The sequence below is a fragment of the Mustela lutreola genome, chromosome 9, assembly GCF_030435805.1.
Source record: "Mustela lutreola isolate mMusLut2 chromosome 9, mMusLut2.pri, whole genome shotgun sequence".
NCBI classification, from domain to species: domain Eukaryota; kingdom Metazoa; phylum Chordata; class Mammalia; order Carnivora; family Mustelidae; genus Mustela; species Mustela lutreola.
The window spans coordinates 5,139,349-5,210,033 of record NC_081298.1 but is presented as its reverse complement, the minus strand read 5'-3'; the positions used below and the strand labels follow the sequence as shown (position 1 = coordinate 5,210,033).

General features: G+C 51.4%; 1 protein-coding gene across 1 annotated transcript; it reads right to left on the bottom strand.

Moving 5' to 3' along the window:
* Positions 1-33,739: 33,739 nt before the first annotated feature.
* On the bottom strand, positions 33,740-56,817 carry CTCFL (CCCTC-binding factor like). The gene is made up of 8 exons (XM_059132876.1): positions 56,655-56,817; positions 56,216-56,349; positions 53,537-53,657; positions 52,147-52,296; positions 50,109-50,269; positions 48,385-48,567; positions 40,290-40,410; positions 33,740-35,256 (listed from the first exon to the last, which is right to left on the bottom strand). Exons 1-8 carry the CDS (start codon positions 56,791-56,793, stop codon positions 35,147-35,149), a joined length of 1,119 nt encoding a protein of 372 aa, XP_058988859.1. The 5' UTR covers positions 56,794-56,817; the 3' UTR covers positions 33,740-35,146.
* Positions 56,818-70,685: the final 13,868 nt, after the last annotated feature.

Sequence of the window (70,685 nt, the reverse complement as noted above, 5' to 3'; positions counted from 1 at the left end):
CCTCCCCTACCATCTCTGTAAAACTTGCCTTGAGGGTGAGCTGCCTTCTGGAAGAACACTCCTAAATGAGAGCCTATAGTTGCAAGAAACCCACTAGGGCCAGGAGCCTTTTGTTAAGTATTTCTTCCACTGTCCCAGTTTGGCTGGACTGATGTTGATTAAACATAGGGACTTACTAGCCACTGTCTGTCTGTCCTCCAACCATGTAAGTATCTTCACTCCTCTATTCAACAACACCAGGTACATTTATGCACACTCCTATTCATGTGTGTGCATTCACGTACACACTCACCTGCACATCCACAGGTGCACATACACACACACACACACACACACACTCACAGCACACATGCCTGTTTATGTGCAGACACACCTGGCATTTCACACATTTACATAGACACACCCTCCTGCACACTCACACTCACACTCTCATGTGTACATTTGCATGCATGCATTCTGTAACACAACCACACGCTCTGAAACACACATGTGCACACACATGTGCACATTCACACTCACAAAGCTCTCCTGGTGTGAGTTTCTCAGCCTCAGGTTATGGCCCTGCAGACAGAGAAGCTGGGCCCGTCCAAGGCCAGGGCCAGGAGACTCATTTCCACCCAGCTCAGCTACCAGGCTCTGAACCTGAGCACGTTCCTCTCCAGTTCTGGGCCTCCATCTCCTAACAGTGACACCCAGCATTTGTTGAGCATGCCTGACACATTCTTTTTTTTTTTTTTTAACTTCTTTTTTTTTTTTAATTTAAAATTTTTTTATTTTTTATTTTTTATAAACATATAATATATTTTTATCCCCAGGGGTACAGGTCTGTGAATCGCCCGGTTTACCCACTTCACAGCACTCACCAAAGCACATACCCTCCCCAATGTCCATAATCCCACCCCCCTTCTCCAAACCCCCCTCCCCTCAGGAACCCTCAGTTTGTTTTGTGAGTTTAAGAGTCACTTATGGTTTGTCTCCCTCCTAGTCCCATCTTGTTTCATTTATTCTTCTCCTACCCACTTAACCCCCCATGTTGCATCTCCACTTCCTCATATCAGGGAGATCATATGACAGTTGTCTTTCTCCCCTTGACTTATTTCGCTAAGCATGATACGCTCTAGTTCCATCCACGTTGTCGCAAATGGCAAGATTTCATTTCTTTTGATGGCTGCATAGTATTCCATTGTGTATATATACCACATCTTCTTTATCCATTCATCTGTTGATGGACATCTAGGTTCTTTCCATAGTTTGGCTATTGTGGACATTGCTGCTATAAACATTCGGGTGCACGTGCCCCTTCAGATCACTATGTTTGTATCTTTAGGGTAAATACCCAGTAGTGCTATTGCTGGGTCAAAGGGCAGTTCTATTTCCAACATTTTGAGGAACCTCCATGTTGTTTTCCAGAGAGGTTGCACCAGCTTGCATTCCCACCAACGGTGTAGGAGGGTTCCCCTTTCTTGCCTGACACATTCTTAACTAAAACTCACAGCAGCCTGACAGGTGGGGAAACTGGGATGCAGAGAGGGGAACAGCATGCCAAAGTCACCCAGGCTTGCTGCGCTTTGAGCGCAGGTCTGGTCGGACTGCAGACCCCATTCTTTCGGATACTTTGCTACACGGCTCCCGGGCCCTCTTCATCACAATCAGGGGACACTGTTACAGTCCCGTCTCACGGGTGAGGAATCTGGGGCTCCAGCCACACTGGGCTTCAGTCCCTTCCTCCCTTTCTTGTACCAGGTCCCCTCTGACCTCAGGGCCCTTGCACCTCTGCCTCTTCCCTTCGCTGGGTCGATGTTTGCTCATCCTGTGTGTCTCACCTCAAACTCCACTTCTCTGGGAAGCCTCCTTCTCCGACCCCTAAACCGGACGACACTATATGCATTTCCTACTACCACGTTCTACATGTGTCAGAGGTGCAGGGTCTCCCCCATCTCTGTGCTGGGTTTCACAAAGCCAAGTGCAAGATGCTGGCCAGTTGCACTCCCCTCTGGAGGCTCAAGGAGCCCCTGTTTCCTGCTGGTCTGGGTTGCTGGCAGGAGTCGGTGCCATGATTCGTGGCCCCTTCCTCCATCCTCAGGCCAGCCACATCAAGGAGGTCCTCAATCTGCTGTCTTTCTGCTTCTCTTTTTTAGTTTTCTCTTCCACTTCTTTTTCCTTGAGGCATAATTGACATAAACATTAAGTATGTGTTATCCTCCACTTTGAAGGATCTTTGTGGTTCCATCAGACCCATCTAGACAATCCAGGATAATGTCTTCACCTCTAGGTCAGCTGTTGAGATAAATAAGTCCATCCTGGGGATGGAAGGTACAGCGTGGTGATCGTAGTCAATAATACTGTATTGCATATGGCTAAGTTGCTAAGGGAGTAGACTTTAGAGTTCTCAGCACCCCAAGAAAAAAAAGAAAAATTTTTGTGACAATATATAGCAAGGGACATTAACTAGACTATTGTGGTGATCACATTGCTGTGGACACAAACATCAAATCATCGTGGCACACACCTGAAGCTAACGTAATGTTACGTGTTCACTATCCCTCCATAAATAAATGTATAAATAAATAATTTTAATAATTAAATGTATTTAAAATAACGAAGATTTCCTCAATGTAAACTGAAATGTAAAATAAAATAAGGAGTAGAAATTTAAAATTCAAAAAAAGACATACACCGTCTTTGACTTGTTCCCTTAGAAGTGGATTGTTCTAATTTGCCTACATGTTCCCACTCCACTCTGTAATCCCCAATGCCTTTCTGTATCCTGTTGTCTGCCTAAGTGACCCCACAGCCTGAAAGCTTATCGATGCATATGAAATTGTAACATATATCAATTGTAGATAGTGCTTCAAATTAAGGAAAACGAATCTAGTGGATATGTGAAAAAAAAAAAAAAAAAAAGTCAGCCTTTCAGTGACCTTCGCTCCATCCGCAGCCCTGAGTCCTTATGCCACATAATCTAGGGTGTTCACAGGTTCTGGGGATTGGGGCATGGACGAATTTGAGACATCATTGTTCGGCCTTCCACCCTTACCTTATTGATATTTTCCATCAAGTGCATGTGTCAAATTTGTTATTGATATTCATTTGTGAGATTCTCTGTTTTCTGCCTCTGTCCCTCCGGAGACCATCAGTTCCACGACTGGTAGCAGGAGGAACTGAGCACAAATCCCCTGAGCAGACAGTGAGACCAGGATTCAAATCTGCACATTTAAGTAGTAATTTCTCCCCAAAGGAGACTGGATACTCATTTTCTCCTGTGCCCCTATCATGGCTGCTGGGTCCAGTTGCACACGTTATGCACTGCACAATTCCAGGGCTCTGGTCACACCTCAGACTGTGTGATCTTCGCAGTGGGGTGGGGTCCAGCCTTCAAGCCTGTGGGCCGTGGCTCTGCTTCTGAACCTGGAGCTTGTGTTCTCAACCTCAGCTGCCCTTGGAGTCATCCAAAGGGCTTCTAAAATCCTGATGCCTGGGTCATACCGCAGACCAATTGCCTTAGAATCGCTGGAGTGGGCCCAGACATCTTTATTTTTGTAGGTTCCCCAAGTGACTCTAGGTAGGAGCTCCCTCTGGCAGGGTCAGAGAGAGAGTGACGAAACATGGAGGGAGGGGGTGGAACCGAGGCCCGGCAGCTACGATGACATGTGTGCCTTCCCGTCCCACAGGCCCTCTGTTTCCCCACCCTGTGTGGCTCTGACCCAGCTTGGGGTTCTTGTGGTCGATGAGCTGGCCTGATTTATGACCAGCCAGCCCTTGGCTGTCAGTGAACATGGGCCTCTCTTGTCTACCCGCCCTGCTCCATCGAGGGCGGGGGTCAGCCCTTCTGGGTGGCAGGTTGGCTGCAGAGACAGGTGGGGACGGCTAGGGGGCCCGTCAGAGAGACAACGGCGTCCCTTGGGGAGCATGTCCTTGTGTCCATGCTTGGGAGCTCCTTGAAGGTTGCCTGATCCTGGGTTGAGCTTGGCCTCAGTCAATGTGCTGGCGTGTCAACTGGGAATTTTCCCTCCGCGTGTGCTGAGCACAGCTTCCACGGGCCTGGCAGCTCGCTCGGGGCCGGTGACGAAATGCGCCGGAGGCCCGGCCTGGGAGCAGGGGTGAGATAAGGCAACAGGGCCTGTCTGGGGCAATGTGCTGTCGACACCGTGTTTCCAGGACACTTCTGCTCTGCCCTGCACTGGGGGACCCAGCTCGAGGGAGGACGGGAGGAGGGGCACGGAGGAGCCTGGGGTGGGAGCCAGCCAGAGATGGGATGTATATTTCACCATTTGTGAGCAATGCGCACGCTCCTCCCTCTGGCCCCCTGGGAGGCCGTGGCTCTTGGCCAAGCCCCACTCCTGGACGGTGAGGTCCCTGCTTGGACACGAGCCTGGCGATGGGCGTGGCAGGTGTTTGCGTTCCCCAGGGTCATCCAGCCAGAGTGCCCAGGGCCCATCAGGCCTGAGCCCCCTTCCCCAATTTGTCTTCACCGAAGAGCTGCCTTTGCGTGATCTCTTGGCTGGGAGCTGGGCATTCTGTGTCCTTGGTGTCTTCCAGAGCGAAGCTGGTGGTGGGAATGGAGAGACTCAGGGGCTGCTCGGGACAGGAAAAGGGGGGCCCTGGGACTTCTTCCGGGCAAGTCCCCCAAAAGGAGCAACATGGCAAAACACTCCCTCCACTACCAACATAGCCCCTCTACCCATGGCCGTGGGACATTGTCGTACTAATGGTCTGTCACGTTCCCTGTTCTGGCCTGGCCGTGCCCCAGATCAGGCCAATCACGTGCCACAACTTGCACCCAAGAAGGGGGAAGGGGAGGGAAGCAAGACCACCCTTCTCCGTAGCACGGCACATTTGCTTCTGTGCTAACACCTGCTTACTGGACACTGGCTGGGGCCATTCCCAGCCTGCACGTGTATGTGTTCATTTAATCCTCAGGCAGCCTCGGGAGCCAGGTAAACTCTTGCTGTACCCATTTTGTAGATAAGAAGACCGAGGCATGGAGAGGTCAGAAAATAGGCCCAGACCACACAGACCGGGGGGCCGCTCTGGCCCTGGGATGCCGGCCTCCCTTTGCCAGGGGACTCTGTGGAGAAGGCCGCCGAGCCTCCTGTTCACATGTGCTGTGAGAGGGGGGGCCACGGCCCCGGCCACAGGGGTCATGGGGAGCGTCTCAGCTGCTCAAGAGGAAGCGGAACTTTGGAAACCGCAGTCTTATCTGCTCCCCACAAGAGCTGCAACTTGGCAGCGCTCGCGGGCAATTAAGTTGGTGGTTCGTCATTGACTTCCTTATGCGTTCATTCACTCACTCTCTCGTTTGTTCGGCTGGTGCTAGCGAGGCGTCCTCACCGGCCAGTTCCCGGGGCCCGGGGCCCAGACAGGGCAAGGCTCTTCTCCGGAGTTCCAGATCCAAAGGGGAGCTGGCCCTGAGTCAGCAAGCACGGGATGCGGGACTATGAGCACGGGTGACGGGGCGGGGGTGACGGGACAGGAGCCTGCCTGAAACGGGAGGTCAGGCAAGGCCCCTGGGGAGGGGACATTTGAGCAGAGACCTGAGTGAGGAGAGAGAGTGAGCCAGGCAGAGGAGAGGTGTGTGCATTTCCAATGCTGCACATTTCTTCTTTCTCTTTCCCCTCCTCCCCTCCCCTCCCCTCCCCTCCCCTCCCCTCCCATGCCCTTCCCTTCCTCCCTTTCTTCCTCCCTCCGTCTCTCTCCCTTCCTCCCCCCGTCCCTCTCTTCCTTCCTTTTTAGAGCATCTTAAGCAGGTTCCACGCCCCATAAGGAGTCCCACACAAGGCTCCATCTCACCACCCTGAGATCATGACCTGAGCCGAAACCAAGAGTCGGATGCTTAACCGACTGAGCCATCCAGGGACCCCCAATGCCGCAAATTCCCACAAACTCAGTGGCTTACACAACACCCATTTATTATCTCAGGGTAATAAGGGAGTGGGTCAGGAGTCAGCACGTTGTAGCTGGGTTCTCCGCTTAGGGTCAGTCATGGCTACAGACAAGTTGTGGGTTGAGTTGTGTTCTCATCTGGAGTCTTAAGTGAGGAAAGAACCACCTCCAAGCTCCCTTAAGTTGTTGGCAGTTCAGGAACGAGACCCCATTGTCCCACTCGTTGTGGGCTAGGGATGGCTCTCAGCTTCTAGAGGCTGCTCATAGGTCTGACCAGGCGACTGCCCTCATTAGGCTCTCTCACACTTTCAGTGCCTACTTTCAGAAAGGCCTGGTTCCTTTGAAGAGCTCACCTGATTTGATCAGACCAATCCAGGATAATCTCCTTTTTGGTGAACTCCAAGTCAACGAATCAGTAACTTACTCATGGGACTGACCTTTAGTCATAGTCACAGTCCTGCCCACATTCAGGGGATGGGAATTCTGCAGGGACCCTGTAACTGGGACCAGGATTCCCCCTGCTATAAGGGATGTAACCTCTTCTGTGCCACAGGAAAGCACAAGACCTCTCTTTGGAAGGACTCCTGGCCAAGGAGCCTTAGAAAGAAAAACCAGCATGAAGCACGGGCTGCTTTCCAAAACCTTCCTTTGGCCAGCTTTAGCAATTTCTCCAAGTCCTGGGCAACTGTGCTGGAGAGCTGAGTGTGGGTTCTGTACATGTGCAGCTGTATCCTTCACAACAGAGGGAGACAGTACATTGCTCAGGGCTCTTTCTGGCAGGAGTGACACAAAACTTGACTCAACTGCCGTAAGAAAGACAATGTTTTTTTGTTTTTTATTTTTTAAAGATTTTATTCATTTATTTGACAGACAGAGATCACAAGTAGGCAGAAAGAAAGGCAGGCAGAGAGAAAAGGGGGAAGCAGGCTCCCCACTGAGCAGAAAGCCTGATGCGGGGCTTGTCCCAGGACCCTGGGACCATGACCTAAGCCGAAGGCAGAGGTTTTAATCTACTGAGCCACCTAGGTACCCCAGAAAGACAATGTTTATGTGGCTGAAATGATCTGGTCTAGCTTCAGGCACGGCTGGATCCAGGGGCTCAAATGCTGTCATCGGGACTTGATTTCTCTCTATCTCTGGCTCTGTCTTCCTCTCCCATCGGCCCCGGACAGCTCAAAGTTTACATCTTCCCACTTTCCCTTTCCAGTAGAAAGTCCGGTTCTTTCTTCCCAACGCTTTCATAGAATTAACTCAGATCATATCAATTTGAGTCACGTTCTTCTCCCTGAACTAGTGGCTGAGGCCTAGAGGATGGAATAAACTGATCAGTCAGGCCTGGGCCTTGTGGCCACCCTTGGATTCTTGGAGCAGGGCTTTTGCTGCCCAAGACACAGGGATTCAAGTGCGATGGGGTCCTGAAGAACTTTCTGAGTACTCTTTCCAGAAGATGTGGGAATGCGTCCTGCGGGTTAGGAAGCAGGAGGTGAGAGTGGTGTCGAAGGTGACAACTGTCTTTGCATTTGGTGAGACAAACGGAGAGGCACAAACACCTCCCCATCCCACCCCACCCGGGGCCAGGAAATCAATGCAGGGAACGTCTACAGCCTGAGGAGATGCGTGCTCCAGCGCAGGAGGAGGAGATGGGGGGAAGAGCCCAGGGCAGAAGGAGGTGCAGCTGTTCCTGGGAGGGCGACGCCGCCCCTGACTGGGAAGGGGAGAGTGGCAGGCAAATTTCTTGAAGTGCAGGGGTGAGGGGTAGACAGCAGGAGCTCTGGGGAGGGGGAACATCTTCCTGGGGCATCTGGTAAGGCCTTGCCCGTCTTGGGGTGTTCTAGCTCCAGCCAAGTTCCCCAGCTCCGGCCCAGCCAAAGGCTGCAGATCTGCCCCTATAAGGGGCAGTTCGGGCTCCAGTACTGAGCACGTCAAGGCAATGAAGGTGGTCTGGCCAGCCAGCTCCTGGAATGTTCCACCTGGGGTGAGACCCTGCCTTTGCATGACCCCGGCACAGTGGCATGGGACGAGCAGCAGAATTTGTAGGGCCCAATGCGGAATGAAAATGGAGGCCTGTTTTCAGAAATAATGAAGAACTTCCAGATGCTGACAAGCAGACCATGAACCAAGGACAGGCCCTTCTGCACACACACATGGGACCCCGTGGGGAAGCCCACCTTCGAAGCCCACCAGTGGTGGGGGAGGGAGCCCAGGACTTCCTTCCAAAAATCAAATGTCATTTGGCTTAGAAGAAGAATTGGGTCAAATGATGCCCCCTGCCCCCACTGTTGCGTCCTTGTCACCCCAGGCAAGCCCCCTGGACCCCTGCCTTCTCTGGGCTGCCGTAAGAAGAGACTGATTCCGCTTATGCATGCTGGGAGGAGCGAGAAGGCAGAAGAAAATGAACATGACTTGAATCTGGGCTAAATCTGGCTTTTGCCATTGACCCCTGCGTGAGCCCAGAGAGGAGGCCCCTCTCTGACCCTCAGGCTCCTCCTCTAGCGACTGGTGGTAGTATGTTGCGGAACTGTTGCCAGGTGAGTGGAGCTCGTGTGGAACAGCGCTGGTCACCGTGTCTGTAGGGAGAACTTACACATGGCCTGGCTCATGCGTGGCTGGGGTTGCTGTCTGTCTGTGGTCACCCCAGAATCTGGGCACCCCGAGAGCAGGGCCTGGTCTCAGTCTGTGGCCACCGCTACTGGCGGGGAGGAGTTAATCCCCTGCCCTGCATTCCCGTGCTCCTCCTGTCAACCTGGCCTTGCCACCCACAGGCCCTTGCCTGCCCCTCTGGTGATACCCCTGCCAAAATCCTCTGTTTATTTATCTATTTATTTTTAAAGAGCTTGTTATCATTATTTTTTACAGTAATCTCTGCATGCACCACGGGGCTTGAGCCTACAACTCTGAGCTCAAGAGCCGCGCTGCTCCACCCACGGAGCCAGCCAGGCACCCCCAGGCACCCCCAGAATCCCTTTGCTTCCTTTCCTTCCCTTCCCTTGTGTGCCCCTTGTGTGCTCCTGGCTCCAGGAGGCATCAAGGCCTCAGCAGGAGCCTTCCCCAGTGTGCCTCCCCCAGTGTGTAGGCCCCAGGCCTGTCCCCTTGGCTGCCATTGGCCGGAGGTCTCCTAGGGCTGTTCTGGGAAGGCCCCCCCACGCTACAGGGTTCTACCTGATGCCGGGCTCCCCCCGCAGTGTGCCCAAGGGTTGTATAGACGGCTCGGAGGGCCTGCCTGCCCCTGCCTGGAATGGGGGAGGGGGTGATGGTGTCCCTCTGTACGAGCTGATTTTCTTCCTGGACCACAGGAACGAGAGAAGTGCCATGGCTGGTACCATGACAGGTGTCTGGCGGCCTGCTGGCTGCCGACGCCGAGGGCCACAATCTTTTGTAGCTGTCTGCTGACAGTCTGAATTTTCCCAGAGCCTCCTCCCCTCTTCCCTCTGCCCCTCTTGATAATGGTGTGGGCCACACCGACCGCCGACCCATTTGCACTTTGACCGATGGGGAGCCACCAGGCGGGCCAGACGGGCCCGGCTGGCAGGGGAGGGTAAAGGCCTCTGTTCGCAGTGGTCTCTAGATTTCACTCTCAAGGCAGAGAGGCCCCTAGGCAAGGCTGGCTTCCCGGGCCTGTGACCTGGTCAGCTCCTCAGGGCCCCGAACTCTGAGGGCCCCCATCTTGGTTTAATGCTCTGAGGTCACTGTCTTGAAATTCTCAGAACGTTTCAAATAAGTGTCCCGAATTTTCATTTGTCACCAGGCCCTGCCCTTGGATTTTGGAGCGGCTGGGGGCCCTGCGGTGGCCCCGACCATGGGGAGAGCACTTGTGTCCACATTCAGGAAGGATTGTGTCCTCCTGTGTGGTATCCCCTTGACGTGGCTCCCTCACTTGGGTGCAGAGCCCCTCGGGCACTGTCTGGGTATCCGGCCACATCCCATTTTGATCCTCCTGCTTTTTTGTCCATTTTTGACCTTTCTGGCATTCATTGAGTCTGAGCCAGGGCTTGCTGCCCTGTTCTACGGTACCGTCTTGCTTTGTCTCGGGAGACCCTCCTGAGTTCCATTTTACAGATGGGGAAGTCGAGGCTGGGATGTGGGTGCAGCAGCTTGCAGAGACTACGGGCTGTGGGTGGCTAAAACAGTCCTACATCCAGTCTGCGGAGCTCCAGACCCCACAAAGGGCAGGGGTTGGGGGAGAGAAGAGCGTGTCCCGCGTCTACACCCTCTCTTGAGCTGCCTCCCTGCTCCAGGGCATACTCTGTGCCGGAGGTGGTATAAGTGCCCCCCAAATGGCTGCAACCTTGGGGACGGGTGGTCAGCTGCCCATGGGGCTGCAGGATAGCCCTGTGTGGGGCCAGCCCGGACCTCTGCATCCGTGCATCTTCTCCTGGCCTTGCCCGGCCTGGCAGAGTGGCCTCCCCAGAGACTCGAGGGACTGGCCATGCCAGGGTTCCCAGGCTGCGTTCTAAGGGAGCTTTTTAAAGCCGTTTTCCTGGGCCGGAAAGAAGAAAATGCCAATTAAGTGCCTGGCTGAAGCGTGAGACCCGGATGTCCTTGAGCCACGTCACCGTGCCTCCTGGCCTGGCTGTCCCTGCTCTCAGCGTGGGTTCCGGAGTCACAATGGGCCTGGGGTCTTCTCGCTGGAGTCCCTTACAAGGGGAGAGTGTCCAAGCTGACTTCTTAGGCTCTAAGTGCCCACCGGGGCCCCAGAAGCGCCTTACAAGGCACGTTCTGACCCAGCAGGCTAGGGCAGCTGGAGGCATTTCTAGCCAGTCCCCAGGTGACGCTGATGTGGCTGGTCTGTGCAGACAGGGACAGGGAGAGGGGGCATGTGCCCTAGTGGAGGAGAAGCTTTAGGAGGTGGTGTGACTGGTGAGGGCTTTGCCATCAGGTTTAGCCCGAATCCCAGCTCCATCCCTGTTGGCTGTGATTCAGGCTAGCGACAGTGAGACAAGGCGAGGGGGCAGCGGGCCTAGCGCCAGGTGGAAGCTCAGACCGTGTGGGCTTTATGTTCTCTGAAGTGAGACCAAGTGGGACCTTTCTGGAGACAGCCCATTATGCTTCGGGGCTCCTCCAAAAGGATGGGTCATCTGGCATTGGAAGAGCCTTTTTTTTTTTTCTTGAAGATTTTATTTATTTGACGGACAGAGATCACAAGTAGGCAGAGAGGCAGGCAGAGAGAGAGGAGGGGAGGCAGGCTCCCTGTTGAGCAGAGAGCCCGATGCGGGGCTCGATCCCAGGACCCTGGGATCATGACCTGAGCCAAAGGCAGAGGCTTTAACCCACTGAGCCACCCAGGTGCCCCGGAAGAGCCTTTTAAAAGAACTCCCGGGGGCGCCTGGGTGGTTTTATTTGGGTAAGCCTCTGCCTTCAGCCCAGGTCATGATCTTAGTGTCCTGGGATCGAGTCCCAAGTCTGGATCCCAGCTCAGCAGGGAGCCGGCTTCTCCCTCTCCCTCTGTCCCTCTCCCTACTTGCGCTGTCTCTCTCTCAAATAAATAAAAAACTTAAAAAAAAAAAAAAAAGTGAAAGAAATCCCCGAAGGCAAAGGAAAGCCACACATCACATTTTAGCTCCTGGGGAGTGGATTTGGGGCAGAAGGGCTGAAAAGGAGTTAGAATTTTGGCTTTGTACAATTCTGTATATACAAGCTCCCTGGGACTCCCTGTGCACTTCAAGGGTGCCCTTGAACTTGGAATCAAAGTTGCAAAGAAGGTACGGAGGGTTCTCATATAGCCCTCCGTCAGTTTGAACTTCCCGTACTGTTACCATCCTACCCGACACTGGTACAGGGTACAGTTGTCCCAGCCGAGAGCCTGATACTGGCACATTATGATCCGCTAAAGTCTACACTTTGTTTAGAATTCACCAGTATTCCCCCTCCCTTCCCTGCTCCAGGGCCGGTCCGGGACGCTGGGACTCGTTCAGGATTCCTTGTTTCTCTGGGACGTGACACTTTCTCCAGTATTCGTTGCTTTGGGTGATCCGGGCATCCTGGGGAGCAGGACTTTTGTGAAACTCCCTCCAGCCCGGGTCTGCCTGGTGTGTTCTCATGGTTGGACCAGGGCTATGGGGTTTTGCAAAAGGGCGGCAGAGACAGAATGGTCTTGTCACATTCTGTCAGGCCGACGTGATACCTCAGCGGCGTTGTTTTTACTCTTAAGCAATTCTGGAAAGACAACAGGCCTGTGTGTTAGCTGCAGGAGAGAAATCTGTTGAGGTAGATGGACGTATATGTCAGCCCGAAGTGTGGGAGGTGTGGGACACCCTCCTCCCCGCCTCCCTTGCCACACGATTTTTGAGGAACTTTCTCTGACATCTGCAATCTGACTTGGCCAATTTCCTTGCTGAAATCAGACCTCAGCACAGCAGCGGAGCCCCTGGCAGCCTGACTTCCTGGAGGCCGCCCCTCCCCCCGGGCTCTTGGGAAAGGGACCGGGTTCAGGTTGAGGAGGACAGGAAGCTGCTGGGTGGAGGTGTGTCATCCCAGGGAAACAACATCTTCAGATTCCAAGCGGGCCTCTGTCCTGGGTCTCCCCTCAGGCAGCTCTCACAGACAGAGAAACCGGATGGGGCAGGAGGATGTTAAGCATCTTTTGAGAGGAATTGGGCCAAAAATGAGTCCCCTGGGGGGAGAGGCCAGTGGGAAAGAAGAAGGCGTTTATAATCGAATGGAACAGAGCCGGGCATCAGTGCCCTCGGCTGTGTATTAGCTGGTGACCAACGGGCAGGTTACCCACCTCTCTGAGCCTCAACTTACTCACCCATAATGGAGGCTAATAATGGTGCTCTGTACTTTCAGTTTGATTTTCTGCATCCAGGCCACCCAGTGAGTCGCTGCCTGTCCCCAGGCCCAGACCAGCCTCCAAAATGGCACATGGGGTTGGTGGCCAAGGAAGTGGTGCTGGGCGAGTCCCTCTCTGCTCGCTCAGGTCTGGCATCTGGGGAGGTGGCTGCTGGTGTGGTGACTGTTCTCTGCAGCTCTCCGCGGGGACCGGGACGTCCCCCTCCCACCGGCGTGGCGAGAGGGCAGCTGAGCTGCTGCTGGGCCCTCCACCGGCCCCTCCAGCCAGGCCTCCCCACTCCCGGGCTGCCCCCGGCGCACTGTCTGCACCTGTCTGCCCCCAGAGCTCCTTCCTCCAAGCCTCGTCCTGCAGGGGCCCCTTCACTTGAGTGTCATGGATTTTCTCAGCCCATCCCTACCCTCCAGACCCACCTGCAGAGTCACCAGCAACAGTCCCCCTGCCTGTCCCAGGCTTTCCCAGCATCTCCTTGGCCTCAGCGCCATGGATCTGAACATGACCCTGCCTTCCAGTTGACAGTGACTGTTATTTTTCAGCCTTCTCAAGAGCTTCTGTGTATATAATCTCATTTAATTCCCACAAGACCCCTGCCAGCAGGAGGCGTGAACACCACTGGCCCCATTTTGCAGTGGGGGAAGATTGAGGCTCCCAGAGCTCAGGCTGCTGCCCACAGCCTCAGAGCCAGGAGGATACAGCAGTGGGCTGTAGATGCAGGACAGTGTCGCTTCTGGGTGTGCATTTTTTCCACGTGCCTGACGGAGACCTCCTGCAGCCCTTCCCACAGGACTGGGAATAGAGCGAGGCCGGGAGGCAGTCCCTCAGGCACAGGAAGCGCCTCAAGATAAATACTATTCGAATGCAACTTAAAAAAAAAATCAAAATGCAAAAAAAACTCCGGAAAAAAAAAAAAAAGCCAAAAAACCAAGCTCCCCTTCCCGGCCAACGATATACAAAAACAGAAGACAGTAAACAAAGTCAGGTTAGAGCTGTGTCCTGGCCCAGACCCGCCACCTCAGAGCCTGCCCTCTGAGTGGGCCCTGGGAGTTGGGCGCTGGGTGAGGCTTAGAAGCCAGCCCTGGCGTGAGATGCCCCCATCAACGGCGACTAGTAAGTGCTGGGGGGTCCTGCTCCATCCCTCCCCGACATCAGCCCACCCCATTCATCTTCATAACAACCCAGAGGCCCTCAACCAGCAGTCGAGCCCCCACCCCCACGCTTGGTGGTGTTTGGGGATGCTCCTTGGATGCGGCAGCTGGGAGGGGCATGTGCCTGGCGTCTGGGGGTCGAGGCCAGGAAGGCCGCTACACCCCGACCGATGCGGGACAGCCCCACAGCTGAGCGTCATCTGGCCCAAAGGACTGTTGGCGAGACCCAGAACCGTGCTCTGCAGGCCAGTTGCTATCATCTGTTTTGCAGAGAAGGAAACCAAGGCTTCAGGGGAGGGTTCTGAAGCCGCCCCCGTGTGGTATGTGGGGGCTGTGAGAGCCCCCGTGAGGGTTACAGTCACAAACCAGCAGTTCATTCATCCAGTTGACTGACATTTTTACCAAAGTTCTCCTCTGAGTAAGTGCCGGGATGTGGGGCACACAGCAGGCATCCAATAACACATCCTCATCACAACAGAGGCACCTAATAGCTGTGGGCCCCTGGGGACCTTTCATGGCCGTTATCCGTTGGGCTCTGATGATGCTGGCTGTCAGCCCCATTTTATGTTTTTCTCGGGAGGCTGCAAGGTCCCGTTGGCAGCTGCGGGCTTTTGTTTACCTGCTCCCTGCCCGCAAGTCCCAGGTCTCCGTGCAGAGCCGGGCACCCCAGCACGGCCCATCTGGGGAACGGAGGTGCTGTTTGCCAACCTCTGCCCAGAGGTTGCAGGATAGGACGGAGGGAGCCAGTTCTGGGGACACGGGGGGGGGGGGGGCGGGGACACGGTCCCGCTCACACGCCTCGTGGGTCTGGCAGTATTCCGGACATACTTAGGCTCAAAAGTGGTTCCTTGTTTACCTGAAATTCAAATTTAACTGGGTGTCCTGCGTCTTAGCGCTATTTCCTGGCCCAGCCTCCCCTCCTCACCCTCCTCCCTGCTTTGTTAGTTCATGTAAACTTTTTATTGATAAGGCGTGAAAACAGGGTGCAAATCCCAGCTGACAGGTGCGTGAGACTTCCCAAATACACGCCATGGCTAACCACTGTCTTTATTCCCAGCCCAACGCATTAACTTTCCTGCCCTGGAGACATCTCTGGGTGGGAGTCCACAGTATGCTCTCGTGGCCTGTACTGAGCTGCGTCCCTGTGGCTCGGTGTCTCCTCTGCTCTCAGTAATCTAGAATATCCTATTGTGATCAGGCACCCTTTGCTTCCCCATCCCCTGTCGGTGGGCATTTCCAGTCTGAGGGTCTTGTAAATGAAGCTGCAAAGACTATTCTAACATAATCCTGCTTCACATCTTACCCTCGCACTTGACAGACACCGGTTCCTGCGAGGGGCACGGCGCAGTTCTGTGAGTCCATCTCCGCGCTGCGAGCCCAGGCTGGTCTGCTCCCTCTGGCGACCCAGCCCCCGCCACACGGCCTGCACAAAGCCAGTGCTCAGTATGCATTTGGGGGATGAAAGAAAGACACGCTCTCCCTGGAGCGCTCAGTTCAGGGCATCTGGCAAGGATGAACTCTGGGACACAGCCCTCGATTTGCATGCATTTTGACTGAGGACTCGGGCAACTGCCGTGCAAATGTTTAGGGAAATGTCTCCCTTAGGCCCCTGGAGAGGACCAGATTGAGTGGGCGTGGGGCGGGAAACCGCCTTCCTCCCTGTGGCTGCCTGCCCACTGGGCTCCACCTGTTGGGGTGTCCAGTGTATAGCCCTCCAGGGCTGCCTGCCTTCCCCCACCCTGCAGTCACCGGTGGGAACATTCTTGGGCTTCTGAATGCCTCCAGCCCCACCCCACTGTGTCCATGCGGGGCTGGATGATAAAGCGTAATAAAGGATTCCAGTCCCAGCACCGCACTGGTCTTGGCCCCTCAGACCTGTGCCATTACAGTCCCGTAAAAATAGCCGGCCTGTGGCTATTTTGGGTCATGGGAAGCCTCGGGGAGACACCGTGTTCTGAGGAGGACCGGGAGGAACCCAGAGCAGCCAACTAGGAGGGGAGATGGGAGTCCACAGGCAAAGTTAGCACAGATGGTGTTTTCTAGCAAACAGGAATCTTCCTAAAAACTACAAATTAGTGGCCGGTGTGTAAGAATAACGGGCCATGTTCACATGAAAACGCAGTCTCTCTTTTTGCTGCCCATCTGGGTCGCCTGCCCGACCTGGAAGGTGTTTGAATTGTGGCCCTGGGCGGGCTGGATCCCGTGGGGGGCCCCGTGGTTGTTGGGGGGCTTACGTGCAGGAACGTGGTCACACGCCAGCGGGGTGGCAGAGGGCAGTGGGGCCTCCAGTGTGTAAAATGGCGAGGCTCCTTCCGAAGGCACGGCTGAGTTCTCTTCTGTTTCTGTGCCTCTCTCTTCAGATGGACTTTCTCTCTCAAGTCTTTTTCTCCATGGAAGTAATGTTAGAATGTTTTCTTGGAAAGTGGGGAAACATATTCAGTCCAGCCTCTTCTCCCTGCCTGCCGCGTGTGTGCTATCCCCCCCAGCCCCCGGCATCATACCTACACCACCGCCCTCTGCCTGGCCCGGTCCAGCAGACCTCTTGATTCTTTCACTGGGGTCTGTTCCTGCCATCAGACGTAAGCTCTGCCAAGGGCCAGATCTCAGCCTGGTTTGGCCCTAGCACTTAGAGCCCTGCACACAGTAGGAGCTCCATAAATGCTTGCAGATGCAGTCAACACGGTTCATAAATGGGGTGCTTCTTTCTCCTGGGTTTCCCATCCTCGGAATCCCCGGAATGAGGAGCAGAAAGGACCTGAAATCACTGGGAAAGCCGCCAGAACGGGCCTCCTGGGGTGTCAGGGGCCCACGCCTAGGCTCTAACCCCAGGGGTCTGTGATTAGGACAGAATAGAGCTATGGGGTCTGGAATCTGCCCCTCACTGGTCTGAGAAGCCCACACCAGTCACTGTTGGAAGCTTCCAGAAGCTTCCAGCCAGCCTTCAGGTGTCTGCAGCCGGAAATGGACGCTCAGGCAGCAAAGGCTTGTTCGAGCCACAGGCATTCGGTGAATGGGTCCGCAAGGCTCACATTTGCCTCTTTTCTCCCTCTGAGAGGGACGGCTGGGGAGGGAGGTCTGCTGCGAGGAGTGCTGGCAGCTGCCCGAGCTCTGACTGCGGGTTTAGGTGGCTGGGGTCCCTGGGGGGCTGTAGCAACCCTCAACCGGGCCCCACCCCGGAGGTTCTGGCGCGACTGGTCTGGACACCAGGACTTTTCGAAGTTCCCTCAGGAGTTCTCACGCACACCCAGCTTCGAGAGTGAGTCAGCGTGTTAACGCATCTTTGCCAACAGGGGTAATATTAACCACCCTTTATCGGGCACCTTCTGCATAATGGATTTTTTTGTTGTTGTTTTGTTTTGTTTCTTTTTTCCTTTCTTTTTTTTTAAGTTTTTTTTTTTTTTTTTTAAGATTTTATTTATTTGTCAGAGAGAGAGAGCACAAGCAGGCACAGTGGCAGGCAGAGGCAGAGAGAGAAGCAGGCTCCCTGCTGAACAAGGAGCCGGATGTGGGACTCGATCCCAGGATCCTGGGATTGTGACCTGAGCCGAAGGCAGCGGCTTAACCAACCAACTGAGCCACCCAGGCGTCCCTGTTTTGTTTCATTTTGGGGGTTTTCTTTTTATTTTTTTATTTTGGGGGTTTTCTTTGTGTGTGTATATTTTGTTTTGTTTGTTTTTGTTTTTTCGCAAATGGTATGAACTGCACTCCTGCGGGGTCAGGCAGGCCACGTGATGGAAGCAGCGGACCAGGTGACAAGCACCAGGGAGCAGCGGGGCCTGCGGGAGCTGAGGCTCAGGGCAGTCCCTGCCATCATCCTAGCGAGCAGGCCCAGGGTGCGGGATCTACCCTTAGGTCAAGAGAAATAGGACCTGTGCATGTTCGCGTGAAAGGGGCCGGTTTACCAACGTCAGCCGCTGACTCAGAGGAAGGAAGGTGAGGAGAGCTGCTCTGGCCCGTGGTCGGACAAAGCCAGCAGGTGGCCGGTTTGGTGCCTTTGCTTCTTGTTCACACCAGTCTCCGTGGGAGTCAGACACGAGGAAACACTCAGACAAGTGGTTTTCCCAAGGTTGCTGTGGGAGCAGAATAAGGCCCCCCGAGACATGTCCCCCTCCGAGTCCCTGTAACACGTGAGGTGTCGCCTTCCACGGCAGGAGAATGAAGGTCACAGATGGCAGTAGGATTGCTAATCAGCCGACTTCTGAATGGGACATTATTCTGGATTATCCAGACGAGCCCAGAGTCATCACAAGGGTCTTTTGAACGTGGAAGAGAGGGGCAGGAGGGCCAGTGTCGGTGTGAGAAAGCGAAGACGGGCCTTTCCTCGCTTTGGAGATGGGAGAAGAGGCCGCTAGAGGCCAGGGAAGGCAAGGAAACAGATTTTTCCCCAGAGCCTCCGTCCGGGAGGAGCGCAGCCCTCCCGACACCTTGACTGCCGCTCAGGGAGACCCACTCCAGATGTCTGGCCTCCAGAACCATAAGGGGACAATTGTGTGTTGTGTTAAGACACGGACGTTGTGGTGCCTCGTACAGCAGCCGAAGGAAACCCACAAGGTTGCCGAGCTAAGTTAGCGATGGTGATACGTTCCCAATGCTGGCGGCCTGACTCCTGGAAGGGAAAACATGGCCTCGCAGCCTGGATTCTCTGGGCCAACCCTGATTTCAGTATCTGTCTCGGCCTACGAGAGCGAGTTACGGACAACAGAGCTCTGTGCCTATGGGACAAGGGACTTCCTTACTGAATTTGTTTTTCCTCAGTAGCTGTCAAGCCCTCATGTGGCAAGGACCTTTGTGACCTCTGACATCCTTTCTCTGCATAGTAACAGACCCCCGAGTGTGAGCAGGGGCTGCCCAGGATATACCCTACATTTCTCAGCCTGCCTGGGGCTGTGGGGTTAGTTATGGTCATGTGACTGGCACAGGCCAATGGGAAACACTCTTAAGGGCAGGGGTGCACCAAGCTGAACCATCCTGGACCCTGCAGACAGAGCATCACCTCAGGAAAGTGACCCAACAGCCTCCTCCCCAGGATGGGAATTGAGAAGGATCGGCAATAGTCATGGAGGACATAAAAGGGCTTTCCTAAAAAGTTGTCTGGGAAGTATCTTGTCTTTATCTCCTAGAAAACCTGCTAATTTCTCCCCTTTATTGCTTAACTTAGCTTTGGCTAGGGAGGTTTCACAAAGTTTTTGGGGTCTTAGCCTTTTTCAACTTGTGACTCTGCCATCCTCATGCTCCAAAATTGTTGCTTGAGCTCCAGCCATCAAACCTCCTTTCCATCCGGGAGGAAGGAAGACAGAAGGGGGTCCTCTGCTCCTTTTAAGAACACTTTCCACACCGCTGTGTCCCACGGCCAACACCTCAATGCAAGGAAAATGTATCTTTATCCTGGGTGGTCCTGTGACCAGCTAAAATTGTAAATGGAACGAGAGAGGAACACAGATTCTGGGGACAACCCACACTTTCTGCTGTGTTCTGCCAAATCCTATCTGTTCAGAAGGACCATCTGACGGCAGGTGGGAGCTGGACCAAACAGTGTTGCTCCATTTAAGGTGATTGGCTGTGTGGCCTCCGATGAGCTCCTTGGCCCTTCTGGGCTGCTCTTGCTCACCTTCAAAATAACTGAAGTGGAATGACATGGTCTTTAGTATGTATCTTAGCAGCTTCCTCTCCTAGGAATCTAAGGATTGTCTCCTTTTCCGACATAGAGAATGTCGCAATAGACAAAGAAAACGAGTGCACAGCACGCATGGTGTGTCTCTGGTGTCCGGCCGAGCAGCCCTCCTGTCCTGAGGGGCCCAGGGAAGCAGCCTTCCTCGCTCCTGTACCACCTCTTCCCCTGGCCGCCCCCGCCTGGCCCACACTCCGATGCAGGTTTTGGACCAGGCGACTACCAAGTTCCCAGCACAGCCCGCACCAATGCCAGCCCCACCGGCCGATCAAGAGTTTAACTGAAATAAAACAAGAACTGGGTCTGGTTCCTCCTGCTACTAATGTAACAAAGGGCCATCCGCTTGGGGGCTTGATCTCTTACAGATCCAGAGCTCAGGAGTCCCACACGGGCCTCGAGGGGCTGCGTTCCTTCCGGAGGCTCTGGGGGAGAGTCCGTTTCCTGCTCATCTGGGTTTCGGCAGAACCCAGCGCCCGGCGGGCGGAGGCCTGATGTCTTGGGAAGGCAGCAGTCTACTTCCCACAGAAACCAAGTCCTGGGTGCCTGTGAGGTAATGGACGGCTTCGTTTCCAGAAACTGAGTTGTCAGGTAGCCATTGGGTTTAGCGGGCGGCGCTCGGTCTGAATGAAGCGGGTCAGAGGGAGCTCAGGGGTGAGCAGGGGCCGCGGTGTCTCTTTCCTCCCCGCCTCTGCGCTTTCCTGGACGGGCCCTTGTCACTCTGGCCTCGGGAATTCCCTGCCTCCCTGCCACAGCTCGCCAAGGCCAGCCCCCTTTCCTGGAACACACGTCCCCGTCCGATGACACCTCCTGAAACGTTGAGCCCAAGGCAGAGAGGCTCTCTTGTCCCCACCCTCGGCCCGGCTCTCCCAGAGGACAGCTCTGCCTCTGAGGCCAAGGACTAAGTGGCCAAGGGCGGTCGTTTCGTTGAGGCCCGGATCAGCATCCAGCTCCGGCAGTGGGTGGGGGAGGCAGGTCTTGGGGGCTCCGGCACCTGGGCTCTGCAGTCACACGGCCTGGGTTCAAATCCTAGGTCCACCTGGGAGCTGGGGAGCCTGCAGCATGTTTCTTGACTTTTCTGTGCCTTGCTTTCCTCACTTGTAAGAGATGAATAATGATGGCATTTCCCTCAAGGGATGGTTGATTAAATGAGATAATCAGCACCAGGTGCTTGCAGTGGGGAGAGCCTGGAACGTTCGCCACGGGCTGGTCATCCCACGGGGATTACTGTCATGGGAGCAGCACACATTCCCCACTCGCGCTCCAGCTGTGGGTTCGGTGGGCATCCCGGATCAGCCAAGGTTTTGTCTGCGCATCATGTGTGTAGGGGGCACAGGGTGTTTGGGGTGGAGACAGGGAGCTGGCACAGGTTTCCCCCTGGTTTGTACTCCCTGCAAAGAAAAGTTCTAAGAAGATCGAAGTAGCTTTCATGTCTTCACTGACACCCCTATTGTTAACAGGCTAAGAGGACTGGACCTCAGTTTCTTTGTCTGTCTAATGGGAATAATAGAGCCAGCCTCTTTACCTGGGGTTCTGTTTCTTTTTTGGCTGTGACCTTGGATCTCACCCTGCTCAGCACCGGAGGCATCTAGGCACCACTCTGGCCAAATTTCTAAGGCTGTTTCTAAAGGGCAGATGCTGTCTAGGGCTATCCCATGGGGTTCTCCAAGTCCCTTGCAGAAAGGGCGGGCTTACCCTCAGTCTATATGGACAGTAATGATAATAGGAGATACTCACTTAACACTTCCTAGGTACCAGGGTCTGTGCCAAGCGCAATCAAGAATCCAAGGGGTGGCCTGTCTTACAGAGAGGGAACAAGCCTGGCGTCCCTTACAAGCGGGAGGAGGTGGCCGGAACCCGAGACCCGGCTGGTCTTACTCAGCCTGCGCTCTTTCTTCTGTCACCTGATGAAACAGTAATTCCAGATTTTTAATTTCCCATAAAGCACCCATCTTCTTCCTCGATGCCTTGCTGAGCACATTTGGATGTGGGGAGAGAAGGGGGAAAAGCCACTGCCTCCAGGCTGGGGCTCGGTGACTCTGATGGATGTCCTTGCGAGGCCATGGCGCGTTGCGAAGGGAAACATCGGTTGTAAAAGATGAACGTTGTGCCCGCCTAGATTAGACTTAGAAAGCCCCACGCTGGGAGTTGTACTACTTACAAATATTGCTTATTATTAGGTTCTTTTTACCATTTGGTAAGGAATTTCAATTCCCCATCAAGGAAATGACTTTCTATTAGTTTAAAAGAAAAGCCTTGGATTTCCACGTCTTTCTAAATAAAGTCTCAGGGAGAGAAAAGGAACCTGTGGACATCGCAGGGGAATTTTGATGTGTGTTTGTAAAATTCCAAGGTGTGTGCACATGAGAACAAACACGGGGATATGGATATTAGCTTAAACTTGCTGGGAGCATGCTACTTCTTAACTCACTTTGAAAAATCCAGCACATTAAAAAAAAAAAAAAATCTTTACCATGACGCTACGTATATGGAAAACACTATTACTTGCTAGAAGCAATAATCATTGTCATTATTAGTAAGGACATATTGAGCATTTACTACGTAGCAGGAACTGCCAGAATGTTTTATAGGGTGCATGATATGTTCCTCCTCGTGGATGTTACTCTAGGAGGCTGGCTCTATTATTCCCATTTGACAGACAAAGAAACTGAGGTCCAGTCCTCTTAGCATGTTAACAATAGGGGTGTCAGTGAAGACATGAAAGCTACTTCGATCCACCTCTTTAATGCACCTGAATTGCCCTGTTGCCCTGTTCCCGTCCCTGACTCCACTCACCTACCTCCTATCACCCTTAAAGGTTGAGAAACTTTGCCCAGCATCACCCCCCTGCCCTCGAGTCTAGGCTGGAGGACGCCCTCTCCCTCCCACCTCTGTAGCTCGGAGACGCCCACCACAGGCCTGTCCACATGCATCCTTCTCCTCGAGCAGGGGGGCTCTCCGGGGCAGGGACAGAGTCCCTAAGCCTTTGGTTTAGGAGATGACTCGTCTCTTTTCAGGACCGCTGCTCTGAGCCTCTTCTCTCCGGCACCTGCACCTGCACCAAAAGGGACAACAGAGGGAGGGAGTCACGTTATGGCAACTCATTAAGTGAGTTCATACTGTGGAGTAGGGAGCCCCTCCTGGTTCAGAATAAATGCTCAAAAATGTCAATAGCGTTATTTATTATCATGCTACATATTGCTGTCTACATATAATTACTATTTCTGACGGGTGATGTTGGTTTTCCATTTACTGCCTTGTTGTGAGGTTTTATTTAAAAATAAATGTATTTGATTCTTTTTTTTTTTTCCTTTTAAAGATCTTATTTATTTATCTGACAGGCAAAGATCACAAGTAGGCAGAGAGGCAGGGAGAGAGAGAGGGGGAAACAGGCTCCTTGCTCAGCAGGGAGCCCGATGCCGATGCCAGGCTTGATCCCAGGACCCTGGGATCATGATCTGAGCCTAAGGCTGAGGCTTTAACCCACTGAGCCACCCAGGCGCCCCAGTGTATTTGATTTCTTTTTTTTTTTTTTTAAAGATTTTATTTATTTATTTGATAGAGAGAGATCACAAGTAGGCAGAGAGGCAGGCAGAGAGAGAGAGAGGAGGAAGCAGACTCCCTGCTGAGCAGAGAGCCCAATGCGGGACTCGATCCCAGGACCCTGAGATCATGACCTGAGCCGAAGGCAGCGGCTTAACCCACTGAGCCACCCAGGCACCCTGTATTTGATTTCTTAAAAGCGAATTAAAAAGGAGTATATGTCAGGGAAGTGGTATCCGGGTCTGGTCCAAGGTCCGCAGTCCTATTGAAGGATGGGGTAACCAGACCCCAGGGGAAAGGAACTCAGGGTGGGGCAACTTTTGTAATGGTCGCCTGGAGACCAGCTCCTTGTGGCCTGGGGCACCGCTTCCTGTGGGCGTGCTAAGGGTCCTAGGAGGAGATGAAACCGAGCTGTCCTGAGTCCTGGGTGCCCTGCCACCCAGGGCAGCCTCTACCCCAGACCGGACTGGTATTTTTAGCACACAGGCACCCTGCGCAGCCTCCTACACTCTGACCAAATTTAGAAATCTCCAGAGGTCTTTGCACTTCTCCGCCCTCGGTAGGAGCAATGAATGAAAAGGCCTCCAGATGCCAGTCTGGCTAGAGCCGGCGTTTGCTGGGTTCGCTCTCTCTGCGGACTGGTCGGGAAGCCCAAGATTTGTCTGGCGGGGAGAGAAAGCAAGCTGCATCACGGGTGTGGTCTGGGGCAACTTCCGCAAAAGCACAACAACCCCCCACGTGCGAGCGTGTCTGGGCTGCAGAGCCAGGAGAGGGGTGTGGGGGGCGGGGGGCGCCCCTGCCCAAGCTGCTAACAGCGGGATTGCGGGGGGGTGGGGGGGGTGGGGAGGGTTGGGGGTGGCGCTGGAGGCTGGGGACATGAGGAACCCTGTGGGCTCTTATCAGCGGTTTATATTTACCGTTTCCTTTGTTAAAACAAGTCTGTGTTGCTTCTGAAATTTGAAAACCTTGAGCACCAAAGGTCTAACAACATCCCGAGACTGAAAAGCCTCAAACTGAACGTTTCTAAGGAATTTCCTTGAACAAGGGCTGCCAAGACCGCGAGTAGCAGACCCTCACTGTTTCTGACAACCACCCTCCTCCACCCTAATCACCCCGAGGTTCCCGGGGGCTCCTGCTGCAGGCTCGGGTCTTGGGGTGCTAACCCCACCCCCAGCCACGAGGGAGGGGCGTGGCCACGGCTGGCCAATCAGAGCCCGGCATGTCCCTGGCTCTCCAGGGCTCTAGCAGGGAAGTGACTGTTAACATTGCTGGAATCCCGAAACCCAAAACCCTTTGCTGAAGAGTTACTGAGGAACCTCCTGTCCCACGAACCCATTCATTCCGCGCTGGGGGAGCTTGTCTGACGCTTGTCCGAGTCAGGACTGGTCTCTGGGAGCAAAGGTCTGATCGCTGAACGGTCAGGAGTGTTGCATGCCGGTGGTTAAACATGGCCAATATCAAAATTAAATGACATAAGTTTATAAGTAAACGAATTATATTAAAACCAAAGGTAGTAAATACCCAGAATGAATCACTCCCCGGCGTAATTCACCACACTTGACTATTATCTATGCCCTTGGGGCGATTTACCTCTGTTGCCTCTCTGCAGTGGAAATGCCCCACTGGTGTGTGCCTGGGAGACTCTTCCCAACTCCACACCCAGGGAGCCCGCCGGTAGCTTGGAATCTGCCGCGGATGGAGTCCTTACCCTACAGGATCTGGGAAACCCACCAGCAGGGTTCTCCCACCCAAAGCCGTTGCTAAACACCAGCAGAGAGGGGGCTGGATAACACATGCAGGGACCCGTCTGTTCTTCAGGAACCCCAAAGAATGGGAAGGCAAGTGAGCAAGCATCTTCAGGACCAGAACCACCCTTTATGTCATTTAGTTTTCCCAGCATCTCCGTGAGACGCTCCGTTTACGCGTGTTGATTGACTTGAGGAAATGAGCATCCAAGAAGTCAGGGGCTTTGCCTGAGGTCGCCTGGGGTGGGGTGAGGATGTGGGCTCAGCTGCTGATCCTGAGCCTCACCAGGAGTTAGTTCTTTTTTGAGCAGTGCTCTCTGACCCCTGCTGACTCAAAGGCCCTGCGGGAGGCTGGGCCAAAATGCCCTGGGGCCCCGCAAGGAAGGTGAGGCGGCTCCTCCCAGTGGCCCTAATGTTCAAGGCCTCTGTTTTGAGCATTCATTTCTTGGCAGCTTGCAACTCTGCAAGGTGATCTCAGCAAGTGCACGGGCACAGCGTTTGATAACACGGAGTCCCAAGTTGAGGGGGGCGTGGCTTTTTAAAATACACGCCGCTGAAACCAAAAGGACAAACAGACAAAGCCACAATTCTAGTTGAAGACCTCAGCACTCTCCACTGTAAGCTACTGAAAGAACAAAAAGACAGAAAACCAGTAGGGATACAAAAGACCCGGACAGCACTAACAGCTTGACCTAACTGGCATTTTAGAACATTCCACCCAACAGCAGGACACACATTTTTCTCAAGTGCACACTGAACGTACACCAAGGTAGACCTTTCTGGACAATAAAACAAATCCTAACCGACTGAAGAGAAATGACAGTAGATGAAGTGTTCTCTGATCATAATGTAATAAATCTGGAAATCACTAACAGGAAGGTATCTGGGAAATGAAATTTAAACATACTTCTAAGTAACCCAAGGACCCAAGTGGGAATCTCAAGGGAAAGTAGAAAATATTTTGAACTGACTAAAAATAAAACACAACATATCGAGATTTATAAAATGCAAATAGAGCAGTACTGAGAGGGAATTTTATAACATTGAGTGCTTACATTAGAAAATAAAAAATGGTTTCAAATGAATTACCCAAGCTTCTACTTTAAGAAACTAGAAAAAGTGACCAAGTTCATCAGAAGGCGAGAAGGGATAAAGATAAGAACTGAAATCAATGGACTTAACACCAGGAAAATTAGAGAGGAAATTAATGAAACGAAAAGCTAGTTCTTTGGAAAGATGAACAAAATGGATAAGCCTCCAGCCGGAATGGTCTGCGGCAGAAAGAAAGAAGACAGAATTAGCAGCGTTAAGAAGGAAGGAATTGCTGTAGGCTCTCCAGACACGACAAAGATAATAAAGGAATATCACAAGCAACTTTATTCCCTAGAATTTGACAGCTGAGATGAAATGGGCAGAGGCCTGAAAGGCGTCAACTACCCAAGCCTGCTCAGGCAAGAATATGCAGCCATAAAAAAGAATGACATCTTGCCGTTTGTGACGGTATGGATGGATCTAGGGAATGTAAGGCTAAGCAAAATAAGCCAGACAGAGAAAGATAAATATCATGTGATTTTACTCGTCTGTGGAATTTAGGGGGAAAAAAATGAATAAAGCAAAAAAGAGACAAACCAAAACACCAGACTCTTCAATAATTACAGAGAACAAACTGGTGGTTGCCAGAGGGGAGGTGGATGGGGGGATGGGTAGGAATAAAGAAAGGAAAGAAAGAATATGGAATAATCCCATAGTTATCAAAGAAATGAAATTCACAGTTACAACTTTCTAATAAAGAAAAGTCCAGGTCAGGTGCCTTCACTAGTAAATACTACCAGTCAGGGAGGAAATAATCTGAATTCTACACAAACTCTTCTAGAAAACAGGCTAGTGTTACCCTAATGCCAAAGATACTGCAAGAAAACTGTAGACTAATATTGCTTGTGAACATAAATGAAAAAACTGCTCAATAAAATATTATCAAATCAACTCTGGCAAAATATAAAAAAGAATACATCATGACCAAGTGAGGTTTATCCTGAAATGCAAGGCTGTTTCAACATTAGAAAATCAGCCAATGTAACCCGTCATATCAGCAGATATAGACAAAACATATAATCATCTTAATTGATGCAGAAAAAGCATTTAACAAAATGCAACATTCATTCATGATGAGTTATCAGCAAACTGGTAATGGAAAGAAGTGGCCTCAACCCAATAAAGAGCATTTACAAAAAACTTATAGCTAACATAATGCTTAACGGCAAAAAGTTCAATGTTCTTCCCCTAAATTGGGAGCAAGGCAAAGATGTCTGTTCTCAGCACTTCTATTCAGCGTCATACTAGAGGTCCTAGACAGTGTAATATGGCAGGAAAATAAAAACAGAGACAGATTGGAGAGGGAGAAATAGAATTGTCTCTATTTGCAGATGGCATGATTATCTACACACAAAACATAGAGGAATCTGCAAACAAACTAGTAGAACTTACCATAAGTGAGTTTAGCAAGATTACAGGATACAAGGTCAATATGCAAAACTCAACTGCATGTTTCTGTACTGGCAATGAACAATAAGAAATCAAAATTTCAGAAACAGTACAATTTACAATAGTACCAAAAAACAAACCAAACCAAAAAACCATGAAAAAAATCGACATAAATCCAACATCTGTTCAAGATCTACATGCTGAAAACTACAAACAATGATGAAAGAAACCAAAGACCTAACTAAATGGAGAGATATACTATGTTCATGGATTGAAAAACTACATTGTTAAATGCTGAACTCTTTCTAAAAGGATCTGTGAATGTATAGCGCCGCACAGTCTCAGCAACATTTTCTTGCACAAATCAACAAGTGTATTTGTCAGTTTATAGGGAGAGGCAAAAGTTGTTGGATAACCAAGACAATTTAGGAAAAGAAGAAGAGTGTTGTTAGGACTCACATTTTCTGTTTTGCTTCTTACTCTAAAGTTATAGTAATCAAGGCAGCCTGGAACTGATGAAAGAAGGCTGGATCGGTGGCAAAGAACAGAGTCCAAAAATAGAGCCCCACATGTGTGTCCAATCTGCTTTTGACACAGCTTCCAGGGGAATTCAATGGACAAAGGATAGTTTTTTCCAGCAAGGCGCACTGGAACAATTGGTCATCCTCAGTGAAAAAAGGAACCTTGATCCACACCTTGCAAACTTGACTCCAAATGGATCACAGACTTGATGGCAAAGCATAAAATTTTAAGACTTCTAGAAATAGACCTATGGAAAATATCCTATGACCTTGAGTTATACAGAGATTATCTGTGCCCCTAACAGGAGGATTCATCAAAGATTGGATAAATTTGACTTCATGAAAACTTGTAAAAAATCTGCTCTTTTGACAACACCATTAAGAGAAGGAAAAGGCAAGACATGGACCCGTGAGAAAATATGTGCAAAACATATGTCTGATAAAGAACTTGTGTCCAAAGTCCATAAATAACCCTCCAACAACCCAATTTTAAAAAGGAGCTTAAAGATCTGACCATTTTACCAAAGAAGATATGCAGATGACAAAGAAGTCCATGGGAGGATTTTCAAAATCATAAGTTGTTAGTGAAATGCAAATTAAAACCATCATGAGATACCAAGGCATACCAATGAGGATGGCTAAAAACAAAACAGGGCACACCCTGACAAAACCAAGTGATGGTGAGGCCGTGGAGAAACTGGAAGCCTCATCTGCGGCAGGTGGAAGGGTGCATCCACTTCGGGAAACAGGTCGGCAGTTTCTTATGAAATTAGACATACAGCTGCCTGGAGACTCCGGATTTTCACCTCGAGAGAAATGAAAATGCGTGTTGGTGCACCAGTGTTGACGATGGCTCCATCCATAATCGTCCCAAACTAGGGACAACTCGCACGCCCTTGAGTTGTGCAAGGATAAGCCAACTGTAGAATTTTGCACTAAGGAATCTGACCCAGAAATGGAAAGGAAGGAGCTAGTGATCCAGATGAGAGCGGGGTTAAGTCTTGGAGGCGTTCTGTGGAATAAGAGAAGTGAGACCCAAACATTCCTTCTCTGCGACACACTGGTAGTGACAAGGGGGACATAAAGAGATCAGTAGTTGCCGGGAGCGGGGAATAAGGGATGGCTGGCTCCAAGCCAGACAGAGTGGCGACATGCTCTGAGTTTTGACCCTGATGGTTACATGACCATGCATTTGTCCAAACTCATAGAATTGCATACAAAGGGGGGAATTATGCTGTAATTTTTTTGAAAAAAAAATTTCTTTTGAAAAAAATAGAAAAATAACTAAAAAAAAATTTTTTTTTTCCAAAAAAAGGTAAGAAAAAGAAAAAGAAAAAAAACTTTCTTGTAAAATGGCACTAAGAAGTTTTCTGGTAACCATTTGACTTAGATAAAAAAAATCTGATTAGTTACCTAATTTGCAGCTGACCATCATTTGAAGGCCTCACCTTCCCACGACTAATTTTTGTTTTCTCATGGAAATTTTTTTAAAACAGAAAAGTATGAGCACATTACCTATCTGGACACATCCAGCGCTCCATGCTGAGATCCTCCTTCCGTCAAAATGAAAGGCAGGAATAATTTTTAAAAAAGATCTTATTGATGTATTTGAGAGAGAGAGTAGGAGAGAGAGCGGAGAGCGCCAGCAGGGAGGGGACAGGGAGGGGCAGAGGGTGAGGGACAAGGAGATTCCCCGCTGAGCGGGGAGCCCAATGCAGGGCTCGATCCCAGGACCCCGAGATCATGACCTGAGCCCAAGGCAGACGCTTTACCAACTGAGCTCGCTGGCACCCCTCAAAGTGCCTGTGATAATTTTTAAGAAGACCCAGCTCCTCTCTTTCTGGAATGGGTCTGGGTGACTCAAAGTGGAACTTCGCCTCAACACAGGACAGAACAGTTTGCCGGGTCAGACAAGTGCATTTTGCATCGGTCAGTCCATCTTGGGCGCGCTGTGCGTGATCCATGTCCGGTCAGCTGGGGAGGGTCCCTCCCGCGCCGCAGGCAGAGCCCCGATCCTCTGGCCACTTCCCTCCCTTTCCCACAAGTTACGCTCTGTCCCTGTCAAACAGCTGTCACATTCGCTCCCCGGTCACTTGAGTGTGTGATCTCAGTGCTAATGCACAGAGGAGGCCCAGCAAATTCCACAACACGAGTCTCGGGTCCCTCCCAGAGCTCTGCCTTCTTCCATTCCTTCTGGAACAAAAACCAGTTGACAGGTCACCAGAGAGATGCTGAGTCGCTCTCTCTGGGTAGAACCCCCTAGAATGAGGTGCTTAGGGCCTGGCTACTGAAAGCATCCGTTTTTCCAACATTTGTGAGAACAGGGAAGGGAGCAGCCTGGAGAGCAGCTGCCCTCGGCCCCCCTCCCATCCCCCAAGAGTCTATCTAATTCTGGGGGCCTGCAGGGGTGTGGTCCAGGAGTCTGTATTTTCCGCAAGTTCCCTAGATCATCCCAACACCCGGAGGTTTCTGAACCACGGTTGTGGAGGGCCTTGGGGGAACTGGAAACTCCCCCTAGGTTGATGGGATCAGAAGAAGCTCACGTGTGTTGTGTGGCCAGACACACACAGGGCCACGACTCCGGAGGAGACCTGCTCGCCAAGGCAGATGCAGTGACCAGGTGACCGGCACAATGACAAGCACCTATCCGAATGCCAGGCGATGCTGCTCTGAGCAGGACGCTGGCGCTCGGTGCAGGTGGCCGTGGGAGCAGTCCCTGGAAGACCCGGTGGGAGGGCCGCCCTCTGGCCCGTGCTGCAGGCGGGGACAGCAGCTCCTTCCCCTCCCTGCAGACTCCCTTCTCCCAGCTCCTCCAGCAAACTCTCCCGGCTGCTGGACCGGGCGGCTGGGGAACAACAGGGCTCTTCTCAGTTTCTTAAACATTAACCTGCATTTAGAGTGGGCTCTTCTGAGGGACTGGACGTCCCATCGTCAGCACCGGGATCATTCATACGGGATCGTGCGTCCACATCCTCAGGATCATCTTCTAAATTCCAGACTGATGAAGTCAACAAAGATCAAGGTCAGCCACCGTGGCCCCTGTTCTAGGGGACGTCATGGGGGGCGCGGGGGGTGTGCTGACCCTGTGGTCTCTCCAAGGTTCGTCCTGGGGGTCCGTGCTCCAGGGGTCTGTCTCACTGGTAGGTGGGACACGTGCATCCGGGAAGTCTAGTTTTCTCCACCTGCTCCCAAAGTGTCCTACTTTCAAGAACTAGTTTTAAAGGAGCTGGCTTCCGAACTCCGGGCCGGTTTAATGATGCTCCAGGGCTGGGACAGAACAAGGCTGTTCATTCCTGGATTTCCTTTAAAATCAATTTTTGAACTCCCGGCGGTAGCCGTATTTAAACCCCTCTGTACCAGCCCCAAAGCTGGGCAAGCCGCTGTAAGGCAACTTCTTTTTCCCCCGCTTATGACAAATCGTTTAACTGAGACCATAGCTGTTTTTATCAAAGGGAAAAATCCTAGAATCCCTTTTACAAGTATTTTGCCAGTATTCCCATATAATTTCAATGTTGCAAGCACCTTACACTCATTTTGGGGGGAAAAGAAGTTCTCAGGCTCTGAATTACTAGCTGAACTTCTCCCCACGAGCAAGTGCGTGTTTCCAGTTTCCTTTCCAGGTGGCCATTAAGGAACAGGCCTGCCTCGGGAAAACACAGCATTTCCTACCAATATAGCGACTGATGGCTGATTGACTTAAAGTAATGCATTGTCTAGCAACATCTTTTCTGTTATCATTGGACCGATTCCGATAGCTGAGGCCTAAGGATGTGATTATAGTAACTATCAGGGTGAGTCTTTTAATCAGCGACCTTTGGACTCATATACAAACTGTCATATTTCATTAGCAGGAAGTGACAGCTCCAAGCTGTTGCAGCTCATTGGCTTGCTCCTCTGGGGAATATTGCACGGAAAGGGCTATTTGCAGTCATCCTCCATGGTCTCCTGTGGCCAGCTTCCAGCCACGGTGGCTCAGCTAAGAGGGCTTATTTTGTTTTGTTTTACCAGTTTTTGGTCCCTGCGAGCACGGTGGTGCCCCATGTGGGACTCTCTCTGCAAATGCACAGAGGAATCAGCGTGTGTGTCTTTGGAAATCCCAAACTGTGCATGCTCTAATACAAGGATGCATGGAAACGAGGCTCTCATCACAGCCGTGCCTTGGAAATGACACAAAAGCTGCTAGAATAGCATCGTGAACTAGGCGGCCGCTTCAAGTCTGTATTTTGTCAGATACACTCGATTAAAAATCAGCTGTCACAAGGAGACGGGGTCAGGGGAGACAGTCGATTCTTTTTGAGGCTCTGACCGGACGTGTCTGACAGTGCTGCCCGTTGACGCTGGGTTGTCCTACTGAACGCATCCACACGGCTGGTCAGTAAGCTTCTTGACGGTTACCAAAAAGCATTAACACTTCTAAAAGAAAACAATATCTGGGAAAGAAGAGCTTCTTGCCATTTTCAAAGGCTGGGCACTTTGGAATCTGAACTGCTCCCGGCTCCCCAAACCTCTCAGTGGCTGACCTGGGACAGTGTGCGGCACCCGTCAGGCCTTCGTACAGCAACGCTGTTGTCAAACACTGTCGTAATCCACACACCCTTCCCCCCAAACAGAGACGTTAAATTGTGCAAGAGGTGGGCATTCCAGAACGGTTTCCTGCTGGATCGCAAAACCGTTGTAGGGCGTTCCAGAAACGCAGAGCCCAGCAAAGTGGCCTCCCGCGCGACTTTTGTAAAGGCCCCTTCTCAGCCACCTCGAGGGCACGAAATCCTCATGCTCTCCTGGAAGTCAGACCTGCTTTGGGCTCATCGTTCTGTGTGGGACAAAATCCATCAAACTAACCGCCAAGGCTTTGTTCCACCTCTGCGTTCTCACCAGTCTCCAATAGCGGAAGAGTCTGTCCCGATGCTGGAAAAGAAAGAAATGCCTGCCCTCTTGTGGGGACGACTGTCCCTGCTCCCGCTGCGGAGATCCGTGCACTCGTGGTGCCCTTAGGACCACGGGAGCTTCTCCTCCGGTCCGGGTGTCTGTCTGGTGGGAGTCTGGGCACATAACCCAGTCAAAGCCAAGCTTGCGCACTCAGCCCTGAGTAATATCTATCTCATCCGGGCGTGCTGCGTGCAAAACACTGCGAATGAGCTAGAAGGTACCATGGAAGTTTTTGGTGGTGTTCAGATACAAACTGGGCTTGTGTTTTCGATCATGTTTCTTTCTAAATGAGACAAATTTAATTGTAGTAACATACACAGTTAAAAAGAAAATGGGCTCTTTTAGCCATTTCTGTGTGCAGTCCAGGAGTGTTGAGTACATAACATTGTTTTGCAAGAAGTCTCCAGATCTCTCACTGTCTTGCAAAACGGTAACTCTATCCCCATGACACGCGGCCTCCCGGTTCCCTCGCTCCGGCCCCCCGGAACCACCGTGCAACTTTCTGTCACGATGAATTCGATGATGCTGATGCCTACGTGGGAGCGGAATCATGCGGCATCTGCCCTTGGCGTCTGGCTGATCTCACTGCACGTCGCATCCTTAAGGTTCATCCCTGTTGTAGCCGGGGCCAGAGTTTCCTTCCTTTTTAAGGCTGAATTATGTTCTCCCGTGTGGATAGCTCACATTTTATCTGCTCATCCACAGATGGACATCTGGGTTGTTTCCATCTTCCGGCTATCGTTCTGCATTGTGGGTTATTCTGCTGAGCCCACGGGGGTACAAGTCTCCCCCTGAGACCCTGCGTTCAGTTCTTATGGGTACATAACCAGATTGCGGGCTCAGATGGTAATTTCGATTTTTAATTTTTTGACGACCCCCGCTGCTCTCCGCAGTGGCTGCACCACTTTCCAGTCCCACCTACAGTGCCCAACGCTCCAAATTCTCCACCTCCTGACCAGGCAAAGGGGACATTTTTTAGACCCATCATTCACAGAAAACAAAGACAGCAATTTAAATCATTTCATTTTATTGAGTTATGCAAAACAGCTTCAAACAACAAAGATGGTGTTACAAAAAGTCACAATAGCATACAATAAACTATAGAATTTAAGCCTCATTATGTGAACTCAGTTAATTGGCTCTGATGAAAAGAATACAATGCCCTTCCAGCCGGCAGGGCCTCTACGTGTTCGGGCTGCTGGACTTTGAAGATCAGCAGATCAGCATTTTAAGAATTTGAGTTTAGTTAACCGGATGGGGGAGGTGTCCTTACACAATGCACCTGTGTAGCAAATCATCCTGACGCACGTGTTTACTGTCTCACAACTTTATTTGCCAGTAACATCTCAGTAAAGGCAAAAAACCAGAATTGGGGACCTATGGATGATTTTAAACTGGGGGGAGAGACGTTCAGAACAAACAACTGCTTCGCTAAGAAGAAAAGAATGGAAAAAATATATCATTATAAAGATGCGCGCTAGTTAATTTTAAGTACTCGAGGCATTTTGCATGCTGCTCAGAGCTGAGAAAAGTCTCTCCAACTGGCAAAGGAGAAATACCAATTATAGGGCATGACATGCTAAGTACAATTTCTTCACGAGTAAACATTTCATTATCAGTAACATTTCATTGTGTTTCTTTTCACTCTGCCACTTACATAAAAAAGCATCAACAAAGTAGTTTTAGTAAAAGAAGAGGGTGATGAACTCTATCCTAGTAGGTGACATCGGAATGTCACTAGGGAAATTTCATACCTGCCAGAAAACATAATTTAGGAAGACTATAAACTCTAAAAGTGAACCTTGCTCATAGAAACCAAAGTAAAATAATTACGCATCACCATCTAGTCTAATGGAAATGTTTTCATCTCCTACTCAGCTTTTTCCCCCCACAATATTAAGATCTTTTTTTTTTTTTCTGAATTTAGAACTAATTAAGAATATTACGGTAACTTTAAATTTTTATGGAAAATTCATCTGTATTCAAAAATGATATAAAATTAGTTTTAAAAGGGTTTAAAAAATCATAGTAGAAATAGAAAGGGTGTGTGCAATTTAACATAAGGTATCTTAGCTTTGGCTGTTGGCTGGAGGACTAAACAGTCTGTATTGACAGCTGAAATAACCAGGTCCCCCCCAGACCACTGCCCATTCATGGCAGGCCACCCTGCCAATATCAAGTGAATGAATTCATAGGTTTGAGGTTTTATCCTCCAAGTCAAGATATGGACCTCTTATAAAAGACAAGTATTGCTTTTTGAACTATCCAGGCAAAAAAAAAAAAAAAAAAAGAAAGAAAGAAAGGCAAACAATTCTTGGCACTAACCCCAAACTTTGGAAAAATCGAGACCCTCCAGTGTCGTGAACTTAGTTGTTTCAAAGAAGACTCTACGAACTTCTAACTCGTTGAGCAGGTAACCGCTGCAAACGGGAACTCTCAGTCTCCGCAGCTCAGCCGTCACAGGTCACTCCTTCAGGTGCGACACCTCCGTAGGGCACAGGAACCACCTCTCCCGGGCACTGCTCCAGCCTCACGGGGGACACCTTCTTAGCGGCAACTTCTTGGGGGAAGGGCACAGGGTTTGGGAAAATTTAAAATAAAGACAAGAAATCAGTGCCTGTACCTTTTGGAAATAATCCCTCAATGTTGAACATAGCAAACATTTTATTTTTTATAGTTTTTTTTTTAAAGTTTTTAATTTATGTGATAGAGAGAGATCACAAGTAGGCAGAGAGGCAGGCAGAGAGAGAGAGGTGGAAGCAGGCTCCCTGCTGAGCAGAGAGCGATGCGGGGCTTGATCCCAGGACCCTGAGATCATGACCTGAGCTGAAGGCAGAGGCTTTAACCCACTGAGCCACCCAGGCCCTCCATAGCAAACATTTTAGACAATGATTTTTTTTCCCATTTACAAGACATTTGTATAAATATTCGGACAGCACCTGTGAGCTCCAGGGGTTCTAAACCTCGGCCCTCTATGCTTTTAAGTTTGGATGATTCTCCGCTGGGGGCTGTCCCATGTGTTATGCAGTGTTTGGAGCAGCCCTGGTCTCTGCCCACTGGATGCCAGAATGTTCCTCCTCACTCGTGACAACCAAGAACGTTTCCAGGCACTGCCGCATGTTTGCTGGGAAGTGCAAAGAGTCTGTGGGAGCTGCATTCAGCAGAGAGCCCCGTGAGAAGCGGGGCTCTCTGCTGAATGCAGGTCCCACAGAGCTCTGCAGTGGCCGAGCCGCTCACCTGTCTTGTTTCGGAGCTCAGGGGATGATGCCACCGGAACGAGAAAAGCCCGCTGCTCACGGGGTGTTTGTCCCTGCTCCCGGCGAACCCCCAGAGTCGGCTCGGGGTCACACATGGGGCTGGGCCCCCACCGTGGGCCACGCCGGGATCCGTAACCATTCCCTCCCACCCTCCAGCGGATTCTTGTCGGCACAACTTTGAAACTTAAAACTAGATGGCTGTAAATCTGATTATAGTTGTCCCTCTACCCAGTTCCCAAATGACTCCCCGAGAACACTGGCTGCCCACGAGAAGGGCCGACACAGAGCCCGCGCTCACCAGGGCTGCTTCACCTGTTGGTTCAAGGTTGTCTGAAGGTGGGTTTGCTTGTGGTTTCCTGAAGCATTCTGGGGCGGGGGGGGGGGCGAGGGGAGAGCACTCAGACCCGGTCTTGCATACGCAAAGGAACTTGGACTTGTAGAGATCTACCCCGAAAGGCCGGGTGACCTATAGCTGACCCACCAGCACGGCAAAGTAGAAGCCAGACCACCATCCAGATAAAACAGGTTAAAAACCCCTGGAATGCAAATCAAGTATTTTTTGCTACTATAAACCAGGTCACAAGTTTCCATTCATCCTTTGCTTAAGGAGCTGACCATCCAAAATACGAGACATGTTCTAATATGCCCATTTTTATCACTGTCCCTTTTTAAACCTATGAGGGCCTTCCCATTTCTGCTCTTCTGGAAGGCGAGCGTCCAGGGCGGGCAGTGCTCTGCGTGCCCTTCACAACCAGGTCTGGGCAATGCTCCGGTTTCAAATGCCAGCAAAAGGCCCATCGGGAGAGGCTGTGGGTACGGACCCACTTCTCATCTCTCTGATTTTGTTCTCATTTAGTTCAGGGTCAGCGTCCAGGAAGCTCAGCGTTGACACAGGCAAGGTGCTGCCACCCAGCCACAAAGGCCACGGCCAGCGTGGAAGCAGGTGCACTTGAACTCTGCTTCACGGCCAGCAGGTCACCAACCAAGGGTGACATTTTCAAAGACCCTTCTGTCTCCAATTATTTGATCTTCTGGTGAAGAGAGAAGTTGGCCAAAGGCTTTTAGAGGCTTGAATAGATGATCCAAAGAAAATACTGCATTTAGGTGTCAAGAGAGCCAGCAGGTGTCGAGCCAAGAAGTCACACATTTATATGGACAATGTGGAGTCCAACACAGAGTGTGAATCCCAGTAACCTGGTCCCTGGATCTCTTTAAAGTGGTCCAAATATTTGAATTGGGTCTCACCTGTTTTTCTTCTCCGATAAAGGGCTGGGTTCGGTATTTGCCTGTTTGGTTAAGTGGGAATGAATGAGCCCTGCCAATGCCAGGCCTGGTGTGGGCTCATGGGCCAAGCTGCCTTAGGGGAGCTCGGCGCAGGTGAGAGCTGGCGCTTGGTAAACAATCAGACAGACGTGTCGCTGAGTACCAGGTGGGGATGTGCAAAGCAGGAGCACAGTCCTGGGCTGTACGTGGGGTGGGGCTGACCTGGCCGGGGTCAGAACCGAGATCTCCGGGATCCAAAGGTGAGATCTTGGGGATCCATGGGGGGAGTCAGCAGGAATTCCAGGCAAAGGAAAGAGGGAGTCTGGCCTGGATGGAATTGGGGGAGCAGTTTGGTTGGGGGCCTAGACGGTGGGAGCGGCGAGCCAGGCCCAGAGTCCCGGTCTTCAGCACGCTGAGTGCACAGGGAAGGGGTTGAGGTGGTCGATGACGGGTAGCGGGGACAGAGGGGAGAGTCCCTGAGATGGGGTCCTAGACATCTTGGGGAGACAGGGTGGACCCGGTCCCACGTCTGTGGCCTTGAGAAGTGGGCAAGGGCTCTGCCAGTGTGTCGTGGCCTCAAACACCAGCACAGAGCAGGGTGGCAGGAGAGAGCGAGGCTGAGGGTGTGAAGGACAGTGACCCCGTTGGGGACCACAGAGAGGGGATGCTCGCCAGGCTACAGGATATTTGCTCCCGGCCTGGGGAGGCTGCACAGGGACTGCCGTTCCAGATCACCAGGGACTTGCTGCGGGAGAGGGTGAGGGTTGTGCACGCAGGTGGGGGAGGGGGCACAGGTGCGGACACGGGCGCAGGTGCGGACACGGGCGCAGGTGCGGACGTGACAGAGGCGTGGCGGTGATGCAGCTGTGGACGCGAGGCGAGGTAGGAGCAGGGGTGGGTAGGAGGAGGAGAGAGGTGGAGGTGGCTGGGGGAGCGGGAACACACCAGGAGGACGAAGGCACGTGGAGCAAGCAGGAGGGACTGGGTGAAGAAGAGGGTGACCCGTCAGCCGTGCCCTGGCTGCAGAACAGGGAGAGGCCAGTGGGACGTGGTAACAGGGAACCTCAGGGGACCTCTGTGGTGTGAGGAGCAGATGCAGGGGCCCGGGAGGCGCAGGAGTGAGCCCAGCGTGAACGTGATGGGAGTTTCATGGGCCAGGGAGGCTGGGCGTCGTGCGGGGGTTCATTTTTCCTTAGGACACCTGAGTGTGCTCAAGACGGGCAGGGGGGGGCAGGCTGGGTGCGAGCGACAGGCTGGCGGGAGGGGGAGGGGGAGGGGACACGAGGAGGTAGAACAGGGAGGCGGGTGGCAGGCAGAGTCCCCACGGGGGCTCAGACCTCAGATGGGGGCGGGGGTGGTGTGGGGGTGGGAGAGATTCCTCCGGAAAACCATGGAAAGTGGTGTTTTAGGACATCGTCAGTGAAAAGACAAATCTGGTCCAGGCTGGCTCTGTCATTTTTATATCTGTCCTGGGGCGCTCATCTCTCTTCTGAGTGTACCCTGCAAGCCTGTGCCTGCGGACGGAGAAGCCGGGGAGCTGCGGGAGGACGGCCGGAACTCGGGTCCCAGCTCCGTCCCGGGGGGCAAGACGCGGGAATGTGGAGGAAGGTCTGAACAGCTCGTAGTGCCCCGTCCGGAAGAACTCCAGTCTGACCACCCGCCTGCCAAGCACGGGGACTGGTCAGTACGAGCAGATCTCAGATACCCCATGGGATATACTCACCCTAAACAAGTATCCGTTGCTCATCCGAAATTCAAAGTTAGCTGGGCAGCCCTGATTTTATCTGGCAGCTCAGAAGCAAGGAACAGGCTGTCTGGTACCCAGAGGAGCATTCACGTCAAGCACTGGGGCTGGGATCCAGACATAGGGGATTTAAGAACGAGAATACCGTGTTCTGTTTGTTTTCGCCGTATGGCCGTATGGTTTCCGGTCATGCCCTTCAGTTCAAAGACTCTCGTAGGACAGGAATGGAGAATGTAAGAGATTGCATCCATAAGAGTTAGGTCTGTCCCCTCGTGGAACAGACCCTTTCACAGGAAAGATGGGACACAGGCCCTTTTTGTTCTAACATGGGAACCCACGTCTGCTCCCCTAAGGCCAGCGATAAAGACTGTGATGCCCACAGTGGCCCCAAAGGACAGAGGTCCACATCCTAACTCCCCAAACCTGTGACTGTAAGCTCATGTGAAACAAAGGTCTGTGACGATCTAATTAGGTTAAGGGTCTCAAGATGAGATCATCTCAGATTTTTCAGGCACTATCTCCAGGGACAAGCGTCCTTGGAAAGAAGAGGAGAGAGGGGGCGCCTGGGTGGCTCAGTGGGTTAAGCCGCTGCCTTCGGCTCGGGTCATGATCTCAGTGTCCTGGGATCGAGCCCCACATCAGGCTCTCTGCTCAGTGGGGAGCCTGCTTCCCCCCTCTGTCTCTGCCTGCCTCTCTGCCTACTTGTGATCTCTCTCTGTCAAATAAAATAAATGAAATCTTTAAAAAAAAAAAAAAAAGAAGAGGAGAGAGAAGAGGGAGGAAGAAGGCTGGAGGGAGGTGTCCACAAGCCAAGAGAAGCCTGGAGCCACCAGCAGGAAGAGGCAGGAGGGAGCACAAGCTCTTCTGACACCTTGAGTTAGGACTTCCAGGCCCCAGAGCTAAGAGAGAGTGAGCCTCTGTTGCTCTAAAGCCACTCAATTTGTGGCCACCACCACAGCAGCCCCAGGACCTTTACAGGCACCAGCCAGGTTCAGGCAACAGCCTGCTGGCTTAAGAGGGGGCAGCCTTCTGCCTCGTGAGCCAGCCCCGCCAGGAGCCCCCGTGACGGATATGTGGAGTCCACCAGGGGGCGCTCTGCAGCTCAAACTGGTGCAGGAGCCACTGTGCCCACTGGGCCAGGGACCACTCCCACCCCTAGCCGGGAGGGGTGCAAAAACGGATCTCAAAACCTGCCTGAGGTGGTGGGGGAGGCCACAGAGTGGGCCCAGCACACACTGGTGTGTCCCCTGCACGGTAACACTCAGCGCCCAGGCCGTGATCCCAAGAAAATCACTCAGATTAGAACCGAGGTTGTTGAAAACGAGTTACCGTCTTCCTGGACTGCTTCTTTTCGGACGGCCAGCTTTCTCTTGCTTCTTCTCACTTTCCCCGAGGCAGCCGGCTTTCCTGGCCCCGCGCCACACTTCGTCGAGTGTCTCTGCATGTTACTCTGTTGGAGGAATGACACGGGGCACACAGTGGGTCAGCAGCATGGACAGAATGCCATTTAGAATCCCACGGGTAAAGTCCCAGCCATTGGAAAGCAGGGAAACCTGCGCCGGGTATATTCATCCATTCATCCATCCTTCCTTTCTTTCTTCCTTGATACTTATTTACTCTAAATTGAGAGAGCGAGCAAGTGCGTGCGAGTGGGGACAGGAGTGGAGAGAGAGGGGCAAGCGGACACGACACAGGACTCGATCCCATGACCCTGGGATCATGACCTAAGCCAAAATCAAGAGTGGGAAGCTCAACTGACTGAGCCACCAGGTGCCCAATGCCTGGTCTATTCTTGTACAAAAAAGGTGGCTTTTAAAAAAGGGGACCCCTCTGTTGTGTTTAGGTCTAGCCAAAAGTGAGCTTATTTTATTTATATATATATATATATTTATAAAATCTGTCTATTTATAAATATATATAGGAGTCCATGAGAAGACATTTATTCTTCTGGAATCTGTCTACTCTCCCAAGCGAGGCTTGATGTGGAACCAGAAACTGAACAGACTGTCAGTTTTGAGAAAATCTGTCACACCCCATGTGAGTGCCACTGCCCCGCCAGGCCCTCTCCTGACCTACCGTGCGTGGAGTTACTGAATGTACACACGACACTCAGAATCAAGAGGGAAGTCACAGGTTTCCCGGTCAAGACTATGAACGATGCATTCTCACACAGGAACACCCACAATGACGTAAGCTAGAAATCTTTCACTGTTTGGGAAGTTCACACGGGAAGTGAGATCCTGGTGACAGGGCAGTCCACTGGCCAGTGAAATAACACCTCCCACCTAACTCCCCCCTCCACCCCGGCTTCAGTGTGGTGCTCTGCCGGACTGTCCTGGATTTTATGGGTAGAAGGGGAAGGACTCATGTGCAAGAGGAGAGGGTTGGTGCCGGTTATTGAAACGTCTTCCATTTTGGGTTGGGAGACCATGGCCCAAGGGTCAAATCCAGTCGGCCAACTGTTTTTGAAAAACAAGTTTTCTGGGGGTACCTGGGTGGCTCAGTGCATTAAGTGTCGCCTTTGGCTCAGGTCATGATCCCGGGGTCCTGGGATCCAGTCCTGAATCAGGCTCCCCGCTGAGCGGGAAGCCTGCTTCTACCTATGCCTCTGCTGCTCCCCCCGCTTCTGCTCTCTCTCTCTCTCTCTCTCGCTCTTAAATAAATAAAAGATATATATATATATATATATATATATATATATATATATATGAAATTTTCTGGAACACTGCCATGTCTATTCATTTATGAATTGTCCGCCTGTGGATGTTTTTCTGTTACAGTGGTAGCTGGGTCAGAAACCGGTTTGCGAAGCTGAACACATTACTTCCTGGCCCCTACAGGAGAAACTTTGCCAGTCCCTGACTTAGATGCTGATTCTGCACAAACAAAGCCTTCTGGGACCAAGGATTCTTTGGAGGATATGACGATCGCTGTGTCCTTTTCCCCAGCAAAGCCCGTGCTTGTGTCCACAAACACACAGTCTCCCTCCCAATTCACGAACCTCGTGGCTGGTGGCTCTGGATGTCGGATTTGGAGTAATGAACAACCCGAACCACACCCAGCCCCTGCAAGGTAATTCGCTAAGATATTAAATAAACCGAGAGGGTAACGAGGTTATTTAGGACCCGGGGCAGAGTAATAGGACAGACAGCCGTGTCAGAGGACTGCTTCTCAAGAGAGGAGGGACCCGCCATTTGGAGTCCAGAGCTGGGTTCCTCCCTGGGGCGGAAGGACGCCCACAGCCCTATGACATATTCTGATGTGGAAACCGCTGCGTGATGAGGAGTGGCAGCTGGTGAACGATGTACTTGCTAAAAATTAAATTGGATTCAAGTATCCAGATATATACATATTTATTTTTAAAGACCTCATATTTTAGGGCAGTTTTAGGTTCAGAGCGTAACGGAGCGGGAGACATAGTAAGATTTCCCTTATGCTCCCTGCCCCCACACACGCACAGCCTCCCCCACGATCCGCGCCCCCACCAGAATGGGGGGTACTTTTGTTACAACCGATGAACCTACGTGCACACATCAAAGTCGCCCAAAGCCCGCGGTTTACACCGGGGTTCACGCTCGGTGTTGTTCGTTCCGTGGGTGCGGAAGATGTCCGATGACCGTGTCCATCATTCTGCACCCACAGATTAGCTGTGCTGCCCTCAGACTCCCCCGTGTTCCACCGGCTCATTCCTTCCTCCCAATCCATGGAAACCACCGTCTTGTTACTGTGTCCATTGTTCTGCCTTTTCCAGAATGCCCTACAGTTGGAACCGTAGAGTGCCAGCCCTTTTCCCTTAGTAGTAAGCGTTTAAGGTTTCTCCACGTCTGCAAGGTTTGGTGGCTCATTTCTTTGCAGCCCCGAATATTCTTCCATTGTCTGGATGGACCCGTTTATCCACTCACTTGCTGAAGAACATCCTTGTGGCTTCCAGCTTTGGGTGATTATGAATAAAGCAGCTATAGACATCCAGGAACAGGTTTTTATGTGGATGTAAGTTTTCTACTCCTTTGGGTGAACAGGAGTGTGACTGCTGCACGGTATGGTAAGAGTTCGTTAAATTTAGAAGAAATCACCAAACTGTCTTCCGACAGTGCTGCACCAAACTGTCTTCCAAAATGACTGCGCCGTTTTGCACGCCCACCGGCAAGGCCCACGCACACCTGCTGCTCCCCGTCCGGGCCAGTGGCTGGTGTCCTCAGCGCTCTGGATGTGGGCCATTTTTGATAGGTGTGTGATGGGGTCTTGTTTTATGTGCATTTCCGAAAGGTATATGACGTGGAGCATGTCTCATGCATTCACTTCACACCCATACACCTTTGGTGAAGCGTCTGTAAAAGTTCTTGCCCATTTTTTAATTGGGTTGTGTGTTTTCTTAGGGTTGTGTGTGTGTGTTTTAAGATTTTATTTATTTATTTGACAGACAGAGATCATAAGTAGGCAGAGAGACAGGCAGAGAGAGAGAGGATGAAGCAGGCTCCCCACTGAGCAAAGAGCCTGAAGGGCTCGATCCCAGGACCCTGGGATCATGACCTGAGCCGAAGGCAGAGGCTTTAACCCACTGAGCCAGTCAGGCGCCCCTTAGGGTTGTGTTTTAAGAGTTCTTTGTGCATTCTGGATCTCCATCCTGTATCAGATGTGAATTCTGCACAACTTTCTTCCCTGTCTGGAGCTGGTCTTCTTAAGTCAGAGGTCGTGCATCTTAGTGGAGGCCGGCTTCCGCGAGATTTCTGTCGTGGATGGCGCTTTTGGTGTCATCTCTGAAAAGTCCCCGCCCTACCCTCGATTTTCTCGTTATCTTCAGAAGTTTTATAGTATTGCATTTGACATTTTGGTCTGCGATCCATTTTGAATTAATTTTAGGGAAGGGTGTCAGGTCTCTTTCTGGATTTTTTTTTCATGCAGATTCGAGTTCTTCCTGCACCATCAGCTGAAAAGACGGTATTTTCTCCGCGGCGCTGTCTTTGCTCCTTTGTTGGAGATCTCAGCGGACGGGAGGTGTGGGTCTGTGTCTGGGCTCTCTGTCCCACGGACGTGTGTGTCTGTTCTGTCACCAGCACACAGTGCCGTGATCACTCCGGCTTCACGGTGATCTCGAAGGCGGGCAGATCCGTCTGCAGCTGCGTTGGCGATGCTCGTTTTTTTGTCTCCCCACGTAAATCTAAAACCATTCTGCTGGTATTGGCAAAATAATGTGCTGAGATTTTTTTTTTTTTTTAGATTTATTTATTTTGGGAGGACACGGGAGGGGCAGGGTCGGGGGAGACTCTCAAGCAGGGTCCCCGCTGAGCACGGATTCCAGGGACGCTGAGATCACGATCCGAGCCGACGTCAAGAGCCGCTCACCTGACTGAGCCATTGGGTGTCCCTAAAGCGCAGGGGTTTTGAAAGGAATCGCATGAATCTGTAGATCAAGTTCTAAAGGACTGACACTGGGACATTGTTTTCTTATCCATAAACATGGCCCGTTCTTCTCCATTTATAAGGCCTTCTTCCTTTGATCTCATTCATCAGAGCACTTTTCTCCATTGTAGCAATTCTTTGCTGTTCTTTCATAGAATTTCTCTCTCTCTGCTCACCCTTTTTTTTTTTTTAAAGATTTTATTTATTTATTTGACAGACAGAGATCACAAGTAGGCAGAGAAGCAGGCAGAGAAAGAGAGAGAGAGAGGGGGAAGCAGGCTCCCTGCTGAGCAGAGAGCCCGATGTGGGGCTCGATCCCAGCACCCTGGGATCATGACCTGAGCCGAAGGCAGAGGCTTTAACCCGCGGAGCCACTCAGGCGCCCCTTAGGGTTGTGTTTTAAGAGCTCTTTGTGCATTCTGGATCTCCCTCCTGTATCAGACGTGAATTCTGCACGACTTTCCTCCCTGTGCACCCAGGCGCCCCTCTCGGCTCGCCTCCCGTTACTCGCCCTGTCTCGTGTGCTGTCGACTTTATCCAAGCGCGCCTTCAGCGTGTCCTTCAGGCTGTTTTAAATTCCAGGTGGTTCCGACGCCCCTGCCATGCCTGGTTTCGCTGTTCTGTCTCTCCAGATTGTGACTTTTTTGGGGGGATGCCTCGTCATGCTTTCCTGATAGCTGGACTTGACGCCCAGGGGAAAGGAGCTGCTGTAAACAGGGCTTTGGTAAGCGGAGGGGAGATGGGGGGAGGGGGCATGTTCTGCAGCCCCGGAGCGGGTCTCACTGTGTCCGTGAACCGAGCCTCTGGACCGTGAACCTCACAAGAGTTTCTTGGCTTTATTTTCCACCGCAGGTGCTACCCGATGGCTCTCGTGGGCTGGAGTCGGGGGTCTCCATTCCACTGGGACACTTAGCTCTGATGATATCCCAGCGGATTAGGCTCTTGTGAGCTGGTTTCCCCAGAGGGAGACCTTGGTAAGGAGAACAGAATGTTCTGGAATGGTTCAGATCCCTTCTTCCCCTTCCTCCTGCTGGAAGGAAGCAGACGGAGATTCTTCTTCTGATTGTTCACTGCGGGAGCCTGGTCCGGCTCCTGGTGGTAAGACTCGCAGTGCTGGGGCGCCTCTGTGAGCGGGCTGCAGTTTCTAACTCTCAGGTGGTCGCCCTGAGCCTCCAACAAGTCCTCAATCACCGTTCATGTCTCCCTGCCCCTGCACTGGTTCCCGTGGAGGCCTCTACCTGGGAGTCCCCGCTCTGGGCGGCCTCGACTTTGTTCACCTGTCTGTCTCCATTTTCCGGGCCGGCGCTTGGCCCCGTGTCCTCCCCTCTCCTACAGATCCTACAAGAGTTAATTTTTCAATCTATTCAGGTGTTGACTTGTTGTCAGGACAGAGTGGGAACTTCCAAATGGAACCGAAAATGGATTAATTTTTTTAACAGTTTTATTGAGATTTAATTCATACACCATACAAGTCATCTTTAACTTAAATTGTGTAGCTCAATGGTTTATTCCTAGCATTGTAAAACCATCACCACCATCAATCTGAGAACATTTCCGAAAGAAACCCTAAGCCCTTAAGGGTCACTCTCCATGTTCCCTCCCCCAGCCCCTGGCAACCACTAAGCTACTTTCTATCTGAATATTCTGGACATTTCCTAAAAAGGGAGTCATAGAATATATGGCTTCTCTTAAGGTTTACCACGTTATTGGGTGCATACGTACCTCATTCCTTTTCATGGCTGTGTAATATTCCACTGCATGGATGTACAGTGTTCTGTCCATTCATTAGTTGACGCACATGCCAGTAGTTTCCACTTTTTGGGGTTGTTTGTGAATGCTATGACTATGAATTTTGTGTACAAGTTTCTGTGTGGTCCTGTGTTTTCAGTTCTTTTTAGCATATGCTTAGGAGTGGAACGGCTGAATCGTATGCTAACTTTATGTTTCACTTTTTGGGAAACTAGGCGACTGTCTTCCAAGGTGGTGTCACCATTTTCAAATCCCACCGGGGCTATAAGAGGGATTCGATTTTTTTCACACCTTTTGTCATCTGTCTCCTTTGACTGTAGACCCCTCAAGGCTGGCCGTAGGTGTTCCCACTGTGATTCTGCTCTGCATTTCCCAAGCAGCGAACAACGCTAAGCCTCATTTCACACGCTCACAGGCTATTTGTAGGTCTTGTTTGAAGAAATGTCTGTTTAGGCCCTTTGCTGATTTTTCACTGGGTATTTGTCTCTTCATCTTGAAGCTGTAAGAGGTCTTTGACGTAGGCACACCTCAGTTTACCATACTCTGCTTTACTGCACTTTTAGGAACTGCATTTTTTTACAAGTGAAAAGTCCGTAGCAGTCTTGCACCGAGCAAGTTTACAGACAGTATTTACACTTTGGTGATTCTCATAATATTGCAAAATTTTCACTGTTATTGTGTTTGTTATGGTGATCTGGGACCAGCGATTATAACTTGCCAAAAGCTCAAAGGATGGTTCGCATTTTTTAGCTGTAAAGTATTTTTAAATTAAGGTCTATGCTTTTTTAAAGACGTAATGCCACTGCATACTTAACGGACCACAGCACAGCATCAACGTCAACTTTCACATGCAACGGAAAACCAAACATTCCTTCAGCTCACTTTATCATGACATGTGCTCTACTGTGGAACTGAAGCCCACGCTCTTTCCAAGGCACGCCCGTATTCTAGAAGCAAGTCCAAATGCACTTCCTTGAACGCAGGAAGAATATGTTCCGAGGAATTCTATGAGGTGGACTCATTCTTTCTCTGTTTCCTGGTTCTTCACACTGAAACGCAGATTCTTTACACTGCTGACTCTTTACAGTGTTAACTCGGTATGAACGCGGCTATGTTTGGAGCATTGCCACTGCTTGTATTCGAAATTCTGAACTTGAGTATTAATGCTCTGGAATTACCCAGAAACACACAAAGGGAAAAGAGAAAGCTTTCTCCCCATGAACAGGGTCAACTTCAGATCATTCAGACACTTTTACAAAAGCTAGCCGGGAGCACATACCCGGTCTAGGGATCTGGTCCATCATCTGGGCTGGTTTTTCAAAGGCCACAAATTCTTCCACACTCTTCCTTTCAAAAAAACCCACCACCCCCCACTCTCGAATGTGGGCTGGACTTACTGATTTGTTTCTAATGAATACAGGTAATGGGTCACTTTTAAAACTAGCTGACAAAGGGCCCAGTGGCTTCCCCCTCACTCTCTCCCCCTTGCTGGGGGTGGTGAGGAACAGCCCAATGGAGAGGTCCATGTGGTGAGGAACTAAGCCTCCTACCAACCGTCAGGGGAGGGCGCCATCTTGGAAGTGGAGCTTTAGGCCCCGCCAGGCCTTGGATGAGGCGGCCCCCAGTGGACAATAACCAGACTGTAACCTCATGAGAGATGCTGAGCCAGATCCACCCAGCCAAGCCCCTCTCAAATTCCTGCCCCACAGAAAATGTGCGGTAATACACGTCTGTTGTTTTTTTAAGCCACTACGTTTTGAGATAACTTGTTAGATGGTGACAGATAATGAATACAGCGCCTAAAAAATAAATAAATGGAGGACTAAAGGTACTTTTTTTTTAAAGGTATTTCTTAAAGAATTACCAACAACACTTTTCTAAGAACGTCTCTGAGATGTGCTGAAACCTGCATCCTCTCTGTGAAGCAGCCTAAATCTAATTCACAGGAACAATGTTAACATGTTACGCCGAAAGCAGGTGTCCTCGCAGGTTCTGGGGAGTATGAGAGTTCCCTAAAACGATCTGCAAGATTTTCTTTGCAGAACTGTCTTTTTTTTTTTTTTTTTCTTTTCTCGGAAGGGGAGACCACACTTTCATAAGATTTTCAAGAGCTTGGTGACTCCGAAAAGCTAAGAACCACTTCCCCCTGGCAGGACAGATGCTGCCTTCAGCCCTGGCGAGTTTCTATAATTGGGTTTAAACTCCCCGGGTTTCAGCGCCTGTGAAACAGAGGAACCTCTTCGAGGAGGATTTACTGGGACTTAAGTAAGCTTACCCAGCGGGAGAAGCCTTTGCCACACTTGGGGCATCCGTAAACGGCCGGGATGAAACTGGCATCGTGGTATTTCTTGAAGTGCGCGTTTAGCAACTGCTTCTGCCGGAAACATTTACTGCACGAGAGGCAGGTGAATGGCTTCTCCCCCGTGTGGGTGCGGATGTGAACGGTCATATGACGTTCCTGGGAGGGAAGCCGAGGGAGACAAGCTGCTGAGCAACACACGTAGACATTTTCATCCTTGATGTTATTTTATACTTTCCCTCCCTCCCCAGCGAGGAGCGCATGGTGAGGAAAAACGGCGGCGCACACCCTGTCAGGGCGGCATTCCTAGGGTGGAGCACAGCCTGCCCCACCAGGAACCAGACTTGCCCGTATCCCCACTGCCAGGCCACCAGTGAGCTCCCAGCAGGTCCCACAGCCCCTCGTGGCCTGTAGTGGAACATTCCTTGGGGAGCGAAATGATAATCACTGGGACAAATCTTACTACCTATTTAAAAGCATAAAAGTGATCAAAGCTGTTCTCAGTGAGGAAATAACCAGAATTTTTAACTAAGATTTACATGAGTATATAATTGGGAGAAGCAGGACACAGATACATATAAAGTCAAGCAAAAGACCCATTTTATGTTTTATTTTAAATGCCATGGTCTCGCAGAGGAGACACATGCCCACTTCTAGGTTCCTGTTTGAAACTGAACTGTGTTTCTCCAAGGCTCTCTCTTATGAGTTCTCTGTTCCCCACAGGCGTTTCCTCGCACCCTCCTTCCCGGACAGTGTGGCCCCGGAGGGACGGAGCGACCCTGCCCCGGGAGGAGGGCGTGAGGAAGGGCGCATGGGGAAGACGGGCCTTTCTGGATTCCATTCCAGCCCAGTCCACTGACCTATCTTGTACTTGGAGGGCATCTTTTACCTACATGAATGATTTTGTAAAATAGTGGACTGATCGGTCATCTGGCAAATCTCAGTTTATTGAGTGATGCAGAGCTTCCAACTGTTGACACATTTCAGGAAGCTCTATGAAGAAATGCTTCCTTAAAATCGCTCCAGTCTCGTTAGAAAAGTCTTCAGTGTTAGCAAGCTGTCAAGCTCCCGGTGGTGGAAATACAAATTTCTAATTGTGTATTTCCTCTTGACAGCTGAAATCAGATCTTTGGCAACACATTTTCCTGGAAGTGATGGACTCGTTTTATTTACTTTCAGAAAAAGGGCAGAGTGTTGCCAAACGTCTGAGACGGAAGAGGCGAGTCTGTCGCTCGTGTTTTCAAGTGGGAGCAGTGGTCCAGGGAAGAAGGGGTCCAGGCTAGTTGGGCTGGCAACTCGGACAACCCGCTGGGCACTTTGCTCTCCCCTGCCGCTGGGTTTCGGGAGACCGCAAAGAGAAAGCATGCACGGGGAGGGAGGAACGGAGGAAGAGAGATTTCTGGAGCAGACGCCTCGCTGAGCGTGGAGCCCGACTTGGGGCTCGATTCCACGACCCTGAGATCATGACCTGAGCTGAAACCAAGAGTCGGACGCCTCACCGACTGGGCCACCCAGGCGCCCCTCTCAACCATACTTTTAAGAATCGTCGCTTTGACATGTTGGCCCACAGCTGCTTTCTGGTTATTCTGAAAGAACAACTGTTCAGTATTTTCACGGCGACAGAGGATGGCCTGCAACACTCCCGTCTTGCACACACCACGGCCTCCCTCCGCCTCCCCGAATCGCCTGGGACCTCGTACCTGCTTGCAGGCGTAACTGCAGTGTTCACACTTGAACCTCTTCTCGTTCTTGTGAGTCTTCTGGTGCTGAATGAGGGCGTAGCGTTCATGGAAGGCCGCAGAGCAGCAGCGACACTTCATCTCCGTGGCCTTGTACGTGTGCAGGTTGCGTAGGTGGACACCTGAAACAGAAGGGCGGGCGCTGAAACCGTGTGATTTCTGCTGGCTGCTCTCCTGAGCCCTGTGTTGACGCTTCTCCGTCTTAGCACTGCTGGCCCCGGGAGCTGGTTTCTTCTTGGGGTAGCTGTCCTGGGCACTGTGGCGAGTTCAGCGGCGTCCCTAACCCAGTAGATACCAGCAGCATCCTTTTTCCCCAGTTGTGACAGCCAGAAGGTCTCCAGGCCTTCTGCCTCCCCGGGGAATGAAATCCTTCCATGCTGGGCACTGCTCAGAAGGCACCTTGTCCTGGCAGGTCCACAAATCACCCCTGCACTAGGCAGGGAGGTCCCGCGGAAGCTGCGGCACAGCAGACCCAACGTGGTCACTGAACCAAGTGCTCTGAGAACCTGATCACGGTGTAGGTGGGTTTTCAGGATAATGTTAAGGCAGTTTTGCATAACAAAGATAGGACCTCTCTAACCTAACTTAAAAAAAAAATTGAGATGTTCTGTTAGAAGTCGATGCCCTGCTTTCTTCCTCTGTTGTCACTGATCTAGGACGTGTAGTGAGGTCTGATTGGCCGTACTTCAGAATAATTTCTACTGAACTGAGTCTCACACATGGTGGTCTGTGGCCCTTCGGGGGAGAGGCCAAACCCCAATGGACAGCTGGAGGAGGTCCACCCGTGATGTGCTGACCCAGTCACTGGGGAGCCTGACTTCCCTGGCAGGGGCAGTCAGGAAGACTTCCGGAGTTTGCAAAGCATCTCACCGGGTCTGAGAGGGCCCTCCCCCCCACCGAGATGAGGCATAACCTACATCATTTTGTTGTGCTGGGAACAGACGTGTAGCCCTTGTGCCCTAAAAAGTCCCACTAGGCTGTGTTTTGTGGCATGCTGGTAACTATACTAACGTTGACAGAATGTTCCAGATTTTTAGAAAAAGGTTAAGGCTCCCAAAAACCACCCTCACTCTTCCAGAAATGTTCTCAAACTGTGCACCTCATCTCCAGACGTTCTCCGGGTGAATCTGTGACTTGTACTTGTGCTAACATGCCCTGAGTATCATGGTGTTACACGCTTTGACAAGAGAAGTGAGATCAGGGACAGCGGGAAGCCCAGGATTCCCGGAACGAAGGGGAGAGGCTCATCACTCACCGTCTCTCCCCTGCTGAGCCCTGCCCAGTTTTCCGTGGGGGCAGGATCAAACCCCAACTCCTAAATCTGGCATTCAGCGTCTCTCACAGTGCATGCCTTTCTCGCTCCATGCTGTCTCGTGCCATGAAGAGGGTGTCCCATGTCACGACAAGGATGTCGGGGCACAGGCTGGCCCCTTTTACTGCAGTGAGTCCCCTAAGGGGAGGGCTGTTTGGGTTCTCCCTGTCGCAACCTCAGCTCCCAGAACGTTTTAGGGTCACAGGAGGGGTCTAAGAAAGGTCCGCACAGTATCACTCAGGAGAACTTTAAGAGTCAGGCCACCTCTGGGCACCTGGGCCCCTCCTAGCTTAGGGGACCATGGGGCAGTTCACGCTGTGTCTCTAAGCTCCTCCATCATCGAAGCCCCTCCACCCTCTGTAAAACCAGGCTCAATGTGGAACAAAACAGTACCGGTGGAAGTCCTTCCTTCAAGAGCTAACATACGGGTGACTGACTGTTTAGCAGGTGTACCCGGAAGTGAACAGGCTTAGAGCCACGAGAAACAAGCCACGGAATTGCACTTCTGCCATTTCACCACTAGATGGCACCACAGGACCGCTGGGGAAAAAACCCTCTTCGGCAGCGGGTCCTGCAGACCAGGAGCCTGCCCGTCATCAGGCCAGGGCTCCACGAGTTTCCAGGCTCTGTCCCTTAAGAGCCAACCAGTACCGTCCCTAAAGGAAGTTCATGAAGCCAGACACTCACGCAGGTCACTCTTCCTTGCGATGACGGTGGCGCAGTGCGGACACTGGTACTTGGGGACATTCTCGCTGTGCTTCTGTACGATGTGTATTTTCAAGGTGCCACTCTGGGTGAAGCGAGCGTGGCACACGTGGCATTCGTACGGCTTCTCGCCTGTGACACGGACGACAAAAGTGACCCTCTGGTGGCTTCGCCCAGCAAACCGGGATCCCCTCCACAGGTCCCTGAAGCTGAAAGCCGTTCTTCATCCCCGAGGCTCCTGTCTCAACCCCTTCCTTGGACATTTAACCACATGACTGGAGCCTGAACATTACGTCAAGCACAGCTTGTGGACAGGGGCTCAGACGGGCGGCTCTCCCGCCATCTGGGAGCTACTGGTCCCCGCCAGCTGCCTGTGCCCACCCAGGTCTACAGAACAGAGACATACAAGTAAACACAGTCTTCGTACAAAGAATATACGTAGAGTAAGTGCTACAAATACCACCTAACCCACTAGTCCCACTTCTGGGTATTTAGTGATTTGGAAAGATACATGGCCCCCTGGGTTTCCTGCAATGTGACTGACAACTGACGACTTTACTGAACAACAGTTCAGTAAAGAAGTGGTGCGTATGTATATGCATTTATACATAAAATGGGATATTGCTCAGCCACCAAAGAAAAATGAGATCTTGCCATGTGCGATGACACGGGTGGGCCTAGTGGGGGGTCACATTAAGTGAAAGATTCAGGCAGAGAAAGACACCGTTGGATTTCTCCTAGATGTGGGCTCTCTGGAACAAAACGGACAAAACGGACCCATCGATGCCGAGAACTGGAGGTGGCCAAGGAGACCGGGTTTGAGGGACCGGCCGACAGGGGAAGGAGACTAAGGGGTATGAAATTTCAATTATAAAATAAACAGGTCACGGGGATGTACAGCTTGGCCCGGGGCGTGTGACTGGCGGTTCTGTGTTCACGTCGTGTGTGTCAGCTTGTGCGGGGGCAGAAGGGGACTTACGATGAGCATTGAGTCAAGTGTGTGACCGGACAGTCCCTCTGTTGTGCCCCCGAAATGAGTGTGTGTGTCCACTACAGGCCCATGAAAAATAACTAAAAAGTAAAGTAAGCGCATGAGGAAACCAGCACGCTTTCTGTTCTGCCTTAAAACAGGAGGGTCAGTGAAGCAGGGGACAGACATCCTCGACGCAGCCCCGGAGGCAGACACTGGACGGTGGTCCGCTCCCCACCCGCCGTGGGCCCGCCGGGGCTAAGCGCACGCAGAGGGGCTGCGCAACTCCCCAGAAGGGATGGAGATGCCCGCTCTGACGTCTGCGCCTCCCACGGGCCACCAGGAATGTTCTGTCCCGGCTCCCGTGCCACGGGGACGCCGGGCCGAGCCCGCTCGCGCTACCTGAGTGTGTCCTCATGTGCCTCTTCAGCTTGTAGGTGTCCTTGCTGGCGTAGCTGCACAGAAGGCACTGGAAGGGACGCTCCCCCGTGTGCGAGCGGATGTGACGCTTCAGCTTGCTGGCCTGGGAGACAGACGAGGGGACGGGGGACGGTCAACACTTCCGCGTCGTGAGCGCCTCCTGTGAGTCAGCGTCACAGAAGATCTGGAGATCGCTCCGACTGTAACGTCCACGGGGATCGCACGCGCCCAACACGGAGAACCACTCGTGACTTTGTTTCCCCGCACCCGGGGTGATGTTTTCCATCTGATGGGCGCATCTGAGGTCCTCGGTGGGTGAGGAGCAGCAATTTCGAGAAACTCTCAGACCCACCGCATGTTACAAAGGGAAGGCAGAAGTCTGGGGTTCTCGTCTCAGGGGCAGGTGGAGATCTGCACGCAGAGGCCGGAAGACGAATGTTCGCGTAAATAAGGCGGGAGCCTCGAAACAGGGTCTTTGATGGACCAACAACCTCCCCGTGAAGCACTTCACAGAGACGGGCTGTGTGGGCCCTAAATGGCACGAGTATTAGTGTTTCTTTAAAGAAGAAACTTTTTTTTTTCACAAAGACCACAAGGAGGCAGAGAGGCACGCAGAGAGAGAGGAGGAAGCAGGCTCCCTGCTGAGCAGAGAGCCCGATGCGGGGCTCGATCCCAGGACCCTGAGATCATGACCTGAGCCAAAGGCAGAGGCTTAACCCACTGAGCCCACCCAGGTGCCCCAAGAAGAAACTTTTAAGTAAAAGGAAGCAACTTCTAATTTGATTAATTATATACCCCAGGCAATTAATTGAAAGGTAAACCGCATATTCCCTCTGGTTTAATCATTTTTCTTGTCTGTTTGATCACCTCTTAGAACTGTTCTCCTGCACGCTCTTACTGCGGGCCCTTATCTGCCTTCAGCAGAACACGGGGCCACCCTTGGGCGACCGCCGTCAGAGAGCCGGTGTCGGCCCTGGCTGCTATCTCGGGAAAGCTATGCCGGGTCTGGCTCCCGGTATGTGACGAGCGTGCATTAAGCCTGGAGAACATTCCGAGAACCACGCAAGACTCAGATGGAAAACAAGGTGCGAACGGAGAGCTTCAGCTGAGAGTTTTAGAAGCAAAGTGCATGTCTTCGAGTATATGAGAAGGCAAAGAGAAAATTCTAACAGTTATAGCGGGAAATGTTTGGTCCGTGGAGAGAGCAGCACAGGCCGCTGTGGGCAGAGTTGTCCTCCGTGGCTCCCAAGGGAGCAAGCGACGAGGGGTGTTCACGAGCTTTCAGGGGTGTCATCATCAGCCCACAGCTTGGACATATTCCTGCAGGCCCCAGTGTCAAGGGACAGGGCGGGGGGAGCTCAGATGACTACAATGTCCCCTGCCCCTTGCAACAGAGCAGCAGGGCAGGGGCCATGGCAGTGGCCAGGGTCCCTACATTGAGGCCGACCGCTCCTTGGGCTGCGTGTGGACGAGACAAGACGGCTCTCTGCCGACACGCAAGCTTGTGCTGAGAACCCGCAGGACACCAACAAGGAGGCGGTTTGAGTCTCGGAGTCTCGGACAGCTTTGTGCTTTGAAACCTTCCCTGCGTGTTTCATACCCAGCCACGACCTTTCACTCCGATGACAAATAAATTTTTAAAAATAGTAATAGTGGGGAAAACAATTCTTGGAACCAAATCCCGACCCCGTCTGCGAGTTTCCCTCATTTACGAAATGGGGTTGCGTCATGTATGAAATCCCAGCCGTCCCCTTTCACTCCGCTCCCCGCAAGTGTGTGATCCGTCCCCAGATGGGCTCGGACCCAGGACCCAGCATGCACGGAACGGAGAGCCACGCAGCCCTTCACAGCTCCTCGTAAGGAACCGGCTTGGCAAAGGAAGTGTCGCAGGCGGCTGTCATTTCATTTGGAGCGTGGCTGAGCCACGCGGAAGGTATAAACAAAACGATCTGGTTGAAAGGACCGTAACACACCACCAAGGTTTGAGGAAGGTGGTCTCCCTGTGTCTGAGAGGGGAAACGGGCCACATCGGATTCTTCCCCAAGTTGCCTCGTATCTGCCCGGGTTCCACCCAGGAAAGGCCCGAAGTTGCAGTGAAAACTCTGATTGGTTCTGTGTTCCGTTCGAGCAAACACCCTTGGATTTCGTAGAACAGAGTAAATTCCATAAAATACCAGATAGGACTTTCTAACACATTGGGGAAACATTTCTCAAGTACAAGTAATTTCATTTGTAAATTTGTACTGTACTTTTGTTAATTGGTAATCAAAGAAAAAAATTCAATTTTCTTTCTTCCTTTTTTTTTTTTTTTTTGAGAGAGAGAGATCGTGCAGAACTCGCAAACAGGGGATGGGTGCAGAGGGAGAGGGAGACAGAGAATCTTAAGCAGACTCCACACCCAGCAGGGCTCCATCACACAACTAAGAGATCGTGACCTGAGCCAAAACCAAGAGCCAGACGCTTGGCCCACAGAGTCAGGTGCCCCTCCAACTTTATTACACCCAGAAAATAGAATGAATATTACTTCCTGCATAGATTTTGTATGAATAATATCTTTAGGGAAACTTACTTTTGTAAGAGATTCTATTAGTGTTAACTTAACTTTCATGTCCACTTCTTACTAAGAGCACCTTGAAGCTTCAAGCATGTGAATGAACTTACTTCCACGCTGGCGTACTTGCACAGGGAACATTTGAAGGGCTTCTCGTGAGTGTGTTTGTAGCGTCTGTGTCGGACCAGTTCTCCGCTGGTGACGAATGCCATGACGCAGTCACTGCACTTGTAGGGCCTGGTTCCTGCAAAATCCCACAGTTTATCCTATTAAACAAGACGCAACCACACGTTCTCTGAGGAACTTATAACCTATAAATTAGACTCAGTTTCAGAATGCTTTAAAAATTAAGAAGAGGCCCTCTAAAAATCACAAATACCCCAGACATTTAGGAGAAAACTCTTTGTAACATTTGATGTTTTGAGGCAAAACTGAAGGAAAACTAAATGTTCAACGTGTTATTTTAATATGCCAATAGGTAGATTTCGCATTCATACGTAAACATTAACACTTATCCTTGATGGGAAACCTCCTTCTCCTCTGGGGTACCTGTGTGGGTATTGACATGATTCCGCAGAAGAGTGACGGTGCGGAAAGCTTTCAGGCAAAGGTGACACATATGCGGCTTTTCAGTGCTGTGGGTTTTCATGTGACGATTAAAACTCGAAATTCTAGAAGAGGTGAACATGCAGCTATCACAGTGGAAGGTTCGCTTTACTTCTGCAAGAAGAAGAAGATAAAGAGTTTGTGTATTTGTAGAAATCTTCCTTGAGATGTTCAAATTTCATGGAAACACACTGAAGTAACTTGGCACATCCTTTTTTAAGCATCATGGGGTGACTCAACAAAACACATTCCATGCAAACAGCACTCAGAAGACCTGGGACAACTCTAGTAACAGACAAAGCAACCTTAAGACAAAATCTGTTACAAGAGACAAATGAAGAGATTATACAACAACAGACCCAATCCGTCACAAAGGTGGAACAATTATAAACATATATACGCACCAAATAACACAGCCCCAAAATACCTGAGGCAAAAATGGACAGAGCTGAGTGTAGAAAGAAGCACTTCAGTAACAGTGGGAGACTTCAACAACAGAGAAGACAATTAGAGTATCAGCAAGACATCTACAGAACACTTGACTCAACAACAGCCCAACAGACATTCTTTGCAGGTACATACAGAACATTTCTCAGGAAAAACCATGTTTTAGGCCACCAAACAAATACTGACAAATTAAAGGCGCCTGGGTGGCTCAGTCGGTTGCACATCTGTCTGTCTTTGGCTTGGTCATGGTCTCAGAATCCTGAGATCGAGCCCCATGTCGGGGTCCTGGGATTGAGCCCCACCTTGGGCTCCCCACTCAGCGGAGAGTCTGTTTTTCCTTCTCCCTGCCCCCTGCTCGTACACACTCTTTCCCTCAAATAAAATAAAATCTTTTTTAAAAAGTCAACAAATTAAAAAAGCATAGAAATCATATGCTTTCTGACCACGATGACATGAAATCAAGAATCAATAAAAGAAGAAAATTTGACTGTTTTTCTGAAAATAAATAAATTGAAAAAAAAAAGAAGAAGAAAATTTGGAAAATTCATAAACATGTGGAAATTAAACAACGCAAGTGACCAGTGGGTCAAAGGGGGAATCACAAAGTCACTGTGGAATACTCAGCCGGATGGAAGAGAAACACCACATACCAAAGCCTACAGAGTGCAGTCAAAGCAGTGCTCAGAGGGAAACTTTTAGCTGTAAACACCTACACTGAAAAAGAAAAAGCATTTCAGATCAATCACCTAACATTACACCTGGAGGAACTAAACAAATAAGAGAAATCCAAGCCGAAAGCTAGCAGCAGGAAGGAAATCATGAAGATTGGAATGGACATAAGTGAGGTAGAAAACAGGAAAACAACAGAACTGATGGCAGCAGAAGTGGGTTCATTTAAAAGATCATCACTGACAAATCTTCACCTAGACTTGCAACCAAGAAGCAAAAGAGAAAAGTCAAATAAGCAAAATCAGGAAGGGAAGTAGAGACAGGACTATCAACTGTACACAGGGGTAGAGGTTGTTAAGAGAGTTCTTTGAACGACTGTATGCCAACGAACCAGATAACCCAGTGAAATGGAAAATTCCTAGAAACACACAAACTACCGACATTGACTCAAGAAGAAATAGAAAATCTGAATAGATGTTTAGCAAATAAAAAGATTGAATCATGAATCAAACAACTACCCACAAAGAAATCCCCAGGACCAGAAGTCTTCATTGGAGAATTCTACCAGATGCTTAAAGAAGGAACATCAATCCTTTCCAAAGCTCACACACAAAAAAGGAGGGCTGTTCCTAATTCATCCCATGAAGACAGTGTTAGAGACTGAAGCCAAAGTCAGCAAAGGAAAACTAGGGACCAATAAGGCTTATAAATACAAACGGAAAATTTCCAATAGAATACTAGTAAGCCAAACCCAGCCGTTTATTAAAAGGATTATGTACCAAGACCAAGTGGACTTTATCCTAGGAATGGAAGCATGGTTCAACACAGCTAGCCCATCAGCACAACACACCATATAAACAAAAAGAAGAGAAAGAAAAACACCATCATCTCAACAGATTCAGAAAAAGCACCTCACAAATTCCAGCGGCTTTCATGATACGACACCCAACAAACTTGAAATAGAAGGTTAATGGGTTGAGTTGTGATCCCCCCAAAGATGTAATGAAATCCTAATGGCAAATATCCATAACGGTGACCTTACTTGCAAAAATAGGGTCTCTGCAGATGTCCTCAAGCTTCTGATCATATTGGATGAGGGTGGGTATGACTGGTGCCCTTCGAAGAAGAGAAGAAACCCAGGGAGAGACACACAGGGGAAGGGAGAATTTTACGGGACAACAGAGGCACAGTCCAGTGACACATCTACGAGTGGAAAAAAAAAAAAAAAAGGCTGTGATCGTGACAATGCCAGAAACTAAGAAAAAGCCTGGAACGCTTTCCTTCCTAGAGCCTTCCAACACCAGGATCCCGGACTTCCAGCCTTTGAGACCGTGAAGGAACGCCTTCTATCCTCTAAGCCACCGGATCCGAGGTGTTTGTGGCAGCGGTGAAAGGAAGCAAAACTGAAAAACGGGCAAAGGATTTCTGTAGACCTTTCTCCAGAGAGAACCCATAATGGCCAGAAGCACATGAAAGTAGAACACATTGAAGTTAACTTCTCACCACCTTCCTATGTCATGATTAGCACCAGGGAAATGCAAGTCAAAGCCACAGTGGGTTGCTCTTTATGGCCATTAAGACGGCTCTAATTTTTTCTTTTAGTGGGGAAGAAGGGCTGGCAAGAGTGTAGAGGCCCGGGAACCTCCCGCACTCCTGGGGGGAGTGTAGGTCGGTGCGGCTGCCGGGGGAACCGGGAAGTCCTTAAACACTGAACAGAGACTGAAACATAGACTGATCACCCGACCCCGGCAAGTCCATTCCACTCCTCCACACACGTCCCAAAGGACAAGAGGACAGTTCGCAAACAAGGCGTCCACGCATGCTCCCAGCAGCCCGACTCACGCTGGCTAAGATGCAGACACAGCCCAAATGGTGACGGATGGACAGAAGCGTACACGAAACCCGCAGTGTCCCCACGGCCCACGACCACTCAGGGACGAAGGACCGAAGCGCTGGTGATGCTCAGTGAAAAGGTCTGGACACAGAAGACCATGAACTCTGTGTGTCCGAGACCACGTACGTGTGTGTCCGAGACCACGTACTGTGTGTGTCGAGTCCATTTCAACGAAGCATGCAGAGGTGACTGCTAAGTGGGTACACGTCTCTTACTGCTTTTCTTCAGATTTTATTTGTTGACTTATTTGGGGAGGGCATGAGCAGGAGGGAGGGGCAGAGGCAGAGGGAGAAGCAGACTCCCCACGGAGCAGGGAGCCCGACATGGGGCTCTATCCCAGCACCCCGGGAATCATGACCTGAATCAAAGGCAGACGCTTAACCCACTGAGGCACCCAGGTGTCCCTGCGGCTCACTTTTCTTTGGGGGACGAAAAGCGCCTGGAAGTACTGGGGATGGTCGCACACAATCATGAGTAGATGAAAACTAAAACGACCTGGGGATTGGGAATTCGGGGGCATGATCTCTTGATTTAAATACACAGGAAGGGCGATGTAAATGTATATATATCACAGCAAAGACTGCAAACTCAGCTGCCTACTGAAGCCAGAGGCCATGGACCCGAATGAATGACTTGAGCCACACGGAGGGAGAAGCAGCAGTGCGACTTTCGAAACCGGAGTCCCCGCCCGGCCCCGGACACCTGTTGCTGGGAGGAAACAGCCACGCGTGGCCAGAGATGACTTTGTACAAATGAGCTAGAAACTGAGATTTGGGGAGTGAGCTCTCTTGCTTTAAATAAGAGAGAAACTAGTATTTTCCAAAAAGCAAAAAAAAAGTAATTTTTGAGGGTCGTGACGCTGTAGGCTGCCGCCACACAACCGTAGTTTTAGTATGACTCGAACTAAGCTTCAAGGTCCTTCCTATCCTGTCCCAATCTCGGTCTCGGAGCACCCACCCGTGGAGCTGCCCACCCTCGCGCTTCCGGAGCTGCCCACGGACTGCTTCCAGCTGCCCGGAGCGGGGATCCCCGGTCTTTACAGTTTCCGAGTCCTCTTCCTTCTCCTCACCTAAACATTCCCTCCTTACAAGATGCCTCCGCTGCCTTCTGGACGTCACGCCTTCTTCTGGCCCCCCGGCTCTTGCCCTCGCCTCCATCCGGCCTGCGCCACGCCCCCCCACCCGGGGCCGCAAACTGGGGGCGGCTCAGGGACCCCCTTCTCTGTGCCTACACGGAACATTGCAGGAGCGTCTTTACTCTGCTTTAAAAACATTCATGTCCAAGACGCCAGCTCTTTGGGACTGGATTCACAACCTGGAACGTGACTTCAACATTTCTCCCATTTCCTGGCAGCCTGAAAGTGACTAAAAGTCAACCGCAGAAAATCTCAACCACCACCTCGTGCCCCTAAGGAAAAACGGCAGCCCCCTCGTGTCCACCATCTCCTGGGCTACGAACTGGCCTACCCTTCGCCTTTTTTGGTTTTTTTGGCGAGTCGGCTTTGTCAGCGTGTCCTTGACCGGATGCGGGCGTATCTTCCGGTCCTTCCACGTGCAGGTTTGAAATGGTCAGCACGATTTCGTCTCCTCCTCCATCTCCCGGCGTCGCCTCCACCAGGAACAGCTGTTCTCCCGCCTGGGGCTCGAACCTGCCTTCAGCCCGCAGCTGGTCCTCGTCCTGGCCTTTCTCAAGCTAACAAATGAAAGTGAGCCTCTTACACGCGCTCTCTTACATGACATTCGGTTCGACGCTCTGCCTCCATGAAACCACAGAACACAGAGAAAAACACAAGAATTAAAGCAGCACAGAAGATCATCTATGATGCTGACGCCATCATTCTTAGGCATCCAGGGCTCAGGGATCGAAACGGAACACTGTTTTTTGAAGCCACATGCGCCTTGTAGTGTCCTCCTTGGCGTGACTTTTTAAACTCTTAGAAAAGAGCAGGAGGTGTTCCCGGATTTTCCCGGGGCAGCCTTTTTACTGTGTGTAACTGAAACTGCAGCTTAGAGCTCCCTGGTCCCTACCTGACCACGCACAAAGGGCAACCAAAGAAAGTTCAAGTTGTCGGAGTCCCACCCTCTACCCCCACCCCCCAACCCCCCTAATCTGCCCCCCTTCCACCCCCTCCCCCCGAACCCGCCAACTCCCAACCTGCCAACCCCCCCTCCCCCGCTCCCAGGGTCTGTTGCTTCACACCAGCCCTACCTTCAACAATCCAGGGCTTTCTGCCAGGCTCACCACAAACTTGCTCTCTTCGCTGGCCCCAGCCAGGCTGCCTTCCAGAACGTGCAGCTCCATTACCTGCATCTCTTGCAGCGAGTACACTTCCTCCTGGAGGCTGATGGTGACGCATGGCGGGGCCCCCTCGCCCAGCCAGAGCAGGGACTGCGGCCCGCTGCCCTCCGGCTGGACGGTCCCCTGCACGCCGTCCTGGGGCTGCGGGCTGAGCCAGCTGACGTCTTCGGAGAAGTGCACCGTCTGCAGCGTCAGAATGTGCTTCCCGCTCTCCTCCGTGGTGAGCAGCGGCTCCTGCTCGCGCTCCAGCCCCTTGGCCTGGAGGGGCCTGGAGGGGCACAGGGCCTGCCCGTCTCCGGGCCCCGGGGGCTCCCTCCCTCTGCACACTCCGTCTTCCTCCTCCTCTAGTAGGACTTCTGGGACCAGCTCCGGTGCTTTGATTTTGGTAAACTGCCCCGAAGGGACAGAGATCTCAGTCTCTGCCATGGTGACGTGGCCTGTGTGAGAAACCAGAGGGGTCCCGGTAGGGCCCAGGGGGGTCGGACCAAGACATGACAAGGTCCTGGACTCCCGGGAGTAGATTCCATCTAGGCCTAGACGAAACAGAGCCTAAACAGAGTTTAGGGGAAGGCAGGAGTTAGTACGGAAGATTCTAGAACTACTAAGTTTGGGCCTGGGTAGGCTTTTGGCAAATGCACATTTCAGGCCTAGCAAGGTGGGGCGCCAGCGGGATCTAGGCCGGTGCACCAGGCTGGGCCAAGGAAGCTGGGGCCTGAGTGGGCTTTCAGCAAATGCACATGCTAGGGCCAGTACTAGCAAGGTGGAGACTGGGCAAACTCTCCACCATTACACAGCTCCAGACAGCGCCATCTGCGCCACGCGGCTGGTGAGCCTCCAGCCTCCAGCTCCTGCAAACTTAGCCCAGCCGGCTTCAGACCCTGCACGCCCACCCTCTGGGCCTGGGGGCGCCCCCACTCCCAGTCCCTCCCTGACCCCATGCCTCCCCGCCAAGCCTGGGACCTCTCTCCTGGGCTTCCCCCCCCCCCGCCAAGTGGGAGCAGCCTGCATTCTGGAGGGCGCTGAAGTCTAGTCCCAGGGGCGGCCCCTCACCCGGGAGGCGTGGCCTGGGCGCCCAGCCCACCCGGTCTTGGCGGTCGCTGCCTCGTGCCGCGTGCTGCCCGGGGCCGCGTGCTGCCCGCCACTGCTTGCAGCTCGTGGGCCGCCTGGGGGCGAGGGTCAAATGCAGCAGTGCGCAAGCGCCGGGCGGGAAAGGTGGGGGGGGGGGGTCGGCGTGCAAGGGGCGGAGCCAGGGAGAGGGGGCAATGGATGATGGGGGAGCTGAGGGGGGAGGGGCACCCTCAGAGGGATCTGAGACCTGGGAGGGGTGGCTATGGAGGCGAAATAGGGGGACACCTGCGGCGGGTGCACAGAGACCTGGGAGATGGATGTGGAGGAACTTGTGGAGGGGCACCTGCGGGGGGGGGCGCTGGAGGGGGGGATGCAGGAGGAGGGAAGCAGGGCGACTGGCACGGGGCGCTGAGACACGGTGGGAAGCGGGTAGGGGCGCACCTGCGGGGGTGGGGATGGTGGGCGGCCAGACCTGAGCACACCTCGTGCCCGGGCTGGTCGCAGGAGGGCCTGCCTGTTGGGCGGATTTGTAATGGAAATCAGTAATTTTGGTGATGTCCAGAAAGAGCTGGGTTGTCGCTAGCTAGATACAGCATAAATACAAATCTGGAGCTAAGGGGTGATTAAAATCATTTACAGTTGACGGATTAATTTTATTTTTAATTTTTTTAATTTAAATTTTTTGGAAGAGTTTATTTTTGAGAGACAGAGAGAGAGAGCATGAGCTCGGTGAGGGGCAGAGGGAGAAGCAGACTCTCCCTTAGCAGGGAGCCCGATGCCGGTTTCCATCCTAGGACAGTGGGATCCTGACCTGAGTGGAAGGCAGGTGCTAAACGGACTGAGCCCCCCAGGAGCCTCTGACGTTTTTTCTTTTAAGGTGTGGTTTTACAACTTTGCAGGGAATCATTCTATTCTGTTTTCACCTTTTTTTTTTTTTTTTTAAGATTTTATTTATTTATTTATTTAACAGAGATCACAAGTAGGCAACAAGGTAGGCAGAGAGATAGGAGGAAGCAGGCTCCCCGCTGAGCAGAGAGCCCCATGCAGGGCTCGATCCCAAGACCCTGGGATCATGACCTGAGCCGAAGGCAGAGGCTTTAACCCACTGAGCCACCCAGGCGTCCCTGTTTTCACTTTTTTCAAAATTTTAATAAAGTGATTGTGGAATTTTCTTGTTTGCTGATTGTGAATAAATTTATTTAGATGATGGGGGGCACCCCAAACCCTCCAGGCAACTCAGAGGAGAAAGCAGTCTGGAGGAGGCAGCTGAGATAGGGTTCCAGAGCCTCCCTGGAGAACTGGCTTCCCGGTGGCCTGAGCGAGTCTTCCACCAGCTGCGGGTGGGTTTCTCCCCAGCCCACAGCCAGAGAAACACTTTCCATCTGCTGGCTGTCTTACTCCCCACACTGCTTTTCCTGGTTCTTCGGATTTTACTTCACATCCTTGTGCATAGTGCAGACACTCCCCCCCCCCCCATTTTCAATGGTACAAAGAGGAACTTAATTCACTTTTTAAAAGAAACCCATGTACCAGCGGTCATGCATTCGTTTTCTAGATGCTTGGGTCTGTGTCTGGGGTTTCTATTACAAATCTGTGTACGATATGGAGACAATAACTATTTGGAGGTTGCTGGGAAAATGGTGTGTTCTAAGAATTTCTTTTAAATCATTTAAATGAGTTTTTCTGCTTGAACAGTCACCACCTATTTTGTGCCTTCTCGGGTAATTTTGCATTTATGGCTCTAACACTCGTGCAGCTAGAAAGTTCTGCTGCTATTTATGTTATAAATTTGTGATTAGAAATTTCAACTACCGATTAAAAACAAATTTGTTAAAGATGATTCGAGACCAGTGGGGGGGGATGGACATGGAGAGGGGAAACCAAGGTAGGCTTGGAGGGGAAAAGTAGGGGCTTCAGAGGAGAAAGGGAGAGATGGGGGGGGGGAGGTGCGGCAGGGGAAGAGCCGCCTGGGGTGGTGGTGGGGGCAGGGACCTGGAGGAAGGGGACTGGCAGGAGGTAAAGCAGAGGAGACAAACCTGCAGTTTTCTCAACTTGGCTCCTAAGTGGGAAGCTGCACCACAAACTGGATTTTTTTTTCCTTATTCTTAGCTGACGCTCCCAGGAGTCATCGGGAGGGGTCATCTCGGACCCGCTAGGAGGCCTGTCACTGAAAGACGTGTCCCTTTGGAGCCTCTGACGGGCCCTATTTGAGAAGGCGGGGATGGAGGGGACACCCCAGAAGGTCGTCTTCCTTCAAGAGTGTCCAGGCAGCCCCACTGACTGGGGAAGGGAGAGGAGCCTTTACGAGTGGATCACAATGAAGAAACCATCTCAGGGCTGCGAGGTGGCCCGCATGGCAGGCTCCAGGCTGGCTGTGCCAGTGGATGGGTTTAAAAAAATCTGGGCGGCAGTATTTGGAGCCCATGTGTAAGCCAGCCTTGATCCCAAGGCAGTGGGCACACCTGGCAGTCTCTGGAAGGATCTGGAAAGTCGGGGCCTCATTTTGGCACAGCTGGCATCTTTGGGGTGCAGCTGGCCGAGAGGAGATGCTGCGTCCAGTCCCCGTTCCCTGTGGAATCTGAACCGACCCCTCCCTCTACACTCTAGAAGCCTCCCTGCGTTCTTAGATAAGAGAACATTTGTGGGATCGGGGGAAGGAGACACTGGCTTTCTGCCAAAGGGCGTGTAGGGCACAGGAGACTCGAGAGGGAAGAGAGCTGATCCCACTGGCCCCTGGGGGTGTGGAGCAGTTTCTCCCAGGTAGACCGGCAGTCCCTGCTGTTAGGGGATCGGGACGGAGCGCAAGGCAGGTTGCCTGCATTTAGTCTAGAATGAAAAACAAACAAACAAAAAAACAACTCATAAAAAACAACAAAACCACAATGAACTCTTGGGCCCACGACCTTCTTGTCACGCCCAGACTCCTCAGACACACCTCCATTCCCTCCTTGATCTGCCTTCCCATGTCCCTCTTTCCAGACCTTTCTCCTGCCATTCCCCGTCCCTGCTCTGTTCTCATTCACCCACTAAGGATCCCAAGGAGCCTTGAGAGATGCGGCGTGTCTGCTGAGCCTAGGACCCAGACCTTTGCTTGGCACGTCACAGGTGTCCCCCAGCGTGCCCATGGCGATGACGAGGCCCTGCTGAGAGCCCGGAGACCCAGCATCCTCTGCGGAACTGGTCTCGGACGCCCAGGGCGCTGACCTGTCCTATGATTATTGGTCACTTGACTCCTCCAGACAACATTGATGCTGGTAATGACTTTTGTCCTGGGCTGGCTGCCTGCCCCCTGGGTTGCTAGAAGGTTCTCACTGCCCTCTAGCATTGTCATTTGAGCATTTGGGGCGGTATTATGTTCCTTGGCATTTCCTTGCCATCAGCTTTGGTCAGCCTGTGGTGTGGCATGGTGCATACCACAAGGGGAATGACTGGGAAGGCCAAGCTAATGCTTGGCTGTGGAAAGCAGATGTTTTAGTACCTTCTACTCAGCTCTCTCTGTGACCGGCATTACCTCTGGGGCACGCTTTTGACCCGGTAGCCCTAGGATATGCGTGGGAGAGATAGGATCTATGATACCACTCAGAAATGTAATAGATTTAAACAGAGACAGATAAATGGCCAACATAAAACTCGAAAGTTGAAAATAAATGCATCTTCTGCGGGGCAGCAGGGAACAAGGAAGGCCAGCAGGTGCTTCCGTCTGCTCTGGGCTTCCCAAGTTAAAGGTGACGAGCTGCCCCACTTAACAGATCCCCGGCCTCCTAACCTGCGTGCAGAATCTTTGTGAGGCCGTGGTAAGCACATAGATATTCGAAGCTCCCAAGCGGGAAAAGAGTTCAACAGTGAACCTGGGCACGGAGGCCAAAATTGTCAGCGGTGTGGGGGGAGCGGTGTGGGCTGAGTATGCTGAGCACTTGGCATGTTATCTCTCGAATCATCCAGAAAGCCTACGGAGGGGGCAGTTTTCTTTTCACAGAAAGCAGAAAGGCTTAGAGACCTGTTTAGGTGACAGGAACTGTGCTTCAGAGCGTCTCCACCTTAAATACTGTGTAACTGGCTCGTTAGTGTGTGTTGTTCATTGCCTCGCGGGGGCTGATCTCTATCTTCCATCTGTCTGGGATGTTGTTCAAAGGCAGGAGATCTTTGTTTTGCTGACATTTGTGCCCAAGTGCCTGGGACAGAGAGGGCCCTTGACAACTTTCGGTGGCCTAGCGGGAAAGCGGGGTCCATAGCCCTTAACTATTCTTGATCTTTGACTTTTAAAAATTTTTAAATTTTTTTAGGGAGAGATAAAGGGAGGGGGAGAGAACAGGGGTGGGCAGAGAGAGGGAGAGAGAGAGACTCTTAAGCAGACTCATGCTCCGTGCAGAATCCGTAATGGGGCTCAGACTCATAACTCAGGGGTCATGACCTGAACCAAAATCAAGAGTCAGACCGTCAATGGACGGAGCCGCCCTGGCACCCCTTAACTATTCTTTTTCAATGCCTCTTGGGCACACCGGAAGGGTGAAGTTGGTTTTTATATCCTAGAGTCTTAAGAAAATGTCACGGCGGTTTTCTCTTGCAGCTTTCCAGTGGTATTTATGCAAACAATATCTATGACCTCTTCATTTTAAGGAACCTTCCAGAAACTTTTTACTCCACACAGCGAATTGTTCCTTTGTGATGTGGGTAGTTGTAACTAACGCAGCTGTCTCCTCTGTCGGGAAATAGGGGGCTCAGAAGGCCTTTCTACAAGTAATCCAGTGCCCAGAGTTTCCAGCTTGGACAGTGGATGTGGCATTTCCCAGGATGGACTACGGGCCTGCTCTACGGGCCTGCCCTGCTCTGCTAGAGGGCAGTGAGAACCTTCTAGCAACCCACGCGGCAGGCAGCTGGCCCAGGACAAAAGTCATCACGAGCAGGGTGCCTGGGTGTCTCAGTGGGTTAAAGCCTCTGCCTTCGGCTCAGGTCATGATCCCAGCGTCCTGGGATCGAGCCCCCCATCAGGCTTCTGCTCTGAGAACCACAGAATAGGAGGGAGTATTGGGATATGCTGGGCCGGCCCCAGCTGCGGGCTGCTGTAAGCCGCTTAGTCCTAAGGAAAAGAGCCAGAAGTTAAACGCCCCTAGCCACCAGGTCGTCCTTCTGCCTGGCTAGTTGGTTTCTATTTATTTATTTGTATTGTTCTGCTGATAACCGGCACATAAATTGTGATTTAATCCTCTCCTAATGATTAATTGGGCTTTCTCAAGTGTCATAAGGATAACTTGTACCAAAAAAAGTACGTAAACAGTCCAGCTCTTCTGCCTAAAGTGTTCTTGCTGTCACTGATTTCAACCAATGGGTGGCAAAGGAGTGTCCGTTTTCAAACACGCCAGTTCACCTGTTGGGTAAACGTTTTTTTGTACGGATCATTATACTTTGAACTTTGGTATGAACACAGAACTTTTATTTAATGAGCAATTCAGAATTGCCCGTGGACTTGGCCACGGGATGAGGAGTTTGGGACAACAGAGGCCCAGGATAGAATTCTTAAAATTGTTTAGAATGTTTATGAAAAGGGAAGAGGCAGGGTCCAAGCATGGGAATTTGACTATTAAGCAAAAGTCCACCGGGTGTTCCGGAACTTTCCAGAACTTTATCATTATAATCTCTGCCTTGTCCTGTGTCTGCAAGAAGAAGCATTTGGCAAATATATAGATCATCAATAAAAGCTTTATTACATTTAGTCTGGTTACATGGAATCTGAAAACAAGCATCCTGGGGGAGAAATCTGGGTATGTGTACTCCAAACCAGGGGTAGTGGTTAATTTGTGGGCTGGGGTTCTGAAGGAGCCAATATGAAGGCCTTTCCTTTCTCTGCATAGTTTCTTTCAGGAGTACAAATTGCTAGTGCAGAACAGAAGGTGATCTACTTTTAGGTTGTTGGAAAAAAATCTCGGAGGATCAAGTGTCTACGACAAATTCTGGTGGTTTATGGACTGTGTTCCAATTTTCCTTCCTTCCCAAGCTTCAGGCTGCCGTGTGGCACCAGGAGACATTTATGCCGGGGCATAAAAATGGTGCTCAGCTTCCCAGCTGTGTGGCCTTCAATGGGCTACTCCCCCTCTCTGAGTCTGTATTTTCTTCTCTGTAATCTGAGCCTAATAATACTACCTTCCCAGTGTTACTATTGTGAAGAATAAATCCAGCAATCCACATCAAGTGCCTAAAGATGACACAGCGTCTGGAATACAGTAGATGCAAAATTAATGTTAACCTTTTTATTATTATTCTCACTCACTTACGTAGCAATTGTTGCTTACCATAAGATTATTTAGCGTCCCTCGAATTCCGCAAGTCTTCTGAACTTCACTTTCTAGATCTCTGTTCCTGGCTCCAACATTTCATCGTCCTTTTTTTAAAAAATGGCATCCCTCGGTCTCCTGGCACAGGACAGACAGAGAGGTCTGATATTACATTTTAAAATTTCTCAGTGGGTTTAGCACTAGAGAAAGGTCTGGATTCGGGGCCATGGTTAAGTAGCACCTGATTCTGTGTTAACTAGAGGCTGGTACGTTGAGAACTTGACAGGGCTGACGCTTGACACCATCTGGTGCCAAGGACAGTTTGGGGATGTCCTGCTTTTTTCTGCAGAAGGTGTTCCATTCTTGCCCTTGCCAAGGTCAAAGGTGACTCTGGACTCATGGGTCTGTGCTCGGTTCCCAGGCCTCACCTTACTCAACCTTTCAGGGCATTTGATGCTGTTGGCCACTCACTGCCCCCCCCCCACTTTTTTTTTTTTTTTTTTAAAGAGAGAGTGAGCAAGGGAGTGTGTGCGCGTGCACGCAAGGTGGGAAGGTGCAAGGGGCGGGGGGGGAGGGAATCTAGCAGACTCCGTGCCCAGCAGCGGGCCCCACACAGGGCTCCATCTCACGACCCTGAGAGCAGGACCTGAGCCGAAATCAAGAGTCGGACGATTCGCCGACGGAGCCACCCGAGCGCCCTGCTCACTCCTCTTTCATATACTTCCTGCGCTTGTGCCAATATGTTAGGTTATAGGGAAAAGGGGACTTGGCAGGTGTGGTGAAGGTCGGGACATCAAGATGGGAGATGTTCCTCATCTCTGGCTCTGTGTCGTCACAAGGATCCTTGTAAGAACAAGGCAGGAGAGGCAGAGCCGGAGAAAGGACACACGGTGATGGGGGCTGAGAGAGGGGTTGGGCGCGGCTGGCTTTGCAGGAGGAGGAAGGGGCCACGAGCTAAGGGATGTGGGCGCCTCGGGTTGCTGCAAGAGGCAAGGAGACAGATTGGGCCCAAGAGCCTCCAGAAGGAGGGCAGTCCTGCTGACTCATTTCAGACTTCCGACCTCCAGAGCTATACGAGAACAAGTGGGTGTTGCCCTAGGCCACTCGGTTTATGACAAACACTCGGTTTGTGACAATGTGTCCCGGCAGTAGCAAGAAACTGGTGCCCCTTGTACCCGGCCTACCCCACCCGTCTGGTCTTCTCCTCTCCAGGGCTACCCCTTGGCCTCCTGGGCTGCTGCCCCCTCCTCCCGACCTCTTCGCAAGAAGCGGGGTCCTAGGACATAGTCCCTGGCCTTATTCTCTCTCTATGTCTTCTGCCCTCTGTGG

What these genes read in the sequence shown, in the direction of transcription:
- CTCFL (XM_059132876.1), bottom strand. Translation starts at nt 56,793, where the DNA reads ATGTTCACCTCTTCTAGAATTTCGAGTTTTAATCGTCACATGAAAACC. An exon ending in CGCAAGGAAGAGTGACCTGC is followed by an intron (nt 50,270 to 52,146) that starts GTGAGTGTCTGG and finishes CTTCTGTTTCAG; the next exon opens with GTGTCCACCTACGCAACCTG. An exon ending in GCAGTTACGCCTGCAAGCAG is followed by an intron (nt 48,568 to 50,108) that starts GTACGAGGTCCC and finishes CTTCCCTCCCAG; the next exon opens with GAACGTCATATGACCGTTCA.